This window comes from Lagenorhynchus albirostris, chromosome X (genome assembly GCF_949774975.1).
Source record: "Lagenorhynchus albirostris chromosome X, mLagAlb1.1, whole genome shotgun sequence".
NCBI lineage: Eukaryota > Metazoa > Chordata > Mammalia > Artiodactyla > Delphinidae > Lagenorhynchus > Lagenorhynchus albirostris.
The window spans coordinates 108,211,738-108,283,826 of NC_083116.1; the positions used below are offsets into that span (position 1 = coordinate 108,211,738).

Here is a 72,089-nt window from a genome sequence, read left to right on the forward strand (position 1 = left end):
GCATTGAATGTCTATACTAGAAAAATCTAAAATCAATAATTTAAGCTTCTACCTTAGTAAACTGGTGAAAGAAGAGAAAAAAAGCAGAGGAAAAAGAAATAATAAATCAAAGCAGAAATCAATGACACTGAAGAAAGGGAAAAAATAGAGAAAAAACAGCAAAACCAGAAGCTATTTCTTTGAACATATCCAAAAGAAAAAACAAGAGAACATTCTAACCAGGGTACTCAAGGAAAATAAAAAGAGAGAAAACACCAATGAAATCGCTAATAGCAGAAATGAAAGAAGGGCCATCACTAGTGATTGCATGGACATTAAAAGGATAATAAATGAATGTCATAAACAACTCTAGGCCTACAAATTTGAAAAGTTAAATCGACAAATTACTTGAGGATACAATTTCCCAAAACTATACAAGGATAAATAGATAATCAGAATAGGTCTGTATCTATTAAAGAAATTTAATCTATAATTAATAAGCTTCCAATAAAGACAGCACCAGGCCCAGATGATTTCACTGATGAATTCTAACAAAAATTTAAGGAAGACATGAAAACAATTCTCTACAATCTCTTCCAGAAAACAGAAGCAGAGGGGACACTTCCTAATTCATTCTATGAGGCCAGCATCACTCTAAAGTCAAAACCAGAAAAAGAAATTAAAAGAAAGGAGAATTGACCACCAATATCTCTCATGAACATAGATGCAAATTCCCCAACAAAATATAAGTGAAACAAATCTAACAATGTATAAAAGGAATTATATACCACAACTAAGTGGACTTTATTTCAGGTGTCCAACATTTGAAAATCAGTAAGGATAACTCATCATATCACTAGGCTAAAGAAAATAATCACATTATCATATCAATAGATGAAGAAAAAAATTTGATAAAATCCAATACCCATTCATCATAAAATTTCCCAGCAAACTAGAAGTAGAGAGGCATTGGCTCAGCTTCATATACTGAATAGAACATGTAAAAAAAAAAAACAACAACAGGTAAAACATCCTACTTCATACTGAGACGATAGATGCTCTCACACTAAGATCAGGAACGAGGCTAAGATATCCCTTCTCACCATGCCTATTCAACACTGGACTGGAAGTCCTAGCCAATGCAATAAGATAAGAGAAGGAAGCAAAAGATATACAGATTTGAAAGGAAAAAATACAACTGTTTTTGCTCACAGATGACCTAATTGTCTATGTAGGAAATCTCAAATCATCAATCACAAAAAACTCCTGGTATCAATAAGCAAAGGTTAATATTCAACAGTCAATTGTTTTCCAATAAACAAATGGAATTTGCAATTGAAAAACCTAATGCCATTTACATTACCACCAAAAAAAGATTGATTATAAATAATTCTTAGAAAAATATGTATAAGATTTATATAAGAAATACAAATGTCACTGAAAAAAATTAAAGAAGATCTAAATAAATAGAGAAACACTCCATGTTCATGGATAGGAGGATGCAAGATTGTTGAGATGTCAGTTACTCCCAACTTGATTTATATACTCAAAACAATTCTGCTCAAAACTCCAGCAAGGTATTTTGCAGATAGTAACAAACAATCTAGAGTTTATATAAAAAATGAAAAGATCCATAATAACCAACTCAAATCAATACTGAAGAAGATCAAAGTCAGAGAACTGATATTACTGGATTTCAAAACGGACTTTAAAGCTACAATAATGAAGACCACATACTATTAGCAAAAGAAGAGACAAATAGACCAAGGCACAGAATAGAAAACCTAGAAACAGACCCCCTCATACAGTCAACTGATCTTTAACAAAGGAGCAAAGGCAATTCAATAGAGAAAGGAGTCTTTTAACTCACAGTGCTGGGACAACTAGACATCCACATACAACAAAAAAGAATGCTGATACAGACTTTACATGTTGCAAAACAATTAACTCAAAATGGATCACAGACCTAAATGGAAAACTCAAAATTAAAAAAAATCCAGGGACTCCCCTCACGGTCCAGTGGTTAAGACTGCACTTCCACTGCAGGGGGCATGGGTTTGATCCCTGGACAGGGAACTAAGATCCTGCCTGCCATGAGGAGTGGGAAAAAAAAAAAAATAGAAGGTAATATAGGAGAGAGTCTTGGGTTTGGCAACGAGATTTTAGACACAACACCAAAAGCACAATCCATGAAAGAGAAAAATGATAAGCTGAACTTCATTAAAATTAAAAACTTCTACTCTGTAAAGGGTACTATTAAGAGAATGAAAAGACAAGCCGCAGACTGAGAAAAAATAATTGTAAGAGACATATCTGATAATAAACGTGAATCAAAAATATACAATGAACTCTTAAAAAACTCAACAATAAGAGAACAAAAAAGTCAATTTAACAGTGGTTAAAAGAGCCGAACAGACGCCTCACCAAAAATATACACAGATGGCAAATAGCATATGAAAAGATGATCAACATCACATGTCTCCAGGGACTTTGGGATTAAAACAACAATGAGATACCTATCAATATGGCTAAAACAAAAACAAACACCTGACAATACCAAATGCTGGCAAGGATGGGGACCAATAGGAACTCTCATTCAGTGCTAAAGGGAATGCAAAGTGATAGAGACACACTGGAAACTGTCTGGAAGTTTCTTTTAAGCTAAACATAATCTTATCACATGATCTAGCAATTAAACGCCTAGGTATTTACTCAAAAGAGTTGAAAACTTATGTCCACCCAAAAGCCTTCAAACAAATGTTAATAGTACACTAATTCATAGCTGCCAGAAACTGAAATCAACCAAGATGACCTTCAGCAGATGAATGGGTACACAAACTGTGGTAGTCCACATGACGGAATGCTATTCAGCCATGAAAAGAAATGACATTTCAAACCACAAACAGATATAGAGAAACTTAAATGTATATTGATTAGCAAAAAGAGCTAGTTTAAAAAACCTACTTATTGAGTTATTTGTAGTGAGGTGGATGGACCTAGAGTCTGTCATACAGAGTGAAGTAAGTCAGAAAGAGAAAAACAAATACCTTATGCTCACACATACATCTGGAATCTGAGAAAAAAAAATGGTCATGAAGAACCTAGGGGCAAGACGGGAATAAAGATGCAGACCTACTAGAGAATGGACCTGAGGATATGGGGAGGGGGAAGGGTAAGCTGGGACAAAGTGAGAGAGTGGCATGGACATATATACACTATCAAATGTAAAATAGATAGCTAGTGGGAAGCAGCCACATAGCACAGGGAGATCAGCTCGGTGCTTTGTGACCACCTAGAGGGGTGGGAAAGGGAGGGTGGGAGGGAGGGAGACGAAAGAGAGAAGAGATATGGGGATATATGTATAACTGATTCACTTTTTTATAAAGCAGAAACTAACACACCATTGTAAAGCAATTATACTCCAATAAAGATGTTAAAAAATAAATAAATAAATGAAAAGCCTACATACTGTAGCATTCCATCAATATTATATTCTGGAAAAGGAAAAACTTCAGAGAGAGTAAAAAGTTCAGAGTTGTCAGGGGCTCAAAGTGAGGTTTTGAGGGATGGACAGGTGGAGCACGGGGGATATTTAGGGCAGTGAAACTCTTCTGCATGATGCTCTGTTGGTGAGTAGATGACGTCATGCCTCTGTCAACCATTATAGAACGGAAAAGCACAAAAAGTGAAATGTGTTATAAACAGTGGACAATAGTCAATAATAATGTATCACTATTAGCTGATCAATTATAACAAATGAACTTGTATCCACTGAACCAATACAAGATGTTAATAATAGGAGAATCTAACTGGAAGAAGAGAGTGGCTGTATGGGAACTCTCTGTACTATCTGCTTAATTTTCTGTAGTCCTAAATCTGTTCTTTAAAAAAGTCTATTAATTTAAAAACTGGAAAAAAAACCTGGACAAGAACACATAGCCAGTACAGAGCTATATACAACAATAGCAAATAAATAAGAGTCATGAGTAATGAAAAGCAAAAGATAACAATGCTAATAATTTGATCCTCTAATTAAAAATCTAAGGGAATAGGCACAGAGAATAGTCAAATATATAAAGAACTTCAGAAACCTGGTGGAAAAAAAGATCACCACAGCAAAATCAAGAGACTGGCCTGAAACAGTCAACAATTACTTAGATCATGTTAATCAAAAATACACCAAAGACAAAAGCAACAATATAAAAAACATACCTAGAAGGAAACCATACAAAAATGTATATAATCTACATGGAGGCAACAATAAGAATTTCCTGATAGACTTTGGAAAAAGAAGTCTCAACCAGAATAGTATGTTATGTGTATTCATGAGGAACAGATATTGTAAGAATATCGATTTTCCTTAATTCTTTTACAGATTTAGTACCTTATCCATAGCAGCTGATGATAATCAAACATGGGCTACTGTTTCCTGTACCCAAAATCAACTATGGAAAAATTATAGAAGGAATAAAGAAAAAAACATTAACAAAAGCAAAAACACAAAACTGAATAATCCCTGAGGGACAATAAGTCTTCACTGAACAAGAACCTGAGTGTGGGCAGGTAGGGGGATGCCCTGAATTCGAGACAGGTCTGTAGCCTGCAAGAGAGGCAGATGACAGGGTTGACTGGAGGAAAGCCTTTAAACTTGAGCCCTGGATTCTTCCACTGTGCTCTGGGACCATGAATCTCCACTGCTTCACTGAAGGAATCTGAGGCAGCATTTCAGAGCCCACATGCCAGGATGGCACCAAAGGTTGGTGTTGTTTGAAACAGAATGAGTCCAGAGGCTGTGCAATAACCACATGAAACCTCTTTAGAGGATCAGGACTGACCTTTTAAAAAAATTAATATTATGATCAAACATAAGGAATGGAAAGAATGAATCACACTTAACAAGGGTAGGTGTTCTTTCATGAAAAAATGCATATACACACACACTTGTTAGAGATATAAATATATTTCTTAGTATGAATGAGGGTCAAAAAATAAAAGTGACCACACTGGACTGAGCAATGTGAGATAATATAAAAGAGCTAGGTCTCACAAAATCCTGTAGCTTAGCCTCTTCTCCTCAGAAAGTAGATCTTTTAGAGTAGAAGGTTCCCCAAAGTCTAAGTATGGCTGGCGAACAAACGCTATGGGCCAGTGTGCCTTTTCTTTTACAGCCCACCATGTGTCCTGGGCCCCCGCCTTATACTGCAACTTTCCCGTCTGGTATGTAGCCTGGGACTCATCCATTTTCTGCAAGGTTTGCAGGGAAACAGCTCAGAGCTTTCAGAGAGTTAGTATTTCCCAGGAAGTCTTTAAAGAAGCAGCCAAGAGGAGGACACCCTACTCCATGCCTCCACCTTGAGGAATGACGCGACAACCCACCCCAGAATAGAGGAACCCGCACAGAGCCCCGCCCCCGCTTTCGCTCCTGGGAAACCCAGGGCAGAGCTGTCACCATGAGGTACTGACTGACTTCCACCTCCAGGGTCTCAGGTCTCTGGAGGGGAGAGGAGACGCTGAGAGTGAAAGGAGGACGCTTAGAATTGCAGGAACGTGCCTCCCTAGAACAAAGGAGACATCATAGAACGCCTGCTACAATCCGACGCGTGCTAAAAGGCTAGCGGCAAAACTGTTAGGCCCAACGCACCGTCAGTTTTGCCTCGGGGTCTCAGGGAATGAAGACGTTGATCTGAGGCTGGTGGTCTCAGATCAACAGAGGAAAACATCCCAGGCTTTACCTGGCGTCGAGAGGAGACTGAGCGAGGACTGAAGGCACGCTCAACCCGGCACACACACTTGCTGTCCCTGCGGTCCACCCTGGGAGGCCCCGGGCAGGGCTGTCAAACTCCGGCGGGGGCCGGGGATGGGGGGCGGCTTGGCCTGGTGGGGGTGGCAACATGAGCGACGACTAAAAACCCTAACAAAGGGGGTGGCAACATGAGCGATGACTGAATCTAAGTGTATGAATGATATTGCGGAAACGCAACGCTGGCTGACTGTGGATCTGAGGCTCGTAAGCAACGCAAGCCGGGCTCTGGGAGAGGAGGCGGCGGGGCGGGGCAGGTCTGATTTTCTGTTTCGTGCAGCCAGCTGAAGGCTAAGTGCAGCTCTAGATGGCGTGAAGCATGCCTGCATCCGCGAGCAAAGGAACTAGCTCCTTGGGACTCATTGAAGTATAAAAGTTTATAATTTTACAGCAGTTGAAATACTGACATCAATATTAAACCCATCAACCCCTGCTCCTGTTGTCAGCTCTGGAAGGCCCCAGCAGGGGTGGCCCGCTAAGGCTCTCCCTCATTTCCTCCTGGGATGGGGGGTGGGGTTTAGGGAGGGAAGGCCATTGGTGGAAGGAGTTTAGCTTCAGAGCGGTAAAGGGGAGGATGGCCGGGCCCTGCCAACAGTTGACAGGATGATCCTAAATGTGAACTGAGAGGATTATAGAGGGGACCACACAGAGCCTAGACCTGCCAGCCCAAGGCACACTGACTTCTCTGCAGGGGTCTCAGGGGACAGGCTGATCAGAAAAGGAGCCCTTTGGGTCCTAGTGCAGTGACCTCACAGAAAACTGCAGAGGCGGCCTTGGTTAAAGCCAGGGAGGAATCTCCCCGCTGAAGGTGCTCACAGCATCTCCTTGTCCCTCCCCCAGGTGCCCTCATTGCCTGCCTTCCTGCCCACACTCCCGCCTGCTGGCCCTGACCTGTGTCATCATGCCTCGGGGCCGGAAGAGCAAGCGCCGTCCCCGCGAGAAACACAGTCAGGCCCGGAGTGAGGCTCAGCGTCTCCAAGATGCTCAGGCCCCTGCAGCAGAGGAAGAAGAGTCTCTCTCCTCCCCCACCCCTCCTCTTGGTGGTAATCTCCAGAGCTCCCCTGCTTCTGGGTCAGGTAGAAGATCCCAGGGGTCTCAGAGAGCCCCATCCACTACCACTACTTCTGCAGGTGTTTCATGCACAAGATCTGATGAAGGTGCCAAGAGCCAAGATGAAGAAAAACCAAGCACCTCTCAGGCATCACTCGGCACTGATTTTTCCTGCAGAACCGTTGTAGACCAGAAGGCAATTCTGTTGGTGCAATTCCTGCTGTGCAAGTATAACATGAGAGAGCCCATTACAAAGGAGGGTATGCTGAAGCATGTCATCAAAAAGTACAAGGAGCAGTTCCATGAGATCCTCAGGAGAGCCTCTGAGCTGATGGTGCTGGCCTTTGGCATTGATGTGAAGGAAGTCGATCCCACCAGGCACTGCTACGCCCTTGTCAGCAAATTTCAGCGCACCAGTGATGACAGGATGAGGGGTGAGGAGATCATGCCCAAGACCGGCCTCCTTATGACAGTCCTCTGTGTGATCTTCATGAAGGGCAACTGCGCCACTGAGGAGGATATCTGGGAAGTACTCAATGTGATGGGGATATATGCTGGAAAGAAGCACTTTATCCATGGGGAGCCCAAGAAGCTCATCACCAAAGATTTGGTGCAGGAAGGGTACCTGGAGTACCACCAGGTGGCCAACAGTGATCCTCCACGCTATGAGTTCCTGTGGGGCCCGAGAGCCCACGCTGAAACCAGCAAGATGAAAGTCCTTGAATTCTTGGCCAAGATTCATGATACGGTCCCCAGTGCCTTCCCACTCTTGTATCAGGAGGCTTTGAGAGATGAGGAAGAGAGAGCCCAAGCCAGATTTGCAGCTATGCTTCTCACTGGTGCCGTGGCCAGTGTGCGTTCCGGGGCCGACTTCCAGGGCAGCTTCTCCCACCTGTAGTGAAATCTGAAGCACCTTCCTGCAGTAGTGTAGGGGCTGAGGTGGTGTTGGAGGGATCACAGTGAATAGCATATTAGAATAACTTACAGATTTATGTTTTGTTGTTGAAGGTTTTCAAATGTTGCTTCTTCTTTAAAAAAGTTTAATTAGCTTCAGAATCTAAGTATATGAATGATATTGGTTACATACTTAATGCTGTTTATGAAGTTTAAGAGTAATAGTTTTGCCATTTTATTAAACAAATAGGGTAACGTTCCATCTTTTTTAGTGACCTGGAACAAGAAAAGATAGCATTGTAATAGGCATTTCCTTAGAAATGTGAAAGAAATTAGCAGTAAAATAGTTGGGATCAAAAAATAGAGAAAAATGTAAAAGATGATCAATTCTCGGTTTCCCTTATTCCTTGTATTTTGCTGTTCTGTAAAATAAAAGTTATACACCTGAACTTGCTTCATTTATTCAATAATATAGGAGAAATAAAATCATAATAAATTGTTCACTTTTTTTCCCCTCAAACATTAGTTGAGCATCTGGTCTTTGGAAGGCTCCATGGTAGTATGGGGGGTGGTAAGAAAAAGAAGACTGAGCCTTTTCCCATTGAATTAGAGTCTAGCAGCAGCTAACATATAAGGAAGATGGTGAGATGCCCTCTAAGACAAAAAAGACAAGCAAAAAAAAAGGATGAGGGGGAGGGGGAGGGCCAGATGAGAGCACTTAAGTATAAATGTCCTGAGGCAAGACAACTTGGAGCCTTGGAAAAACCTCAAGTCCTTCAGTGAGAGGTAATTTTCAGTTAAGATGGGCGGTGGGTCAGAGGAGGGTGTGTGAGGGTGGTGAGCAAGGGCCAGACCCTTGCGTGGTGTGTCTCAGAGTTGAGAAACTGAGCCTCCGATGGAGAACTGCTTTTAGCGGTTATTTTGGGATCATGGATTAACCAGAGAGAAATCTCCACGCGGGGAGGGAGTGGAAGGTACCCTGTGCTCTTGTCCCAGTGCACAAACTAGGTGTTTTATCCACATCATCACCAAGGAGATTCTGATAAATAAGGGTGATACTTCCTTGAGGTGGGATGCCAAGAAGCCACTGTGCCCATATCCTACTCTTTAACCTGGACTGGGAGAAACAGAGCCTGCTCCATTAGTAGGGTATTTTAACTGGGTTAATGTGAGTAAAATTTGGCGACCCCTATGGGAGGGCTTGATTTTGGTAGGAGTTAAATGAATGAAAATAAGGGTGATTTGGATCCAAGGGCAGCTGGGAGGGAGAGAAGGAGTTGGTTCTTGACACACATTTAGCTTTGAGTTGCATCCAGATGGGGAGGATTCCCCAACATCCAAATTAAATAATACATCCTCTAAGGGGCATGACTTACTGAGGTATATTTTCTTGTTAAGCAGAATTTTTGGCTGACTTGATGTTCAGTGTCCTATAGCACTGCATATTCTCAGATATCTCCTGGTTTAAAACAACAGCAAAACAAAACAAAACTTCTCGGCAGGAGGGTTGGTATTATCTGGGTCAAAAAATCATGGCAAAAATTGCCACTCTTTAAAGTTTCAATGCACACCAGTCACTGTGCCAGGTGTTTTGCATACATTATACACATTCCAACAGTCCTAGAAGACAGAGCTTATCAAACACACTTCATTGAGGAAGAATCCAAGGCTCACAGAATTTGGTAATGTGCTGAGTTCACATAGCTAGTGACAGGGCAAAACTAAAGCCCTGGTCGAAATTCCTCCAGAGCCCATACTGTTCCACTCCTCCCAGCCTGAGGCAGCCCTTCTGTCTCTTAATTCATTTCTCTTCTCACTGCTCCATGATGTCTCTCAGGCAATAAGAAAGAGGAACTTGTAGCCAAAATATTAAAAGCAGGCCTAAAGAAGGAAGGTGAACATGAGAATCAGACACCATTTGGGGATTGTCTGTGGGCTTCGTTTACCTAGGATCCTCCTGCCCCTCGCCCCAGGCTTCCCTGAGAGCTGATTGCCCCGGTCCCGGCACGGGGGTCCAGTCCCAGCCCTTTGCGGCATCACAGCGCCCTGCCCCTGGGTCTTCCCCAGTGTGCCCTCATGTCCAGACTGGAAGCTGACCTGCTGGCCAGCTCTTCTCTGCATCTTCCTCTGGAGGCTGCACTCAGTTCCCAGAGGAACGGACAGCCCATATGCCCTGCCCTCCCCTGACTCGGAGCATCCCGACTCCCCGCAGATCCCGTTTGTCACCGTGGACCCCTGGGACAGCAGCTGCCCTTTCCATGTAACTGTTCACTTCAGACAGTGACGTTTACACACCTCCTCATCCCCACTGGGTGCCTCCACCACATTCTCAGTGTTTGCAAACCTGCTGGTGACGAGACTCTGATTTGGCACAGAATCTACTGGTTGTTAGGGTAATAATCCTGAAGTTAGAGAGGAGGTTTTGGAAACCACCCTGGCATTTGCAGTAGAATTTTAATGGGCTGAATTATTTGAGATTGGCCACTGACCACATACCAATGGTTGAGTTTACCTTTTTGGTCAAAACCAAAGCCTCCTCCATAAGAAGTAGATAAGAAAAGATCATCTACATAGACAGAACTCCTAAAAACTTAGGTGTACTTCTAGGAGGTGGAAAATGGTTCTGTGGCAGATGTGCCATCCTTGATAAGAAAAGAAAAAGTCAACATTCTTCCACTGCCTCTTGTCTCTATGTTTGCCCCTGAGAAAAATTTTGGTTTTAAGTAATAGTACAAATGCTCTTACTGCCCCCAGATTCTAATAGTATGGATAACTCACAATTCCCCTTCCCTATCACATTCCTCTAGAATTCATCCCTCTCCTCAGAAGCAACCACAATTAAAATTTTGTGTTATTTTAAAATTGATTCTAGACTTTTCCTTACATAGATGTGTTATAAAAATACATTGTGAGTTTCTTAATATACATGGATAACAGTGTACATATTGTCCCGTCTCCTGCCCTTGTCACTTACTAAAACGAATGCAGGGTCTTTCCCTGAGAGCACATATAGATTCATCTCACTCTTTTAACTGCTCCTAAGTATTCTGAAGTGTGTATGTGCCATAATTAATTTAAACATTCTCCTCCTGATGGACACATAAATTATTTCCCATTTGTTGCTATGATTAATAGAACTTGTATCAACATTACTGAGCATGAATTCTTGGGCAAATATGTATGTTTTCTTATAGGAAATACATAGCAAAGTGCAAACTGGATTGAATTGGAAAGAATGTGATGATTGTAAATTTTTATGAATATTGCTGATACTCTGTTCAAATAAAGCTGTACTGATTCATATTCTCACATATTAACGTATGTAATTTGCACTCTCACAGGCATTTTATTGTATCAACCTTTTAAATTTTGGCCAAACTTTTAGGTGAAAACATATTGTCTCACTGTTATTTTAATTTCCAGGTTTTCTAAGTAGGTTGAGCAGAAAATTAACTTAAGCCCTCATCCATAGAAAGTGGGATTTCTTCAGTGATGCTTTGAGTATCAGAATTCCTCTGGGCATGCTTTAAAATTCTGAAATGTCAATAAGATTTTTCTCTTTACTTTGAGAAAGAAGAATTTGATCAGACCGACCAGGTGTCAGTGAAAGGGTTCAGACAGAACACCCCCAGCCAGTGAGGAACATTAGAAAGAACCGGGGAGAGAGCAGTGACCAGAGTCCATGAGAGGGAATATGAAGTCCAGAGAGGCCAGAATTTCACGACACAACCTGTTATCTAACTGGTCTATAGCAGCTATAAACATTTTAGACTTAGGGCCTCTTATTCCAACTTAAGCCTTCCCCAGAAATCCAATCTGTGATTTGAAGGCAGTTAGGATGCTGTTATGGTAGCCATTATTTTTGGACTACATTCATCCTATTCCTACAGCTTAGACTTGTCTGAAACTGTACCAAATTACTTGGGGTGTTCAAAGAGGATGCTCCCCTCTGGCTGTTCAGTATTTAAAAGTCTCCCAGCCATGTTTGTCTTCCAATAGTTGTTCAGCTCACTGCTCTCCAGTATTTTTTTTAACTCCCCTGGTAGTTGCCCTTTGCCCAGTCCCATGGAGTCCTGCCCTTTACGTGAGCAGCTTAATGTTCAGTGAAAGACCCAAGGGGACCTTCTACAGATTTCTGGAGCATTAACTCCACCCAGCTCTCTTCTCTCCACCAACTTGCTCTGCAAATTTCAGCAGCTTTACTATTCCCAAACTCTACTTACTGTATCCTCAGTTCAATGAGTCCACCACGCTCTGTTGTGGCTTATCCTCCTTGCACTACAGTCTAGACATTGCCTCTAAGCAGAAATACAGGGTCATTTGGGGAGCCTACCTCATCTGTTTTCCTACTTTTTGGGATCATAATCTTGTGCTGACTGTTTTCCAGTCACTTCATATATTCTGCCTATTTTGAAAGTTGTTTACAGCAACAAACGTGGAAGTCCTCCTGAATTTTTTATAATGGCAATTTTTTTAAATGAGTATAAAAAAATAAATTTTATTATTTTTATCTGCTTTTCCTCCAGCTTAAACTACATGTATATTTTTGGAAGCTTGAGTTCCTAAGAAAATTCCACAATTTCCACTATACCAGCTCCCACAATGTGACTGAGTGAGGTTAATCAAGGTCCTACTCCCATAAGGAAATTAATTTTTATCCTTGCGGATTCTGAACAAGCAGACCTCTAGGAACTTAAAAAGCAGGTGCTTTCATTAGGATCCTTCTAATATGGGGAAAATGCAGCCATCATCCATTAAAACACAATCCAGTTTGGGTACAGGTACTCTTCAGGCTTTCCAAGTTCTCCACTTGACTACCAGACAACGCCACCAGCTTTTCTGGCAACCCAGCCTCTCCAGCTGCACCAAAAGTGGGATTCACAAAACTGAAGATAAAGCATTTCTGACCTTTCTTCCTGGAAGTTAGGAGGCTCTCTGGGTAAGAAAGGTAAGGAGGTTTTGCATCAAGCTTGCCTTAACAAGGAGTACTAGGGGAGGGACTGCTAAATCTACCCAGTGCACACCTGTGTCGATGGTATGAGTGTATAGCGTATACTTATCCATCACCACACAAGAAAGATAAGAGTAAACTTATAAATCAATCTGGACCAAGCCCCTCAAAACAGAGGCGAATTTCATGAACCAAGGCCACTGCCTGTCATAAAAACCTCAGTTCACCTAGGTCCTTTCCTGAGGAACCATATTAATCTCCTGATTCAAGAGGCACCTGGGCCAGGACAGAGGACAGAAGGGAAACGTAACTTCTGGGTAGGGCAATGCCACATGGAGTTTAGAGGTTGTGATTTATACTACAGTACAAGAAGATGGCAGGGTCACTAATACTTAGAGCTGGAAAGAGCCTTGGCTGGACGACACTCCTGGAGCATCTTTACTAATGCAGCTTAATGGCGGTTGCCCAGATGTCGTTGCTGGGGAGCGGGGGAAGAACCCATCCTTGGGGAACGGAGTTGCCTTTGGGATGATCAGATGGCACCAGGTACTGATCCCAATCATGTCTTATCGGGATGAGCGCTGGCAGCGAGTGCTTAGCCTGGAGGTAATACTGCCGGAAAGGCTGCAAGAGGTGAGCAAGTGGGAACTCATCTGGATCCCCAAATAACTTGGACTCAATTTCACGCTTCTGTAGTAAAAATTCCTCTTTTTCTTTCCTGTTTCTTCTCTAATTCTCTTTTCCTCTCTTCCTCTTGTTCTCCTTCCAACATAACTCTGAGGGCTCTCTCTTCAGCTTCATATAATTCAGAGCGTTTTTTAATGAGTTTTCTCAGTCGCTGAAGGTGATGCTCAAAGGTCTCATCTGCTGAGGCTGGAGGACAGACCCCTTTCCTTGCTGCAGCCTCTTTCCTGAGTTTCCTCAATTTCTCCAAGGCCCGAAGAATGTCCACCATTCTTTTGGTGTCTGCTTGTTTTTTCCTCACTTCAGATAGGACACCAGCAGCAGCAGCAGCTTTAAGTTCCTGCTCCCGCTTCTTCTCCTCCACCTCCTGCACGCACTTGACCCTCCAGCGGTCAATCTCCTGCTCGCGCTCCGCTGCCCGCGTGGCCTCCGCCTCCAGCTCGGCCTCGCGTTCCCGGGCCCTCTCGCGAAGCCGCAGCCGGCGGCTCCGGACCCTCTCCAGCCTGCGCCGCGCCTCGCCCACATAGGCTGCCTGGGTCAGGAGCTGAAGTCGCTCGGCCAGCTCGGCGCGCAGCGGCTGTGCCTCCGCATGCAGCTGTGCCCAGGCCACGCCGTCAGCCTCGGCCTCGCGCAGCGCATGGCCCAGGCCGCGCAGCCGCCGCACCAGGCGCAGGGACCCGCGCAACCGGGCCCGCACCTCGCCCAGGTTGGGGCCGGAGGGCGCGCGCAGAGGCACCGGGCAGCCGGCCCGCCGCGGGGTTCCGAACACCGCCTCTAGCCACTGCCGGTCGCGCAGGCGCTGCAGGGCCGCGTCCCCAAGCACGTCGTACGGCGGCGGTGCTTCAGGCCAGCGCCGGCTCCAGGGCGACCCCGGGCCTGGAGGCGGCGGCCGCGGGCGCTCACCGGCGTCGTTCCCTGGGAAGGGCCGGCACTGGGGCGGCGGGGGTATAATGGCAATTTTTAAAAACGTTTTATTTGAAACTACTTTTAGACTTATAGAAAAGTTGCAAAAATAGTGCAGAGTTTATCCCTCATCCAGCCTTGTCCAATGTTAACATCTTAGGTAACCATCATACGAGTACTAGAACAAGGTAATTATTTTTGTCTTAGTAGCATTAACCAAACTAACTACCTCATTTAAACTTCATAATTTTTTCCACTATTATCCTTTCTAAAGATCCTAATCAGTGTCCCACATTGCGTTTAGTTGTTATTTCTCCCCGGACTCCTACAATCTACAATAGTTCCTCAGTCTTTCCTGCTTTTTCATTACACCGTCAGCCCTGAAGAGTATTGATCAGTTATTTTGCTGAATGTCCATCACTTTAGGCCTATCTGGTATCTTCTCGTTACTGGACTGAGGTCATAGTTCCTTGAAAAGAGAACCACAAAGGGTCTTCCTTGGTGGCACAGTGGTTAAGAATCCGCCTGCCAATGCAGGGGACACGGGTTCGAGCCCTGGTCCAGGAAGATCCCACATGCCACGGAGAAGTTAAACCTGCGTGCCACTACTGGGCCTGCGCTCTAGAGCCCACGATCCACAACTACTGAAGCCCGTGTGCCTAGAGCCCGTGCTCTGCAACAAGAGAAGCCACCGCAATGAGAAGTCCATGCACCGCAACAAAGAGTAGCCCCCGCTCACTGCAACTAGGGAGAAGTCCGCGTGCAGCAACGAAGACCCAACGCAGCCAAAAATAAAATAATTTATTTTTAAAAAAAAAGGAGAACCACAGAAATGGTGCCATTTCTTTCAACAGTGCACCAATATCACAGGGTTCCTGATTTCAATGCATCTTACTACTGGCAACAATGACCTTGATCACCTGGTCAAAATGATCTCTGCTGGGCATTTCCACTGTAAAGTTACTATGATTTCTCCTGTAGTCAACAAATATCTTGCAGGGAGATAATTTGAGACAGTGCAAATATGTTCTCTCCTCAGATGCACTGATTGTATCACCCATTAGTAGATTAAGTATGCAGTAATCACCACTGTGATATATGCCTAATAGTGGCTTCCATTTCCCTTTTTTAAATACTTATTAATTGCAATTCCACTATGAGGAGGAGCTGTCGTGTCTCTTCCGTCTACATATTTAATTATTTATATTGTTATGGACTCAGGATTTTTTTTTATTCTTTGGGTTATAATCCAATATTAGCATTATTTATTTTGTTGCTCAAAGCTTTGGCCATTAAGAGGTCCTTCTCCTAATGTTGTCTTCTTTCAACAATGCTCTCTTCCCTGTATCTTTTGAGAATATTCTTTTTTTTTTCTGGTTCTACAAGATGTTCCAAGCTCATTTTGATTTTTTCCATCTCAGCCCTGAAAGAACCACCTTTCCAAGGATCCTTGGTTCCTTTTATAGAAGAATGATGCTTAAGAAACCAAGATCTTGTCTCTAGGTATGCTGATTACTACTGGAATCTCATTGTTTCTAGGCTCTCTCAGCAGCCAGGACTGGGAAATATTTGTGTATTAATCCATGTATACACACATATCTATTTTTATATCTGTGTGTGTGTGTGTATGTGTGTGTCTGTAATGAGTTTATACTAATATCAGATTCCAATTTAACACCATAGGAATCTTTTTAATCTCCCCAGTTTATTTAATTGTAATTTCTTTCTCCAATTGTAAGAAATCTTAGTTTTATTGTTAACAACTTATTTACTTATTTGTTCAATTCTAGTATTCACATAAATTAGTTTCAGAATGTCTTATCAATGCCTCTATGAGAAACATATTTACTGACTACATAACATTTGTGCACAGTTCTTTTCATTTTTATCCTTTTAGCATCCAGTCAAGTTATTGTTTTCTAAGGTTATTTGGGTTAGTTCTTTCCCCCTTACCTTCAGTATAGTTATGTTATTGATTTTTATTACCAGTAGTTTCATTTGTTAGTGTTTGTATCTCATGTTGGGTTTCTCCCACATCCTGATTGGTTTTAAATATTCATTTATTAATGGCAGCATTTCTTAACCAAGTATTTATTTCTATTGATTAATGCTTTACCAACAGACATCATCATACACACAGTAGATGACCTCATAATATCCATATCAGCTGGCCGTGATCATAAGGATGTGCCAAAAATACGCATCCAGATATTTAAATTAGAAAAATCTGTTTGTCTTGTGCATTCCAGGGGTACTTTGTTTATTCAGGTGAATGCCTCATGTTTATTCACTTTTTTCCACATACTAATTCACATACAATGGCTAAAATGTTTTACATTGCTGCACATACCAGAGCTCAATCTGATCTTATGCACTGGGCTTAATTCTTGAAGGCAAGAAATTTAATGTCTCCATATGGCCATTAAAACCAGCTGAGGAACTACTATTTGTCATGATGTTGATGATGGGTCCTTTACTGCTTGTGGTTTTTTTTTATTATTATTGTTGCCAAGTAACTGAAAAACTCATGCAGCAATGCTGAGGATAAGACCTTTCCCTATTAAGAAGAAAAAGATGACAGCCTGCTGTGTGAACAATAGGGAAACTACCCTTATCATTCCCAGCACAAACACTTCATCAGTAGGGGTGCATCTTTACAAAAAAAAAACTCTTTTAAATTTTTCTGTAAAATATTCTGTTCCTGTTCACTGACATGAAACTTTTAGAGCTTTTAAAGAAAAAATAATATGTTAACTGGCAGGAAAAAAAAGGAGATAAAAATCCAGAAAATGTATTACACATCTGTCTTTACCAAATAGTTGGTATCTTAAAACTTCACATTAGGAGAGACAGAAGCAGTTATTATTATCACATGGCATCTTGCCCCACTTAATTCCAGCAGAATAAGCCACCTCCCACTGTGCTGTAGAGAAGGATAGTCTCAAGTCAGATCAAAGGCCAAGCTGTGATTATTGTGAAAAGAAGAGGATTGCATACTCTTTTTTTAGCTATCTATCCTCTCAAGATATAATTTCCCATTTGAAATATTGCTACATGAATGTCAAAAAAGTATCAGATGGTAAAACAGTATCAATAGCTCAACTTTGTGAAAAATAGCCTTTGAAAATGGAGGTCCATGGAAACACAGTTACTAAGCTCTTTCAAACCAAATCTTCTTACCATTCCACAGTGATTCCTTCAAGAATAAAATTACAGACTTAAACTCTCATCTGACATTTAATCCCTTTTTTATAAATAAGAATCAATTTTTTTCATATAACATGGAAATGTAGAAAATTTATGCTTTTAGATTTATCTTCATGACTTGGATATTATTAAAAGTTAGAGATTAATCTTGCTCTATCCTCGAATGGACAATATGATGCATATGTTTAACTATATTATAAACAAGAATACTACAGGAATTTAATATGTATAGCAAAATTGATGTGTGCCTCTTTAAAGCAGATATTCACCTTTAAATGTTTCCATGTGCTAAAAAATACTGACATCTTTATTCATACAGCCTTTCCCAGGAATAACTAAAATTCTCCCTTTTCCATGCCCTCTAAAGAGGCAGTTGAATACCATGTGCTGGTTTATTATCAAACAAATGAACAAATATATGATACTGTATTTCGAAAAGTAACCCAAACTACTTATTGTACATATGATGAATAGAAATTAATTCTCCCCTCCTTCTGGGTATCTAAGTACATATTCTTTTACATAAATCACATATTAAAATATACAAGATAAAAATCTTTGAAAAGTTCTAACCTCAAATAAACAAAAATTAATAAATCCAGTATATATATATATATATATATATTTTTTTTTTTTTTGGCCACTCCGTGTGGCATGCGGGATCATACTTCCCGGACCAGAGATTGAACCCACATCCCCTACAGTGCAAACACAGTCTTAACCACTGGACTGCCAGGGAAGTCCCAAAAATAAATCCTGTATTAAGACCAGTAACAAAACATATTCAAGTCATGTGATCAATGACAGAATAAATGAGCTTATATTCATCTCTGATCCAATATTTCATTTCTCCAACCCAATTTTCAAACCAAGAACTGGAATTTCTTAAAGCACTTTATTGTGGTATGACTGACATACAAAAAACTGTGCACTTTTAATGTATACAACTTGATGAATGTAGAGGTAAGAATATATCAATGAAACCATCACCATGATTTATGCCATAAAGCTATCCATGACCTCCAAAAGTTTCCTACTGCCTTTTTATTTATAATAATTATTATTTTGTGATAAAATGCTTAATATAAGATTTACCCTCTTAACACACTTATAAGTATACAATACAGCATTATTAACTATGCTGTACAGGAGATCTCTAGGTCTTATTCATCTTACATAAACAAAACTTTGTGCCCTCTAATATCTCCCAGTTTCCTTCTCCCTCCAGGCCCTGGCAAACATCATTCTTTTCTCTGCTTCTATGAGTTTGACTATTTTAGATTGCTCTTATAAGTAGTATCGTGTAGTATTTGTTCTTCTATGTCTGGCTTATTTAACTTAGCATAATGTCCTCCAGATCCATCCATGTTGTCACAAATGGCAGGATTTCCTTCCTTTTTAAACTTGAATAATATACCATTTTATGTGTATACTTTATGTGTACATTTCTTCAAACCAAGAACTTGAAAACAGATTCTCCCTCACTAAAGAATAAGGATATCTGTTAGACCCTTTAAAATTGGGGGGGGGGTGCTTCAAGATGGTGGAGGAGTAAGACGTGGAGATCACCTTTCTCCGCACAAATACATCAAAAATACATCTATGTGTGGAACAACTCCTAAAGAATACCTACTGAATGCTGGCAGAAGACCTCAGACCTCCCAAAAGGCAAGAAACTCCCCACGTACCTGGGTAGGGCAAAAGAAAAAAGGAAAAACAGAGACAAAAGAATAGGAATGGGATCTGCGCCTCTGAGAGGGAGCTGTGAAGGAGGAAAAGTTTCCACACACTAGGAAGCCCCTTCACTGGTGGAAACGGGGGTTGGGTGGGTGGGAAGCTTTGAAGCCATGGAGGAGAGCGCAGCAACAGGGGTGCAGAGAGGGCAAAGCAGAGAGATTCCCACACCGAGGATCCGTGCCGACCAGCACTCACCAGCCCGAGAGGCTTGTCTGCTCACCCGCCGGGACAGGCGGGGGCTGGGAGCTGAGGCTCGGGCTTCGGAGGTCAGATCCCAGGGAGAGGACTGGGGTTGGCTGCATGAACACAGCCTGAAGGGGGCTAGTGCACCACAGCTAGCCGGGAGGGAGTCCGGGAAAAGTTTGGAGCTGCCGAAGAGGCAAGAGACCATTGTTTCAGGGTGCGCGAGGAGAGGGGATTCAGAGCACCGCCTAAAAGAGCTTCAGAGATGGGTGCGAGTCGCGGCTATCAGCGTGGACACCAGAGGCAGGCATGAAATGCTAAGGCTGCTGCTGCTGCCACCAAGAAGCCTGTGTGCAAGCACAGGTCACTATCTACACCTCCTCTCCTGGGAGCCTGTGCAGCCCACCACTGCCAGGTCCCGTGATCCAGGGACAACGTCTCCGGGAGAACACATGGCACTCCCCAGGCTGTTGCAGCATTAAGCTGGCCTCTGCCGCCGCAGGCTCACCCCGCATCTGCACCCCTCCTTCTCCGTGGCCTGAGTGAGCCAGCGCCCCCTAATCAGCGGATACTTTAACCCCCTCCTGTCTGGGTAGGGAATAGACGCCCTCAGGAGACCTACACACAGAGGCAGGGCCAAAACCAAAGCAGAACCACAGGAGCTGTGCAGAAAAAGAAGAGAATGGGAAATTTCTCCATGCAGCCTCAGGAGCAGTGGATTAAATCCCCACAGTCAACTTGATGTACCCTGCATCTGTGGAATACCTGAATAGACAATGAATCATACCAAAATTCAGGAAGTGGACTTTGGGAGCAACTGTAGACTTGGGGTTTGCTATCTGTGACTGACCTGTTTCTGATTTTTATGTTTACCATAGTATAGATTTTAGTACTTGATATCTTTGGTGGATTTGTTTATTGGTTTGGTTGCTCTCTTTTATTTTTATTACTTAAAGAAGTTTTTTTTATTTTAATGATTTTTAAATTTTAATTATTTTACTTTATTTTATATTTTTATTTTTTAAAATTTATTTTCTTTCTTTTTTTCTACCTCTTCTTCTGAGCCATGTGGCTGAGAGGGTCTTAGTGCTCCGGGCTGGTGTCAGGCCTGAGCCTCTGATGTGGGAGAGCCGAGTTCAGGACATTGGACCACCAGAGACCTCCTGACCCCATGTAATACCAATAGGCAAGAGCTCTCCCAAGATCTCCATCTCAAGGCTAAGACCCAGCTCCACTCAACAGCCAGCAAGCTCTAGTGCTAGACACCCCATGCCAATCAACTCACAAGACAAGAACACAACCCCACCCATTGGCAGACGGGATGCCTAAAATCATACTAAGTTCACAGACACTCCAAAACACACCATTGTCTTTCTGGTGGGCCCTGCCCAGCAGAAAGACAAGATCCAGCCCTACCCACCAGAACATAGGCACTGGTCCCATCCAACAGGAAGCCTACACAAGTTCCTGAACCAACTTTACCCACTGGGGGCAGACACTAAAAACAATGGGAACTATGAACCAGTAGACTGTGAAAAGGAGACCCTAAACACAGTAAGTTAAGCAAAATGAGGAGACAGAGGAATATGCAGCAGATTGAAGAGCAAGGTAAAAACCCACCAGACCAAACAAATGAAGAGGAAATAGGCAGTCTACCTGAAAAATAATTCAGAGTAATGACAGTAAAGATGATCCAAAATCTTGGAAATAGAATGGAGAAAATTCAAGAAACTTTTAAAAAGGACCTAGAAGAACTAAAGAGCAATCAAACAATGATGGACAGCACAATAAATGAAATTAAAAATTCTCTAGAAGGAATCAATAGCAGAATAAATGAGCCAGAAGAACGGATAAGTAACTTGGAAGATAAAATAGTGGAAATAACTACAGCAGAGCAGAATAAAGCAAAAAGAATGAAAAGAATTGAGGACAGTCTCAGAGACATCTGGGACAACATTGAACATACCAACATTCAAATTATAGGGGTCCCAGAAGAAGAAGAGAAAAAAAGGGTCTGGGAAAATATTTGAAGAAATTATAGTTGAAAACTCCCTTAACATGGGAAAGGAAATAGTCAATCAAGTCCAGGAAACACAGAGAGTCCCATACAGGATAAATACAAGGAGAAACACGCCAACACACATGTTAATTAAACTTTCTAAAACTAAATACAAAGAAAAAATATTCAGAGCAGCAAGGGAAAAACAACAAATAACACACAAGAGAATGCACATAAGGTTAACAGCTGATCTTTCAGCAGAAACTCTGCAGCCAGAAGGGAGTGGCAGGACATATTTAAAGTGATGAAAGGGAAAAACCTACAACCAAGATTACTCTACCCAGCAAGGATCTCATTCAGATTTGATGGAGAAATTAACACCTTTACAGACAAGCAAAAGTTAAGAGAATTCAGCACTACCAAACCAGCTCTACAACAAATGCTAAAGGAACTTCTCAGGTAGAAGCCACAAGAGAAGGAAAAGACCTACAATAACAAACCCAAAACAGTTAAGAAAGTGGTAATAGGAACATACATATTGATAATTACCTTAAATGTAAGTGGATTAAATGCTCCAACCGAAAGACATTGACTGGCTGAATGTATACAAAAACAAGACCTGTACATATGCTGTCTACAAGAAACGCATTTCAGACCTAGGGAAACATACAGACTGAAAATGAGGGGATGGAAAAAGATATTCCATGCAAATGGAAATCAAAAGAAAGCTGGAGTAGCAATTATCATATCAGACAAAATAGACGTTAAAATAAAGACTATTACAAGAGACAAAGGAGGATACTACATAACGATCAAGGGATCAATCCAAGAAGAAGATATAACAATTGTAAATATTTATGCACCCAACATAGGAGCACCTCAATACATAAGGCAAATGCTAACAGCCATAAAAGGGGAAATCGACAGTAACACAATCAGAGTAGGGGACTTTAACACCCCACTTTCACCAATGGACAGATCATCCAAAACGAAAATAAATAAGGAAACATAAGCTTTAAATGACACATTAAACAAGATAGACTTAATTGATATTTATAGGACATTCCATCCAAAAACAACAGAATACACTTTCTTCTCAAATGCTCATGGAACATTCTCCAGGATAGATCATATCCTGGGACACAAATCAGGCCTTGGTAAATTTAAGAAAATTGAAATCGTATCAAGTATCTTTTCCAACCACAATGCTATGAGACTAGATATCAATTACAGGGAAAAAACTGTAAAAAATACAAACACATGGAGGATAAACAATGTGCTGCTAAATATCTAAGAGAGCACTGAAGAACTCAGAGAGGAAATAAAAAAATACCTAGAAACCAATGAAAACACGATCACCCAAAACCCATGGGATTCAGTAAAAGCAGTTCTAACAGGGAAGTTTATAGCAATACAATCCTACCTCAGGACACAAGAGAATTCTCAAATAAACAACCTAACCTTACACCTAAAGCAATTAGAGAAAGAAGAACAAAAAACCCCCAAAGTTAGCAGAAGGAACAAAATCACAAAGATCAGATCAGAAATAAATGAAAAAGAAATGAAGGAAACCATAGCAAAGATCAATAAAACTAAAAGCTGCTTCTTTGAGAAGATAAAGAACAGTGATAAACTATTAGCCAGACTCATCAAGAAAAATGGGAGAAGACTCAAATCAACAGAATTAGAAATGAAAAAGGAGAAGTAACAACTGACATTGTAGAAATACAAAGGAATATGAGAGATTACTATAAGCAACTATATGCCAATAAAATGGACAACCTGGAAGAAATGGACAAACGCTTAGAAAGGCACAACCTTCTGAGACTGAACCAGGAAGAAATAGAAAATATAAACAGACCAATCACAAGCACTGAACTTGAGACTGTGATTAAAAATCTTCCAGCAAACAAAAGCCCAGGACCAGATGGCTTCACAGGCGAATTCTCTCACACATTTAGAGAAGAGCTTACACCTATCCTTCTCAAACTCATCCAAAATATAGCAGAGGGAGGAACACTCCCAAACTCATTCTACGAGGCCACCATCACCCTGATACCAAAACCAGACAAAGATGTCCCAAAGAAAGAAAACTACAGGCCAATATCACTGATGAACATAGATGCAAAAATCCTCAACAAAATACGAGCAAACAGAATCCAACAGCACATGAAAAGGATCATACACCATGATCAAGTGCAGTTTATCCCAGGAATGCAAGGATTCTTCAATATACGCAAATCAATCAACGTGATACACCATATTAACAAACTGAAAGATAAAAACCATATGATAATCTCAATAGACACAGAAAAAGCTTTTGACAAAATTCAACATCCATTTGTGATAAAAACTCTCTAGAAAGTAGGCATAGAGGGAACCTACCTCAACATAACAAAGGCCATATATGACAAACCCACAGCCAACATCATTCTCAATGGTGCAAAACTGAAACCATTTCCACTAAGATCAAGAACATGACAAGGTTGCCCGCTCTCACCACTATTATCCAACATAGTTTTGGAAGTTTAGCCACAGCAGTCAGAGATGAGCAAGAAATAAAAGGAATCTAAATTGGAAAAGAAGAAGTAAAACTGTCACTGTTTGCCAATGACAATATACTATACATAGAAAATCCTAAAGATGCCACCAGAAAACTACTAGAACTAGTCAATGAATTTGGTAAGGTTGCAGGATGCAAAATTAATCACAGAAATCACTGGCATTCCTATACACCAACAACGAAAAATCAGAAAGAGAAATTAAGGAAACACTCCCATTTACCATTGCAACAAAAAGAAGAAAATACCTAGGAATAAACCTGCCTAAGGAGATGAAAGGCTTGTAGTCAGAAAACTATAAAACACTGATGAAAGAAATGAAAGATGACATAAACAGATGGAGAAATATACCATGTTCTTGGATTGGAAGAATCAACATTGTGAAAATGACTATACTACCCAAAGCAATCTACAGATTCAATGCAATCTCTATCAAACTACAATGGTGTTTTTCACAGAACTAGAACAAAAAATATCACAATTTGCATGGAAACACAAAGACCCTGAATAGCCAAAGCAATCTTGAGAAAGAAAAACGGAGCTGGAAGAATCAGGCTCCCTGACTTCAGACTATACTACAAAGCTACAGTAATCAAGACGGTCTGGTACTGGCACAAAAATAGAAATATAGATCACTGGAACAGGATGGAAAGCCCAGAGATAAACCCACAAACCTATGGTCACCTGATCTTTGATAAAGGAGGCAAGAATATACAATGCAGAAAAGACAGCCTCTTCAATAAGTGGTGCTGGGAAAACTGGACAGCTACATGTAAAAGAATGAAATTAGAACACTCCCTAATACCATATACAAAAATAAACTCAAAATGGATTAAAGACCTAAATGTAAGGCCATACACAATAAAACTCTTAAAGGAAAACATAGGCAGAACACTCTATGACATAAATCACAGCAAGATCCTTTTTGACCCACCTCCTAGAGAAATGGAAATAAAAACAAAAATAAACAAATGGGACCTAATGAAATTTAAAAGCTTTTGCACAGCAAAGGAAACCATAAACAAGATGAAAAGAGAACCCTCAGAATGGGAGAAAATATTTGCAAATGAAGCAACTGACAAAGGATTAATGTCCAGAATATACAGGCAGCTCATGCAGCTCAACATCAAAGAAACAAGCCAATCCAAAAATGGGCAGAGGACCTAAATAGACATTTCTCCAAAGAAGATATACAGATTGCCAACAAACACATGAAAGGATGCTCAAAATCAGTAAGTATTAGAGAAATGCAAGTCAAAACTACAATGAGGTATCACCACACACCGGTCAGAATGGCCATCATCAAAAAATCTACAAACAATAAATGCTGGGAGGGTGTGCAGGAAAGGAAACCCTCTTACACTGTCAGTGGGAATGTAAATTGATACAGCCACTATGGAGAACAGTATGGAGATTTCTTAAAAAACTAAAAATAGAACTACCATATGACCCAGCAATCCCACTACTGGGCATATACCCTGAGAAAATCATAATTCAAAAAGAGACATGTACCACTATGCTTATTGCAGCACTATTTACAATAGCCAGGAAATGGACGCTACGTAAATGTCCATTGATAGACAAATGGATAAAGATGTGGCACATATATACAATGGAATATTACTCAGCCATAAAAGGAATGAAACTGAGTTATTTGTAGTGAGGTGGATGGACCTAGAGTGTGTCATATAGAGTGAAGTAAGTCAGAAAGAGAGAAACAAATACTGTATGCTAACACATATATATGGAATCTAAAAAAAGAAAAATAAATAGTTCTGATGAACCTAGAAGCAGGACAGGAATAAAGACGCAGATGTAGAGAATGGACTTGAGGACATGGGGAGGGGGAAGGGTAAGATGGGACGAAGAGAGTAGCATGGACATATAGACACTACCAAATGTAAAATAGATAGCTAGTGGGAAACAGCCACATAGCACAGGGAGATCAGCTCGGTGCTTTGTGACCACCTAGAGGGGTAGGATTGGGAGGGTGGGAGGGAGATGCAAGAGGGAGGAGATATGGGGATATATGTATACGTATAGCTGATTCACTTTGTTATACAGCAGAAACTAACACAACATTGTAAAGCAATTATACTCCAATAAAGATGTAAAAAAAATAAAATTTTATAAATCATGTGCATTAACAATTTTTTTTTTCTTAAACCATATCTTGCCGTATCACTCAGTCTGAGAATCCACTATAGTGTATGCAAGCTTTTGTATGTATTGATGCATTGTACAGTTTTCCTTCATGGGAGGGATTCAGTGCCTGTCATTATATTTTTTTAAAGTGTTAATGATTCTAAGATAGTTGAAAACTTCTTTTCCAGTATCTATCACACTACTGGAATTTTAAGTTAAATTCTAAGATTTATTAATTTTATTTTTTTAATGGCTCTGCAAGCAGAAGTTGACTCATTTGTATATGGTTAGGAGAATTGATACAGAGGCAGAAAGGGTCAATTCAAGTGTAAAGAAGCATTTGATTTTGGATATTAAAATATGAAATGAAAGAACGCAAATACTTTTATTGAGTTAAAATGATTAAGTTCCAAAAGAATATTGTCAGATATAATTGTCACCTGAGCTGATAAATAGATATAGCATATAGATTATTATGTGGGGATTTTCAAAATATTTATTAGTATTTCAAATGTTTAAAATTATATATATATATGAATAGAATATATATAAGAATCAAGTATAAATATAGTAAGGTTAGGAACTAGTTATATATATGTATATATGCATATTTACACACACATACCCAACATTTTATATATTGATTTAAGATGTTTCTGGCAGCCAGTGAAAGAAAACACAACTTAAACTGACCTAAACAATAAAGAATTTTATTTGCCCATATAACTGGCAGTGAAATTGTAAGTTAGGTTTCAGGTTTGGCTTATGCCAATAACTTCTGCTTTATTTTATTGAAATAATCTTGACACTAGCCAACCCCCTTCTCCGTCTTTAGTCTGCTAGCAAGATAGCTGTAGCAGTTCTGGGCTCCACAACGGCATATAACAATTTGCAGAGGATAAGAAAGAACTCTGGTGTTCCGGCACTCGAAGAGACGTTTTTATCACCCCCCCCCGTTACCCATTTATCTCATTTGCCCACTTCTGTCCAGTTTCTAGGAGGTAGTATGTGCTAATTAACTTAAGCCAATCAGACTCTCACACCAACGAGATTTGTAGGGTCAGATTCCTCTGAGGCACATGGAATGAGAGTACTAAATGTTTGACCTACATCAAGATTCTGTTAGGATTCAAAAGAGAGGAAAGGATGTTGTGAGAGCTTCAACAATGCCCACTACAGTTGTATACTGCTGCATATTTTACCAGATCAATAATATTTAACATTTTGATGGACGAGTATCTATAACGTGATAAAATTATATTTTACTTGCTGTTGCTGTTCTGTCATAGCTGTGGTGGTTCTAAATACATCTCATTCTATTACTATTTCATACCTTTAAAGACTGAAAAACCTCACTGAATCAAAAAAAGGAAATATTTAATTAGAAATAAAATGTATTCTTAATATTTCATGATTGTATTCTGTGCAGGGAATTCTTGATAATTTCCTGTATTATGAGAGATAATGTCAAGCTCAATTATTTTCGATCAGGCTAAATCTTTCTACATTAAAAGTGCTGAGATAAAAACTCTTCAATTTACGGGTATTTTACTTAGAGCATAGGCCTCAGTCTTTGAAACATTTTAAGTGAAGTTCATTTTTCATTATGCATTAAAGTTCTACAAAGTTTCTCACATGGGACCTCAAATTTGGTTTGTCTTTATGAGGCTGGCAGGTTTTTAAAAATGTGTCCGTTGTTCCTCTGTTTGTTCTCAACTACATTCCTCTCCTTTTTTCCATTTTATATCATTGGGGCTGACCCCAGGAGAAATATTTCTCCTAGATTCCTGGGTCAGCTGACTTCACCTGTAGTCTGCCAATGGGAGGCACTATCAGAAGGAGGGAGTATAATGGGTATTTCTCACTCTCTCTGCCTGCCAATGGGGCATTTTTGGCATCAGCTGCTTCTCCTCTGTGGCTTCAGTTCTTACAAGAATTGAATCCAACTTTCACCAGGAGGACCCCCTGGTTTCTGGGCTTCTCCTCCCTTCGTTCCTTTAGCAAAGGCACTGCAGCAGCTTTTGAGATTGCTAATCTCTGAGTTGCCTCATTATCTCCTATTAGGTTTTTCACCTATCACCTATGTAATCACTTCCAATATTAAATTCCCTCTGTCTTAAATATTCTGAAATATTTCTGTTTCCAGAATGGAACGTAACGTGTGCATACTTAAACACAGTTTTATTTAATTTACCTGTACTTAACCCTCTGTTATATGTTTTCTGCTTCCATGCTCCCACACTTGAAATTGCTCTGGCAACATCATTAGTGGCAAAAAATATTGCTAAATCCAATGGACAAATTTTAGATTTGGATATTTCTGCTTTGTTTGACACTTCTGACTATTCACTTTCTTAAACTATTTGTTTCCTTTATTTCTACAGTGCTAATCTTTATTATTTCTACCTCTCTGATCATCTTGCTTAATTTCTTTCATGACCTTCTAATCCCTTTCTCATTGTTTTTTAAAAAATGTTGTTTCCTTTCATCTCATTTTTATCCTCTACTTGGATGAACTTTCCTAATCTTAAAATATAAAGTACCATTTAAATGCTGATGATTCTCAAATCTATTTCTCCATCATTAACATATTAATGTACCTCAGAAGCATATTATTTGGTACTTGCTGATAATTTCCAAAAGTTAATTTATTACCTTCTAACTTTCTAGAAACACACACCAAACAAAGCAAGCACCCACAATAACTCTGCTCCTCTTCTATTGCTTATCTTGTAGATGTCACTATAATCCAACTGAACACTGAAGACAAAAATGTGGGCTCTATTATTGACCACCGTGTCTGCAATGAGTCTTGCCTCAGGTTATTCATGCCTATGTGTAGTCATCTTGCACGTATGCAACTAATAGGATATTGCCCAAATGACTGTGCTTGACTTCAAACACAAAAAGGTTTGCAGCTTATACCTTTTCCTTTTTCTTGGATAACTGGTTGTTAGGGAAAGTGAGCTGCCATTTCATGAGGATACTCAAGCAACCCTATGTAGGTATTTATTGGCAAGGAAATTAGTCCTCCTGCCATGAGCCAGCAAGGCACAGGCTTCCTGCCAACAGCCATGTGAGTGAGCTATCTTGAAAGCAGATCCTTCAGCACTAGCTGACATCATGACTGCAACCACATGAGAAGACCCAAGCCAGAACCATGTAGGTAAAGCTGCTCCAGATTCCTGACTCACAGAAACTGAAATAATAAATGTTATTGTTTCTAGCTGCTAAGTTTGGGGGTAATTTGTTGTGTGGCACTGAATAACCAATACAACTATTCTGTCTCTCCTTACTAATCATCAAGTTCTGTCAATGTCATTGCACAAATATTAATGAAATCCACTTTTCATCTTCAAATACTATTGTCCTAGTCAGGTCTTCATCAACTCTGGATTGGATTTAGCCTTCAAAATTATCTCTTCTCCTAGCACGATACTTTTCAAATCCATTCCCCATTCCACTTTCTAAGTGATTTACAGAGAATTCAAATTAACCATTCCACTTTTATGCAATAAAGATGTTAAAAAAACCAAAAAACTCCAGTGGTTCTTCTGCATTAATATGAAAGTAAAGTATTTGCCATGATGTAAAAAGTCTTAGGTAACCTGAAAGCTTTTATTTTCCTATCCAGTTTTATTTCTCACTACTTCTCAGAACTCACTTTGTACAATAGAAATAAATACTGGACTGTTTTTTGACCTTGACACACAGCAGCTACATACCTCTATGTCATTTCTCCTAAGTTTCCTCTTCTTATAAACCCTTCTATCATCTTCTTCCTGACCACTTCATTATCAACTTTTGAGACCTAACTCAAGAATCATTTCCTCCAGGTAAACTTCTATAACTCCTGGAGGTCCGATGAAATAAACTCCTTTTGTTAACCTATAGGACTATTTAAATCCCTCTATCATAGCACTTACCACGTCATAATAAAATTCTTTAAGCATCTGTTTCTCCTACTACTATGTGTGTGCAATGAACTGAATGCTTGTGTCTCCCTAAAATTCATATGTTGAAATCCTAACCCCATAGGTAATGGTATTAGGTCGTGGGACCTTTGGGAGGTAATTAGGTCATGAGAGTGGGTCTCTCATGAGTGGGATTAGTGTACTTGTAACAGAGACCCCAGTGAACTCTCTAGCTCTCTTTCCACCATGTGAGAATAAAAGGAGAAGTCAGGAGTCTGAAACCTCACCAGAACCCAACCATACTGGTACCATGATCTCAGACTTCCAAGAGTGTAAGAAATAAATGTATGTTGTTTAAGACACCCAATTTATATTTTTGTTATAGCAGACCAAACTGATGAAGACAGTGTGGAAGAACAAATCTTCACATTGATTTTGAATAGAAATCTACTGATTGCATGCTTTATTTACTTGTAGTTTGCAAGTCTGCAAATGGAACAAAGAGACTCAGGGGATTGAGGTTTTCTGACTAGCAGAAGGAGTTATATGAGAGAGAGAGAGAGAGAGAGAGAGAGAGAGACTAGACAAATTTAGATAGAAATAGTGGTGGATCAAATTAGTACAAGGCCAGTGGGTTATTTTATGTGCTAAGTGATCAATTTACATTTCTAAAAGAAATATTTAACAATATAAGTAAACAATATTTCCTGCAACAAACATGATTTACAAGTTTACATGGATAAACTATTACATTTATAAATCTTGCTTCTTTTTACTACTTATTATGCATAAGAAGAGGTTCTTGTAACTCAGACAACAGATTATGCATAGTTTGATCTTAAATAGATTTTTCTTACATAGTCCTTTCTTTACAGTATTCTGAGTTAATCAGAATATGTTATCTAAAATTTACTTCCTTATTTTTAATGAGATATGTTGTACCAATTCCAGCATTTTAAGTCAAATAATAAATATAATTGTAATTCCCCTTTTCTTTAATTATAGGTGTAAAATAAAAACAGTTTATAATTGTTAATGTCCAAAATAGGAAACATCTGAATATCAGGGATTATGTCAATCATTTCTATACATTCAGTACGTAGATAATACCTAGCCTATATCAGATACTCCATAAATATTGTTTATATAAGAGTGAATTGGATCAAATGATGGATCAATGATATCACTAATATATTAACACATCATATATGGGATAATATGAGTAGATTATCATTTATTTAAGGCTTGAGTTTTGATCCAATTATCTGAGAAAATAATCATTAAAGACTAAAACATATTTTAATAAACTGTACACTGTAACTTAGATTTGCAACAAATTTTAATAATATTGATTAGGGTCACACACATGGTGGTTAGTGACATCAACTCTAGGAAGTGAGAGAATAAGTGTAACTGATCCCATGATACACTTTTCGGGGGTTGGGGAATGAAAGATATATGCAGGTGTAATGAGGTCATTAATTTAGGATGATGTCTAAAATATTAAGTAGGATTGTTGATCTGTTCATTTCCTATCAACCGTAATATCTTGCTATGATAATGAGAACATTATAGGTGTAGATGAAAGGGAAATAAAAGAAGCCTCCTACCGAGAGTGACAGTTGACAAGAATGGAGAAAGCAGAGATATCAACAACTATGTCAAAAAACATTACAATTGGGAGAATTCAGAGAGTAATTTAAACTCTGAAAAATTTAATAATGCCAGGGAATATTATTGATTTCTAGCACAATAAAATAAATCATTTTCATAATATTTTCTTCTGTCATTAACAAAAAGTAAAATTAGGTTTAGTATACCCAGTTATAAAGTAATTGAAAATCAAGAGAATGCACTGAAAATAGCTTATTTCTAGAAAATGTTGAAGACTTAATTATGCAATGAATTCATCAAATAATGTGTTATTTCTAAATTACATAATATAATGTCCTTCTAAAACAAATATAATAATTTAAAATAGATGCATAGTATAAAACATAAGACAAAGATAAAATGTATTTACCTGCTTTATCTTTTAAGGATATAAAATATGCACAACTCAAGTTTCACCTTTTATCCCCTTACCATTTCTGCCTCCAAAAGTAGCCTTTATATTGCAATTGGTATGTACCCATCCCATGCAGGCTTTTAAATTTTTCATAAGCATGAACATACATACAACTATAATAATTGTAGTAAATAAAATTCACATTTATTGAGCATAAATCTGTGAGAAGCACCATTCTATGTACTTTACAAGCATTCATTTATTTAAGCTATGTAAGTAACTCCTTATGAGATAAATTTTATTATTCCTATTTTATTTACTTATTGAAGTATAGTTAGCTTACAATATTATATTAGTTTCAGGTGTACAACATAGTGATTTGATATTTTAATACATTATAAAATGTTCACCACTATGAGTCTGGTTACCGTCTGTCACCACATAAAATATTACAATGTTATTGCCTATATTCCCTAGGCTGTACATTACATCCCCACGACTTATTTATTTTACAACTGGAAGTTTGTACTTCTTAATCCCCTTTACCTATTTCACCCACCATTATTCCTATTTTAAGCATGAGGAAAGTAAGATACAGAGAGGATAAATAGATTTACCCAAGATGACAGGATGTAGTCTCAGGATTTGAACCAGATAGTCTCTATCTAGAGTCTGAAATTTTAACCATTAATTGCACTTATTTTTTAAATTAAAAATTTTATTTTGAGATAATTATAGGTTCATCTGTAGCTATAAGAAACAATATAGAGAGATCCTGTGTCCCCTTTACCCAGTTTTCCCCAATGGTAACACTTGTAGAACATTACTACTCTATGAAACAGGATACTGAAATTAATAAAGTCAAGATACAGAATAATTTTATCACCACAAGGATCCCTCATGATGACTTTTATAGCTACTATCTGCCTGTCCCTGGCCAACTGAAACCACCAGTCTCATCTTCATTTCTATAATTCTGTCATTTCAAGAATGTAATATAAATGGAATAATATAGTTTGTAATATTTAGGGGGATTGCTTTTTGTTAATCAGCATAATTCCCTGGAGATCATCCAGTTGTTTTGCATATCAATATTTCATTCTTTTTCATGCTGAATAGTATTCCATGATATGGATTACCACAGTTTGTTTAACTATTCACCGTTTGAGGGACATCTGGGTTGTTTCTAGTTTTGGCTATTACAAATAAAACTGCTATGAGCAGTTAATTAGTGTACAAACTTTTGTGTAAACATAAGTTTTCACTGCTCTGGGATATATATGGCTGGGTTGTACAGTAATTGCATGTTTAGTTTTATAAGAAACTGCCAAACTGTTTTCCAGAATGGCTGCACCATTTTTACATCCCCACCAGCAACCTATGAGTGATCTAATTTCTCCACATCCTCACCAGCATTTGATGTTGTCATTATTTTTTATTTTAGCCATTCTGATAGTTGTGTAGTGATATCTCATTGTGGTTTTAATTTGCATTCCCCTAATGATTAATGAGGTTGAACATCTTTCCATGTAACTATTTGCCATCCATATATCCTCCTCAGTGAAACATCACTTCATATCTTTTGCCCATTTTATGATTGGATCTATTGGCTTTTCGCTGTTGAGTTTTGCAAGTCTTTATATAGTATATATAGTATGCTAGATATTAGTCCTTTATTGGATAGCTTGTCTTTTCGTCCTCTGAATAGGATATTTCACAGAGCAAAAGTTTTTAATTCTTATGAGACCCAATTTATCAGTCTTTCCTTTTATGGAACATGGTTTTGGTCTACAGTCTAAGAACTCTTATCTAGACCTAGATTCCAAAGACTTTTTCCTATTTTTTCAAAGTTTTATAGTTTTCCTTTAACATTTCAGTATCTGTTTTTAAGTTAATTTTTGTGTAATGTGTGAGGTTTAGGTCAAGATTCTTTGTTGTTCTTATTGTTTTGCCCAGGGATGTCCATTTGCTATAGAACTATTTGTTGAAAAGGTTATGCTTCCTCCATTAAATTCCTTTTGCATATTTGTAAAAAAAAAATCAGTTGAGCATATTATGTGAACTGCCTCTGGGTCCTCTATTCTGTTCCTCTGATAATACAACACTGTCTTGATTACTGTAATTATATAGTAGGAGTTAATATTGGGTAGAAAGATTTCTCTCATTTTATTCTTTTTCATTGTTTTAGCTATTCAAAAGCCTATGCCTTTCCATATAAATTTTACCATAACATTTTCTATATCTACAAAAATCCTTGCTGGGATTTTCATAGTAACCACACCAAACCTATAGATCAATTTGGGGAGAACTGACATTTTTACTATATTGAGTCCTCTAATCCATGAAGACAGTATGTATCCCCATTTATTGAAGTCTTCCTTGGTTTATTTCATTAGTAAGATATTGTAACTATTCTGTGAAGACAATGATCATTTCTCCCCACTGTCTCATCTGAACAACCTCAATATCCATTATGCTGGTCACTCTGCAATCACCATGCTAAGTAAAAACTAAAAGAGCACCTATAGCTGGCTGTTGCTAAAACTCAAAAAGATATCACACTTCATTAAGCTTCACACACACACACACAGACACACACAGACACACACAGACACACACACACACACACACACACACACACGGTACACTAAGAAATCTCCAAACACCTATCCGGGGGATCACGGCCATTATGAAACACACAAACACTCTCCCATACACTCAGCAGGGAGGAGACCCTAACAAGGAGGGATCACAGGGGTAATAGTGAGACTGGCATTTTATCTGCCTAGGCATTCTGGCGCTATTGACCAGGATGGATGCAGACTTCTCACAGGAATTTTCAGCATACATATTCTGTACATGATTTGTTAGATTTATACCTAAATATTTCATATTCTTTGTTAATGTAAATGGTATTGTTTTTTTAATTTCATTTTCCACATGCTGATAGCTAATATATAGATATGCAATTGATTTTTATGTGTTAATTTTGTATTCTAAAACATTGCTAATCTCACTTACTAGTTCTAGTTTTTTTGTTTTTTCTTTTGGATTCTTTAATATTTTCAATATAGACAAAGATGTCATCTGCAAATAGTGAAAACTTTATTTCTTCCTTTCTAACCAATCGGTATGCCTTTTATTTATTAATTATCATCATCATCATCATCATGCTTTATTTCAGTGGTCAGAATGCCGAGTTCTATGTTGATTAAGAGTGGTGAGAGTGGGCATCCTTGTCTTGTTCCTGATATTAGGGGGAAAAATAATGTCTTTCACCTTTAAAGATGATGTTAGCTGTAGGTTTTTTGTAGGTGCTCTTTATCAAATTGAAGAAGTTCCACTCTGTTCTCAGTCTGCTGAGAGTTTTCATCATGAATAGATGTTGGATTTTGTCATATGCCTTATGTGTCAATTGGTATCATGATATGATGTTTATTCTTTAGCCTGTTGAATTGTGGATTAAATTCACTTTCAAATGTTGGACCAAAGTAGTTGCATCAACATGCATGTCCATTAATGTTCTTAACCAATACTAGGCCTTTCACACTTTATAGTTTTTGGCCTTCAGAGGGGAGTGAAATTGTATCTAGTTGTATCAATTTGTGTTTTCCAAATTTCTGGTAAGAATATATTTTTATGTTAAATTCAAGTTTCCTATTCTGTGAAATTCCCATCTGTGTCCTTATCTGTATTAGGTTTTTGTTAACGATTTATAGGAGTTATTTGCTTTGGTACCCCTAACATATATATGATATTTTTGCATATAATATCTGTTGTATATGATATTATACTTCATAAATTCTGCTATAAGTGGCAAATTTTTTCAACATTATATTTCTGAGATTCAGCCATACTGAAACATTTGGCTTAATTTCACCTTTCACATTTTATGAAAATAACACATTCCATACATCCATTATCTTGTTAATAAGTATATACAGTAAGATTGTTTCCATTTTTTTCCATTTTTATGAACATTTTTCTACATGGGTTTTTTGGAATATTTGTAAGAGTTCCTCTAGGAGAAAAATTATTGACTTATAGACTAAAGGCATTGTGATAGAGTACTAACATGTCTTCCCAAGATTCTTATCCCCGGTATACACACACTTTCTCCCAGCTTCTCAATAAAACACTTATCTAGGTACTGGTGTGAAGAGATTTTGCAGATGTCAAATAGTCCCAAATCATTTGACCAAGTGTTGTCTTGAAATCAGTCAACTGAGCATGGTATAACTGACTGTGGTCTCTGCAATTTCTACCCCAGGGGTAGTAACTCTAAATTTTTGCCTCCTCATCTTTATTGTATCAGCCATTCCAATTGGTGTATTAGCCTCTAATCTTTCTTTAATAGGAGGTGTTTTGGTTTTCTGATTAATTATGACTGATACACTTTTTCTTGCAGTATTTATCTTTGTTTTTAAAATGTTCATATAATGTCTTATTCTTGCTTGAGATATGATGTGACTGTGTATTTCCATTGCTACAAAAAAAAAATTTCCATTTTCTTTAACTCTCTCTTGTACATCATATGCCATCTATTTTTAAATCGATAGGATACAAACAAAAAACAGCATATTTTTTACAGGTACAGAAATAAAATGATTGTGAGAAGAATTCACTACATATCACTCCTATTGTTACTAAAATGACATAGTACCTAATGTCAGGGAACATAACACTTTTCTTCACTGAATACCCTTATGTGTATCCTCAAGAATATTGGAAACTGAGAGAACTTGATCCACCTTGCTGGAGTGTATTACATTTAAAGTGTACCTGAGTATTTTTAAAGAAAAGACTGCAAAATTCTTCTATAAAGCAATTCATCTTCGAGTTCCTCCTCCTCCTTCTCTTTCTTCTCCTTCTTTATCTCTTCCCTTCACCTTCACCTTCCCTTTCTTTTTCTTACGTGTCCCATCTTAATTATGCAAATATGAAGAAAGGAGGCGCCTGTTGCCTTGGGAGATGTATATATCTGCAGTATAATTAGCCTAGCAAAGAAGGTTCCTCTTAATATCCCTTGGTTGCAGATTCTGTTTACTGGGAGGAGATGGATAAATGTGCCTGAGAGCCAATGAGTCACATGGGAGGAAAGGATTAAAACTCTTGCAAATCCCTTTGGAGGTCAAACATTATTAAAAACTCACTGATGTTTTGTGATGGTTCTAGGCAAGATCTGCTGACATGAAAGGCCACCAAGCACAAGCTATGTGCTATGTAGAAATGGGTAAAGCAGTTGAAGATCTAGACTCTTTATTAAGAGGACTATTCAACTCAAGAAACAGAAACTGGATTCCTGCTGATATAATCATTCGAGGATGCGAGCATTTGATTTGATTTCAAGTTCAAAAAGCAAATCACACTTAAACTTTAAATAAAGCAGTGCATGTAAAGTACCTCTGTAGTCTCTGACAGTAAGTGGCTACTCAGTAAATAACAGTTATTTATTCTATAACTCCTCCTCTACCCACACTGGGGGGAAGAAATAGAATATGTATCATTTGGTTGGAATTTGCAGATTTCTTTTGGGCTTCTGTTCACTGCAAAGCACAAACTCCCAATTGATCCTCCCTTCATCTCTAGAAAGTCCTCTTACCATTATTATTAACAGCTCTTCTATAAAACTGCCACAATTCAAGTAACTTCGTGTCTTAGACCTCTTTTCTGTCCTTACAACATATGAAGGGACTTCCTGTGGCTGATCAACATTTATTGATCCAAATATTTGCTGTCTTCGAATAGCATTGAATTAAAATTATTCTTAATTATATCAATCCCAAAATTTTAAGATTATCCCATTATAGATGTACTTTATTGAATTTAAATAATCTAATTATCAAAATATTTATATATTAGGATTTCTAAATTCTTTAACACTAATAAATATTAACACTGTGGGAAATATTTCATCTTCTGACGTTGTTTATTAACAAACTCAGTTTGTGTGTGCATCACAGTAGTACACTTAATCAAGCCAGACTATTTTTATCCAAATAGATGGAGAAAATTATTAGGTCAACTCTTTTGCTTAGTAAATCTACACTCATTTCAAAAAATTATTCATGGAGATCCCCACCTTCTATATGCTGCCAATATTATCAATGAAAAAAATAGTGCTATTTTTGAAATGGCAGTTATATAAACTTACCTTTCCACATTTTCTTAAAAGTGACCTACCTTTTAAAGATTCAAGGCATGTATTTTATTTCAAATAGCATGTTTTACTACTGTAACAATTTAACCTACTTGCCTACTCCTTCAAAACTTAAGTTCTTGATTTTTTTAAACTCATCACATTTTTTTACAATCCCTTCTCCCTCTTCATAGACAGCATTCTTGATTTTTAATAGAAATTGCATATATTTAAGGTGTACAACATGATGTTTGATATACAATACATAGTGAAATGATTACTACAGTCAAGTTAATTAACACATCCAGCATTCTTGTTTTTACTTAAAAGCATCACAATTTTCAAAATTGTATTCCTCCACTTGTCATAGAGTAAAAACCTCCTTTTGGCTTAAGTTATGGGTGTTTTCCTATCTCATATTTTGCTCTGGAAATAGAGGAACAACTAACTTTAAATCTAAAACGTATTTATAAATTTACATCAAGTTTTAAAGTCTTTTTAATAGAATTATGGCATGTTTTATACTGTTTTGTTAACAACCACTTGCAAATAAGAGGCATTTGGCAATTGTTAAACTGAATTATATTCTCATTATCATATGTAGATCTATATCTAAGATGAACCCCAACAAAACATAGCGGCATCTTGGTACACTCAATAGGAATAAATACAATGAAATGTTTGCTCAGGTTATTAGTAAACACATGCTGATTTGTTTCCAGAAAAACTTCAAATGTTGTATTTAAAAAATACTAGAGATATTTTATACTTTAGCTTAAAAAACAAAGACACTAGTGTATTGATAAATGGTAGTTTGTGCAATCACTTCTGATTTGGTATACTGGGGTAGAAATTTTCAGAAAAGTGAGAAATAACTTACTAAAAGTGAGTATGTACTATGTATTTTGTAAAAGTACAGGTAGTTATTATATTGCTGTAGCCCTTCATTATGAAGATAACTATATGTTATTGCAGCCCAGACCACATTCGCAAGTTTGTAAAGAGATACCTAACTAGCTGTGTTCACAAAACTGCTACAAACCAAACACTCACAGCATTTCATTTCATTCTCAGTGCCAAATCAAAGATGAAGTACCTGGATAGGGTATGCCTTTGTACAATTAAATGGGAACATTCAGGATGAAGGAGCAAAATTGCCCAAGTTCACACAGTTTGAGTATGTCAGATCAAGAAATAGAACTCACATCTTGTGCGTCCAGAGGCATTTCTAAGACTGTTTCTATATGACTGTTGCTTCTAGACTATCTGTATCCAGAACTATGTCCATAGATGATGTTCTCTTCCCCCTTCCTAGATGCCTCTATACACATCCCTTCTTCACCTGTACTGAGCTAATTGGCTTTCATTTGAGGTAGGAAATATGACTCTGACCCTTGACAGATTTAGAACAGATTTTTATTTCTATTCTTGTTTCACAGGGGTGAGATTTATGAATGCTATTTAAATACTTCTTAATTTAAATGTGCTAAAATAATATGAAGTTAGAAACTCTTTAAATGGGTGGTAATTCCAAGTATTCAAACACATTAGGAAATGTAGACGAGGTCATTTTGCAAAGTTAAAAGTGCAAGAACTCAAAGTATCTAATTTAAAAATTAATTTATTCTTGTATCTGTTATGGAATTAGTTCTCCTCTTCCCTTTTTTCCTGTACTATTTTTCTCTCCTCCTCTTACTTCACAGGCATATATTCAGATATCCAGCCCCTGTCAATGAGCCTCCTTAATTGAGCCAGGTGGTCTTGGAGGCAGAATTTCACCAGGAATACTAAAGGTAGTGCTTATGTGGATGCTCTTTAAAGCCCCAGAGGGCATTTGGCAATGACTGAAGACGTTTTTGGTGTCATAACTAGAGTACAGGTGCTTCTGTCATCTAGGGGATAAAGACCAGGGATCCTGCTAAACATCCTTTATGCACAAGACACTCCCCAACACACACACACACACACACACACACACACACACACACACACACCCCAAAGAATTATCTGACCCAAAATATCAATAGTGCTGAGACTGAGCAACTCTGACCTAGGTAGGCATGGATCTCATTTTCTACTACGGAAATCTTGTAAAAAGTTTTTTATGATTAACCTCTTAGCAAGCTCTATCTAACTCACTGGCAGAGATTATATTTATGATTGATATGATCTAGTGCACTATCCAGTATAGCAGTCACTAGCCACATGTGATTATTTACATTTAAATTAAATTTGTCATTGAATAAAGTGAAAATTTCAGTTTCTTGGTCATACTAGCCAGATTTTGAGTGCTCGATAACCACATGTGGCTAGAGGTTTCTTTATTAGAACATTTCCATCATTGTAGAAAGTTCTATTGCACAATGCTAATCTAGAGACTCCACATATGAACCACAGTGAAAGTGAAATATCTGATAGACACCATGAATGATATATCATGTGTGTGAAGGAAATGGGGGTGGGAAATGTTATCTATTCTGAAGTTTATATTTTTACTTTTAATGATCAGTCATGTACCTACAACAATATCTAGAGAGGTTAAGGACTGAGCAAGATAACCAAAAATAAAGTAAAATAAAAATAAATTTTTCTTGAGAACGATTGAGGCCACGCTCTAGAATTTTAACTATACACATATAATATGCAAATATGTGTTCAACAGCCTATACGATGGGTTTTAAACATTGATTTCCATTTCTTTTTCAATCAATGAAATAGGATAATAGTTAAGCAACTGTTTTCCTCTTCTGTGTCAAAAGCTGCCTTGGGCCTACCTCACACTATTTGCACTGGGATATATGTCTCTGCTTCATAGCTCTGATTGTGTAAACCTTACTGGGTTTGCTAAGAACAGACTGTAATCATAAAGTCTGTGTAATTTCCCTCTGAAAAATTATTGCATTCCTCTCATATGTTTGGTTTAACCCAGATTGTGGTCCTTAGTATAGCTGCAATATCTGATCTTATTCCACATAAAATTAGAAGGAAACAGAATTCTCTGTGCTTTAAAAGAAAAATTGCACCAGATCGGTTCAACAGCCAAAGGAAAACATATTCAAGACTATTGCAATAGGGGAGAGAGATATAACTCAGCTTCACTGAAACAAAAAGCAGGAAAATTTTAAAGGCTGAGGTGAGCTAATGGAAAAATACTGGAGGATGTTGGAGGGAAGTGTGTCAGTGTGATTAGGCTATCTGTGTTTGCTAACTGGTGCTTATTTAAGTTAGTTTTCAACTATCACAGAGTCTGGGAAACATTTCTGATAATTACATTTCAAAGGGATGGCTCCCAGGTCTTTGAAAAAGACATTCCTAGGTTGTAGAAGACTTACATCTCAAAGAGACAGAGAAAAAATATTATCATTGCCAGTTTTCTTAAATAAATGTTCTACAAAAAGGAAGTCAGGGGTCTGTAGTTAGGAAGAAGCCTGGCTAAAGTTTAGTCAAGCTGAGGGGAATGTTAAGGCTGTCTTGGTCAGTGCACAATGAACTGTGACATTTTAACCCTAAGTTGCTGGGAAGAATAATTACTGATTTGAGTTTAGGTCAGAAAATGGAATCTTCCATTGAGCAATATCACACCGCCCCTCATACAACACAATTTACACATTTTATCACCCTGAATGAGGCCTAAGACAGTGCTATTTAGTTTTGTTTTGTTTTCAGGTAAGCAGCTTCAAGAAAACCAGTACTGAGTAATGGAAGGAAGAAAGAGTCTGAAACAGTAAGGGCAATTGTACCTAATTATCAACTTGATGACAAACTGAAATTATAATGGAGTTAATCACAGTTAAGGCATACAAAACTGGAGTTGGGCAGCCATTAAGGATCTGGTTTCAGACACATCTTTGCACCACTGAGAACTTGAATTTTCTTTGAACTCTACCAGAACCAAGGACATCACCAGCCAGCTGCAACCTTATGGTCTCAAGGTTGCTTGTAACTAAGCAACCATTTCGGACCCCAACCAACCATTACTTAACAAGCACCCTTACTTCTTGCCAGCTCCAATTATAATTCTTGATAAACAACTTACGTAAATAACTGTAACCTTCAGGATTTTGCCTTTATCAGCCTCCTCCATGTTGTAGTCGGGCGGAACACAATTCAAGTGCTTCTTGAAGCTGTGTCTCCCAAGGTGCAGTACTAACAAACCCGAAATAAACACTAAAAAGAAAAAAAATCCAATCAGTTCTCTATTTCTGAAATTTTGTTTAACAAGCTGAACCGAATTAGGACACAAAATTCATTCATTTTCAGAGTTTCTAAGAGTAACTTCTAAGTCCATAGCTATACTATAGTGAATCAGATTTGAGGACAAAGTCTCCATTTCAGAAGCTCACAGAGTAGGAGAGATAAGCTCCTGGCCAATTGGTCATCTCAAAGAGAATTTGCATGGGGCAGACGTGCAGAGTTTCCTGGTTTCTGAGCAATATTTTAATTTTAACCTCATAAGACTATTGTGCTGCTTTTACCCCAGACAGTGTGGGTTCTAACTTCTCCTTCATCTCCAGAATAAGGCAAGTCTCCCAGTCTCATTTGTCCATAACATTGCCTTTGAAAGCATTTATCACAATTGCAAATATTTAGTTATTTGCGTAATCACTTAGTTTTAAAATTACCTGCCCTAATAGCCTGTGAACTCCATGAGAGCATGTATACTCATAGCTTCCTTTTCCATTGCTGTGTCTCTAGCCTCTAGCTTAGCACATGGCCAAGAATAGGTATTAAATGATTATTTTCAATGTAGTGATACTGTGTGATAAACTCTTTGCTTCTTAAGAAACTTACAGGTAAATTCCTTTTACTCTGCATCAGACTTCTTAAGGAAATTTTCTAAAATGTACTATTTGTTCCTTTAAAAATAATATTGCATATTCAAAACAATTCAGAGCACAATGAAGCATTTCATAAGTTATGAGCACAGATTTGTCTCCATATGTTATATGTCATAATATATATGTTATTAATTTTCAAGATAGAGAGAAACCCAATCTCCTCACATACTTCAAAATAAACATTTTATAGATAAAAGTGGCATAACTGAAGTGAACCATATCAGTTTTTAAAAATGTACAAAGAGTATGTGGCCAGTAGGGTTGGTGTGTATTTCCACTGATGGTCAGAAACAATTTTAGACTAAAAAAATAATGATGTAGTCATGAAAAACAAAGGACACAAATGAGACACAATAAGGGCAATGAGATTATGCTACTTAAATGTAACTCAAATATATTGTATGCCTAATATATCTTAGATACTTTATAAATTGCATTTAACAAAGTAAAATAAATTTTTTGTTGAGGAAATATTACCCTAAGAAGGTTAGCTAGAAAATAGCAACAGAAGCTAAAAGAATGGAAAAATGATAGTTTAAACCTTATCCCTAAAACCTAACTCCAGTATTTAAGTTTGAATTAGATAATTTTCCCAACTGAGATTCTTCATGTATTTAGTAAGCTTGACTGGACTGATTCTAATTCATTTTCATACACAATGAGGCCTGCTATTTAGAAACTCTACACTATGTAATGTTTCACGTCACCTTTACATTTTTAAATAGTTCACTGCCAACCAACATTTGCTCATAAGGGTTCAATAAAAATGATGAGGATATAAAGAATGAATGATATTTTAACCTTGTTCTTTTCTCTTCCCATTGGGCATATTACATTATCACAGTGTTCAAATCTGCATCAAATCTTATAATCCTGGGTTATTTGTAAATGTTTTAGAGATAGTTGAATTTTTTGGAAAGAACATTTTAAATTAAATTTATGTATTTAATTTTCTGATAGACAATCAGAGCCTTTTGATCTAAAAATTATTCCTCAAATGTCTTGTAGAAAAAGTGACTCAAGAATAAACTCATGCAGAAAATATTTTCTCATGCAGAAAATATTGCCTGAGCTTTATTGAGATATAACTGACACATTGTGTAAGTTTAAGGTGTACAATGAGATGATTTGATACATTTATATATTGTGAAATGATTACAACAATAAGGTTAGTTAACATATCCTTCACCTCACATAGTTACCATTTTTTAACTATTTTAGATGGCCAATTACTTTTCCAAGTTATATGTCAATATATGTAAAGAGAGAGGTTTTCTCTGAAAAGTCCTACTTTTTGTTTAATATTTCTGTTATATAACATATTGTATTATATGTTGGGGTTAATTTTTTCCAAAACAAAAATGAATGTTTAATACTTTGTTCTTAAAAAATAAAGTATATGATATGTTGATTTTAAATTTTGAAGAAAACTGTGATATTCTTATAAATTAACCAACTACTTTCCCTCCCCCTCTCCCTCTTTTCCAGATGCCTCCCTTATCCAGATGTCTAGGACTTCCAACCAACTTCCAAAGGCTTTGCGTTTTTCTCATCTTAAAAAATTTCCCTATTATTTGATTCCTATGATTGTATTTGCTTGCTATATACCATTAAGTGTCGATCATGTTGTCTAGGGCTCAGCAAACTACCTCCCCTCGGACAAATCCAGCCCACCACCTGTTTTTGTTAATAAAATTTTATTGGAAGAAAGCCACGCCCATTCATTTGCATGTTATCTTTGGCTGATTTTATACTACAAGGTCAAAGTTGAATAGCTGTAACAAAGATCATATGGCCTGCAGAGCTTAAAGTATTTACTATCTGGCCCTTTGCAGCAAAAGTTTGCTGTCTCCTATCCATTGCCTGATATATAGCAGGTGCTGAATATATACTCATACATTAATTACATTAATAGATGATGGATGGCAAATGATAGGGAGATGCAGGCTTTATGTAAGAGGAGACCACTTCCTTCATTCCGGGTGTTGAGATCCAAATTGGCTTCTGGAGTATGAGTGGGTTTTATTATGGTTAGAGAGAAAGAAAAATGTAACTCTTCACAGAAACAATAAATATTGGGACCAGGTGGTGAAGTGAACTAAAAGATTTAGTTCTTGGCTGTTGTAAAAAACATATAATTTCATATCAGAAGAGTATACGAATATCTGATTGCCTCCAATTCTCAAAAATTGGATGCTCAGTAAGAACACTAAGTGTGGTAGAGTTCACTATTACCTAATTTAAGAAATTTTCACAGCCTATTGTGTTTCTTATCTTGAGGTACTTTCATTGCTACTTCTACCTTTGCTGTGGAACTGTTAACTAGTCAAAAGTGAAAATAAACAGTCAATGAATTTCTTTCTAAAGATTGCTATAAAATACTTACAGTATAAGTTAGGAGTTTGGAATTAACCTATTCACACTACTACATGTAAAACAGATAACCAACAAGAACCTACTGTATAGCACAGGGAACTATATTCAATATTTTGTAATAACCTATGAGGGAAAAGAATCTGAAAAAAATAGATATATATGTATATATAACTGAATCACTTTGCTGTACACCTGAAATTAATATAACATTGTAAATCAACTATACTTCAATAAAAATAAGTAAATAATTTTTTTTAAAAAAATGCTTAAAGTAGAAGAGCTTGTAATATTTAGGGTTTTTAGTTATCGGAGTTATATTACAGTCCTTTGAAATATGGATAAATAAGAGCTGGCTTGAAAAAAAAGTTTAATAGAAATTATGCAGCAGAAATCCAGAGAAGGAGAAAGAATATAGTTTCTTCAGTTAGTGAAACTTGATTTCTTAGATTTCTCAAGTAGTTACTGGACTATGGAATCTCCAGAGAAGTGACTGAACACAAGAAATTTTCATGGTTGATAGAAATACATTTTCTTTGGTCATATACGAAGCAATCTTGAGGATGGGCAAACATACTATATAAAGAGACTGTCAAACGTTGTTGTTTAAATTGTATTGCTTTTGTGGATTTAAAGTGGGTTTATAATTGTATATTATAATATATTTAGTATAAAATAGAATGTATAATTGGATTCTTCAAAATATAGAAATGATATTTATGTCTCATTTCTACTTTCAGAATTCCTTATTTCATTTTTTCCATTTAAATTATCTCTGTCGTGCTGTTTTACATTCTTTTTATCTGCTGTTTTATTTATATTTATATTTGTTTATGAAGATAGAAAAATTCATAATAAAGGATGTGGTTGGCAATAAATAAGCTGTGAGACTGCATATTTTGTAACAGAGGAAGCTTGGGACATGAAACAGAAGCGCTGAGCGTTAAACTTTCACTCTCTGTGGACGCAGGGGGCTGCGGCATTACTCCTGAATAAAAGAAGACCTGGCTGTGGAGCTGTGAGGACTTGAAAAATCTGTTTACAAGCATGGTGCCCAATTTGCAAGTTAAAGTGGAATATAGCTGGAAATAAATTTAAGAAGCAAATCCACCTGCCATAAAGAGCACTGCTTTTCAACCAAGAGGCCAAAGAAAAGTAATAGTTGGGAAAGTCCTGATCTTAGAACCAGGCACTTTGAATAAAAATTATTAACACTGGAGAGGGAACTGCCATATAAAATGCTTGTATCAGACCATCTAGTTTGGTGGATGAGGAAATCCGGCATATCTAGTCATGAGGTATTTGCAGGACAAAAAGCAAAATATCAATTCATTGTTAGAATATCTTCCATCCTCCTCCAAATGGTAGAATTCAAGAATGAAAAAGAGACCTTACAAATGAAGAAGAGACTGAAATGTCAATAACAGCCTACAAAAGAACTGACTTTTCTTTTCTTTCCTTTTTCTCTTTCTTTTCCCCTTTCTTTCTTTCTCTCTCTCTCTCTTTCTGTTTTTTCATTTATCAATGTTTTATACAATCAACAAGCATTGAGTGGCAATTATAATTTATTGTGATAAACACTGAAGATAAAAAGATAAAAAATAAAGCAATATAGTAAATGGATTAATAGAAATGTGCACATAGTATTATTGGGCACCTAGAGGAAGAATGTAACACCATTTAAGATGAGGAATTCAGGAAAGAAATAACCTCAATATTGAGTCATTGGTATGAGTATGAATATTGAATATTGAGTCATTGGTATGAGTATGAATTGGCTGCGGGAATAGGGACAGGAAAGAAGTGAGGTAGAGATTGAGCAGAAGATATTTTTGGCAATTAGTATGTTATAAGGAAAGTCTTTGAAAAGCAAAACTACACAGTGTATGAAGGAAACACGTACCATTCTGGGTTATTGAAGCCAGAAATTTGAGGCAGGGAAATGGTCAGTGATAAGAAAAAGGGTCAGGTCATAGAGAGCCTTGTATAAGTCTTTTAGAAATGTTGGAATCCATACTATAAGTAACTAGGACCCATGGAAGCATTTTAAGCAGCTGAATTATTTGAAATATTGCTTTTTAAATAATGTTGGTGGCTTTTTACAGGGTTTCCACATTTTTAGTGGGGGTCACTGAATATTGATTAGTCACCCAAGCAGATTTAGGAAGTTGTAATAGTGAGATGTTAGATTTAAACTTGAAATATTGAAGTTGTTATGAGAATGAATAGAAGGGAGCTTACTAAAAATATTTAGAGGGTAAAACTGACAGACTATTATAACGAATTTGATGTCAGGGTTGAGAGAAAAAAGAGATTTAAAAATGATACCTAGCTGGAATGGTTGGGTGGATGGTGGTATAACTAAGTAAGATATAAAATAATCTAGAAGGAAACAAAAATCTGGTGGAGGAAAGAATAGTGCAGTATTCTTATATGCTATATTTAAGGTGTCTGCAGACAGCTGGATTTAGTGTATAACTCCAGCAGAGATCTGGACAGCATAATGGTAAGGATGAGACAATGACAATGACTGGGATCTCACATATAGAGCAGTGGGTGAAAGGTAGACCATTACAAATTTTCAAGGTTGACAGATATATCCAGATTTGGAAAAACAATGGGTGAAGAATGGGAACCAATATTAGAGGCATAGGTTCAAGGAAGTAGATCATTGAAATAAGGAAACAAAACATTTGCGGCAATGTGTAGGTCAATCCAGGCTAGCTCCATCATGTCATGCTCTGTCCACTCCTAACCAAAACTTGGCTGACTCAGATGGAAGGTCCACTTTTCATTTCATTTCTCTTTACGTTCTCACTTCCATCTTGAATTTAATTCTTTGCTATATTCCTTTTGGGTTCCAAAAAAGCTCCAGATTTGAGCATTTTCATGCTTCCTCTCCCATAGGCTCAACTTTCCCCGTCCCCACACCCTTGTATGTATGCTTTTCAAAATCATGCCAGTATCCTGGCAGTCTCATTGTAAGGTGATTTTGTTATTGCTTTTGTTGTTGCTTACTTGCCTTCACCATATTTGTGCCAAACAGTGTGATGGATGTTGAAGAAAGCAAAAATAAGAGGATGTTAATTCCAGTTCTTTGGGGGTTTGTAATCTAGGTATTAAGATATGCTTAAAAATCACTATCATTTGCTGTAGGAATTAGAGTGAGGTAAGCGAAAAAAAAATGTAATATAATATGATCCCAGTATTTTTAGTTTCCTTCCTTTTTCCCACTTTAGAAGTGTTAAAACTGAAACCCAGAAAGCTGATCTTGACTTTCCCAAGATCACGGTACTGGCTAATGTTTAAATGAATAGTTCTTTGGTGAACAAATGGGTATTGTGGGGGCTGAAGATTCAGATTTAGGGGTTGACTGCAGGATTAACTATGCCCGCACAAAGTGCACGTTATCATAGAGAGCTATCTATTTAACTGCGTTTCTAGAAAAGGCATATTACTTAATGGAAAATTCAAAATACATGACATGTTCATTTCCATTCAGTATATCTTGCTACAATAATTCCATGTGCTTAGTAAAAAGAAAGAAAGCTCTCTAAAAACAGCAGGCCACAGTCTTTCCTTGTTGAAAACCTTACTCTTCTTTGTCATATTGGCTGATGTTCAGCTGCACACAAAGAAGCAGGTTGTTCCTGCTGGGCTTCACAAGGAGGAGGTGACAGAAGCCCAGGTATGAGCTCATAGCCATGGTCCCCGACATGGTAGGGTACAGCAGTCCCTCCATTCTGCACAGAGCCACATGTTAATTGTATATCTGTTGAAATGCTGCTCCCTCCAATCCTGATCTACAGAACACTGTGATGAGAGCTCTAGGGAAGCCCTGTTCCAGAACCAAGGAATTTTTATGGCAGTGATATAGGAAGATGAAAACATCTCATCCACAACTTCCATTAAGTTGGCTACAGTAACCAGGCCAGGGGACCTAGGCTCCTGGTGGGAGAACTCACAGATCTTTGTGGCATGCCTATAAATGTCCAGATAGCCATCATGGATCCCCAGAGAGAGTTACTATCTTCCTGGCTACCAAGCAGATGGCACCATCCTCAAAGGCTTTTAAGTACTTGAGTCAGGACACTAAAATACGCTGTAATTGGCTGTTAAGTATAGCAATGGAAGGACATATTTGGAAGACACAGTCAGCTAGATATTGGTTCATAATTATTTGTTCTGGAAGATTCATTGTGCTGGCAAAGGTCAGGATCACAAACCGGGCCTCCTTGTGATTGGGCCAAAGAAATTGTATACTATATCTTATTTTGACTCCACAGTTTGAATTCATCCACAAGCAGCAAGACAGTCTCCAGAGATGGTTCAAAGCTATGTGATAGCAGTTTTACTATGAACTACATATGTTGGCCTTTACACATTGGAATAGGAAGCTTCTCTAGAGGAAGGTTTCTGAACCCTGGCACTATTAACATTTTGGGTTGAATAATTATTTGTTGTTGGGAAACTGTCTTGTGCACTGTAGAATGTTTAGTAAGGTCATGATCTCTGCCTACTAGATGCCAGCAGTAACACCTCATCAGTTCTGACAACCAAAAATGTCTCCAGATATTTCCAAATGTCCCCTGGTGGAAACCACTGCTCTAGAATTTTATTGGTAAATATATTCGTATGGCTATGTTTTGTTTTTTCATTAAATCAACTCACACTTTAAGTTATTTAATAGATTTTATAATACTGATATTTAAAAAATGTTTTTGATTGTCTATTTACATAATAATTATTTATCCAAATTTAGCAAAAATATAAGTAAGAATTCCATGGATACCAACTTTAACCAAAATTCTTTGTCTAGAGAGGAAGGTATGAGCAAACACAGAAGGACCCAGGTAACAGCAGTGGCATTATGTAAAGAAGTGTGTGTTGTTACATATGTAACCATCACTAAAGTACTGTAGAAGAACAGAAACCATTCAAAATTTACTAATTTTAGCATGACTTTGAAAACTACTTAGTCTTTTAGAAATGTTGGAATTTTTTAAGACTGGAATTTACGAGTATCACCTTAACATTTTTCTTCTGCTTTCCTTTAATTTCTCATATACGTAGTGTCATTTCTTAATGGTGACAGAGGCTTTTGGTACCAACAAGCTTTTTACCAGGGAGTAGTATGTTTTTTTCTGCAAGATAACCAGCCTACGTTTTGGCATTAGAATTTTCTAAAAATAATAAATATCTCACTTTTTCCCTCAAAGATTATCCCAATCCTAAATAAAATTAATTTAGTAAGATGCTTAACATTTAAATGGCAATGGTCTTCAGAGCTGTTTCATTGGATAATTTTTCACTAGGATTTTTTTCAGAATCTCTGGTATCAGAGAAAGCTTATAGTAAAGGAACAGATAATTTTATTTTTAAAATATGCTTTAAAATTACTTAAGCCTTCGGTGGGAATGTAAAGTGATACAGCCACTATGGAGAACAGTATGGAAGTTCCTTAAAAAACTAAAAATAGAACTACCATACGACCCAGCAATCCCACTACTGGGCATATAACCTGAGAAAACCATAAGTCAAAACGAGTCATGTACCACAATGTTAATTGCAGCTCTATTTACAATAGCCAGGACATGGAAGCTACCTAAGTGTCCATCAACAGATGAATGGATAAAGAAGATGTGGCACATGTACACAATGGAATATAACTCAGCCAGTAAAGGAACAAAATTGAGTTATTTGTAGTGAGGTGGATGGACCTAGAGACTGTCATACAGAGTGAAGTAAGTCAGAAAGAGAAAAACAAATACCATATGATAACACATATGTATGGAATCTAAAAAAAAAATGGTCATGAAGAACCTAGGGGCAAGATGGGAATAAAGATGTAGACCTACTAGAGAATGGACTTGAGGATACGGGGAGGGGGAAGGGTAAGCTGGGATGACGTGAGAGAGTGGCATGGACATATATACACTACTAAATGTAAAATCAATAGCTAGTGGGAAGCAGCCGCATAGCACAGGAAAATCAGCTCGGTGCTTTGTGACCACCTAGAGAGGTGGGATAGGGAGGGTGGGAGGGAGGGAGACGCAAGAGGGAAGAAATATGGGGACATATGTATATGTATAACTGATTCACTATGTTATAAAGCAGAAACTAACACACCACTGTAAAGCAATTATACTCCAATAAAGATGTTAAAAAAAAATGCCTGCTTAAAATTTGTACATATTGTTATAAGTAGATTTTACCTCAAATTAAAAAAAAACTGTAAAAAAATACTGACCTCTAGCTTATGAGTTGCATACTAAAATGTTTATCACAAGTATACTGATGTGTGCAAATTATGATAAAATGCCTACAAAAAATACGATGGGTAGAAGGATAGCTAGACAAAGAAACGTGATAAAACAGGTAGAGCAAAATGTTGTGTCAAGTATTGATGTTGGGTATATGAATGTTCACTGTAAAATTCTTTCACATTTTCTGCACACTGGAGATATTCTATAATATATTATATATATATTTATATATATATTTAACACCAGAAAGTGGCAACAACATTTTCTCTGGCTTTCTGACTAGATCTGTGTTACCCACCATTTCTGCAGAGGCAGCAACACTGAAATCGTCAGTACGATGGAAGATTCCTGAGGAGGCTCTCAGGTAGCAACTACAAATGCTCTAGAAGGCAAAAGAGAAAAAGAAGGAAAAAATATTATTCAAAATGAGACTCTTAATCAAATGCAAAACATGAATAAATGGTTTTTTACAAAAGAAAACCATCAAAATTCACCATTGAAAATATTAGTGCAATAAATCCCATGAAGGAGGCTGCACAGCCCTAATGAAATATAATCAGGTACTCTAGATGGTGTTAACTGCTTCTAAGAAAAAGAAAGTATAATTAAAACATCAAATTGTCATTTTACAGCATAACATTTCCCTGATGGGACTTTGGATTGGTACATGCTATTTTAAGTATATAAAGAAAGGTACCAGAGAAACAAATATATCCAATTATGACTTGGTCTTGGAATGCTCAGAAACAATTCAACTCAATGTATTAAATTAATGCATGCACTCATTCATTCAACAAATGTTTATTAAACACTTAGAACAATCCAGGTACTATCTCTGTAAAAAACAGCTAATTACAAGGCCCATGAAGAGTATACTTTTGACCTTTTTTTTAGTGTTATTGATATAACTGACATACATCACTGTATAAGTTTAAGGTGTACAGCATAATGGTGTATACAGTGAAATGATTACCACGGTAAGTTTAGTTAACATAACTCTTCTCATATATATACAATAAAAAGGAAAAGCAAAAAAGAAAAGAAAAAATATTTTCTTCTTGTGATGAGAACTCTTAGCTCCTCAGGGTTTACTCTCTTAAGAACTTCATCTTTACCTCTAAAGCATTAAGGGATGACAAGGGTAAGCCTAGAAATAAAAGCTATATTGGGCATCCAATATAGCAAAATAATTAGCAAAAATAATGTATGCAAACTACACTTATTAGATGTTCTTTTTAATTTTGTCTCTACTTGAGGCTAACAAGATATTGGGGTGGGCTCCTGGTTGCCAATGAATGCAAAACACATTTTTACTGGGAGACCTTAAGTTGGCTTTCTTATATGTGGTCAGGAAGAATTTTAGGGGTCGAGTATATGATTTCTCAAATACTTAAAAAGCTATTATGTTGACAAAACCCAGAAATTTTATTAACTGAACTGAATTGTATTTAGCTGAATTGTTGGTTAAGAATTCTAATCTATATGTTTGTTGAAAGAGACATGTAATGCTATTTCCTCAATTAGCTTCAATACAGACCTCAGCATATCCACATGTTCTCCCCAAATAATACACACATGTCGAAACTATTATTCATTTATCTATTCAAAAATATTATTGATCAGCAACCATTTTCTCTGCTAAGGTTTCTCTGCTAACTGATAGGAACACACCTGTGGTCAAAATAGATATGATTCCTGACTTCATGGGGCTTATGCTCTTGAGAGGAAGATTGACAATAATTAAAGAGAAAAAAAGCCAAGATAATTATACGATCTTTTCTCTATAATAAATAATGGAGTGCCTATTGAATCTAAGAGCCTCTTACCTTGATTCAGAATTAATCCAGTGGGGGATTTTTGAAGTCCTTAATTTAAAGAAAAGTTGATGTCAACTCAATTGTATTCTTTACATCCTTGATGGAACTTAGTAACGTCATTTTTTTCTAAGCATAATGGACACTGAAATAGTATTTCACTGTGCTTTTAATTTGCATTTTATTGGGGCTTAATTCACATTTCCCCAGTAACTAGTGAGTTTGAACATCATGTTTATTGACTATTTGAGTTTCTATTCTGTGAACTCTCCCATCTGAGTTTCTATTCTGTGAACTCTCCCATCATGTGGTTTATACTTAATTTTGTTTATGGACTTTTTGTACATTTTAAATTTTTTAATGACAAAGAATTTTTTCTCATCATGTTCATACACATAAATTTTGACCTTGTCCAATATTCTCAAATCTTACATATACAAACCCAGGTTATCAGTAGACAAAAGGTATTCCAGTCTTTAGAACCTATACATTTTAGAAAGTGGTCAGAGTTTTAAAATTTAAAACAAAACTTTCTACATAGCAAAATTTTATAATTTAGATAGATGGATAGATGACTGATGATAGATAGATAGATTTTTATCAAGTGTAATTGGTTTCAATTTACTCACACAGGGACAGACAATGTGCAGTGTTCGATAGAAGACAAAATGTGGGAGGTTGAAGCTTCTGTTGGAGCAACTATGGAGAGACTTTTTTAAAGAGCAGATATTCCATTATTTGCTTTTACTTTTACATTTCAGCTCTGTAAATCCCCCCATCTGTCCCATATTTCAATAAATTTTGCTACACAACAGCCTTTTGTATGGATAAAGGAAATGAACAGAATTCTATATCTAAGCTAGCATGATGTAGAACAGGGAAAGTGTGAATGACTCTTTAGATCATCATCATCTGGACCGATTTAGAGGGGAAATGGAATTTAGGGTCAGAAGTGAACATGAGAACCCAATCTGAGGAGCTTCACACAAATGGAAATTGGACTTTCTGCATACCACGGAATGGCATCTTGAGCTAATGTTCATTATATTTAAAGGAACAGGGCAATTCCAGATTTGGTTTTCTATGGTTTTCTACTTCCAAGATGAGAGAAGAGAGACCCAAGTAATGCAGCAGAGAAGCTGAGTGTATTAAGGCCATACAAATAAAGATTTTTTTGTATATAGTTAGGCATCAAACCAATCCTTTCACCTTCTCTTAGTACAGTTTACTTTAACTTAATAAAGTTTTATTGAGAAAAGTGAGGAAATAGGTTGAATTCCACATTTAATTTGGATTCCTAGAAACACAAAAGGAAAAACTTTAAAGCTGAGAATAGAGAACAAAATGTCAGTAAAGGGGAAATTATAATCAAAGGTGACGAAGAAGAAATTAAGTCCAAACCATCCCATCTACCGCACACAACACAAATGAAAGTATACATTATGGGAGAAGAATGGGTTTGGAATTTGAGCTATTTTCTTTTAGATCTTGTGGGACACATAGATTGTGCTAACCCCATTCTCTTTAAGAAGCACAATACTCGCTAAAATTGCAACTGCCTACTGTATAACTCAATCTCAGTACTTCTCAAATCTGGTTTCATTTTAGAACCACATGGGAAGCCTTAAAAAATAAAAATATCGAGGCCCTATGACATACCAATTAAATAATACCCTCTGGGCTGCTTGGTCTTCTGCCCTGGTAGTTTTCAAGCTACCCAGGTGATTGTTAATACGTAAGAGTTGAGAACTACCACATCCTGAGTCTGTCAGGCTGAGCAAACCTGGGCAGGAATATAAGCATTCTAGCTATTTCTTTGCAGTTGGATATTTTGTAGACTTTCTGCAGGAGCCACGTCCCAGAAGCAGAGCTCACTGGTGGCATTAAAAATGTGCCTGCATGTTCCATACCTAGTTAAAGTGAAATGCATTACTGTAGAGCAATGTTTCTCAAAGTTGGCTTTTCATAAGAATCATCTGAGGAACTTTTAAAAAATACATTAAGGGGCTCACCCACAACCTACTGAGTCAAAATCTTTAGGGATCTCCAGGAGAGGAGCCCAGAGCTTGCGTCTTTAACGAGGTAAATTTTATGGTGAGGCCAATTTGCTAAATACTGCTTTGGAAGAATCACTATTATTGATTAGGATATTGGACCTTCAATATCTCTTGTCTTTCCAAGAAGGCATCCTGTTATCACATAGGAATATGGACGCAGTCTACCTTCCATAAAATCTGGTAACTTTCTGAGGTAGGGCTAAGACATACAGTCAAAAGGAAAGTGGGATGCCACATTTTGATTAGGCTTTAGCCATCTTCGCAGAACTGGGATAATAAGTATGACTAATTCTTTTAGGGGACCTATTCTAAAGAGAAAGACCAAGCTAATTTCATTTTCAGACACTACTTAAAACTTTATGTATATACTTAATGATTTGTGCACTCTCTGTACCAATTAATAGTTAAAAAACAACAGTGCCAGGAAACCCCAACAATTATCAATTTTTCCTAATTCCCCAAAATAAAAGTGGGGTGATTTGCATAGTCACACATCCAGAAATCTTCTTTCAAGGCTGAAGTTTTAAATAGGTCTAACTTCAGATTAATATGTGAGACCTGGGCTGGTGAGGAAATGATGCTGAACACCCAATTGGGAATAATCCCCTAACTGAGTAATTACAACTAGCCAATGGGCAGACTCACCTGGGGCAGTTTTAAATATACAGACCCCTGAGCTATGAAAGGATAAACAAAACTCAACAGTAACAACAAGAACAACAAAACTAAAATTAAAACGGCAAAAACAATACTACAAATTTACTATAGAAATTTTCAAGCATACACAAAGTTAGAGAAACTAGTATACTAAACCCAGTCCCGTGATTAGTACTAGCCCACTTTTTGATCTTCTCCAAAATTTTGGGAGGTAGAAATTTATAAATACCGGACTTTATGTCGTTTTACAAATAAATACTTTGCTATAATGCATAAATGATAGATATATTGATTTTTAACATAATGATTATGCTATTTTTATACATATCAGAATTTACAATAGTTTCTTAATGCTATCTAAATAACCAGACAATATTCATATGCTCTGATTCTCTCAAAGAGTATTTTTACAGTTAGTTTTTTTCATTTTAATTAGGTTCCAAACAAGATCTGCTTATCATGTTTGGCTCTTTTGTCCTTTAAATCTCTTTTATTCTGTAAGAGCTGCGTATCCCCACTCCTTTTTCCCCTTGCAATTGATTTTCTGGAAAAACTAGGTCATTTGTCCTATAAAGCTTCTTACATTTTTTTTTTTTTTTACTTCCATGCTTTCTGGTAGTATCGTTTAACTTGTTCCTTAAAGCCATGTATTTTGTATAAACTCTACATTAAATCTAGAGGCTGATTTGATTTAGATTCAATTTTTTTAAGAATACTTCATTACATCACATCATGAGACACATGACGTCTCGTTGTACTACTTGTAGTGATGTTAAGATTGATCTTAGTGGGTCCAGGTGAAGCAATGAAGGAAATAATGTGAGAATGTATTCCATTATAAATGTGGAATGTATTCGATCTCATTCCATCATAAAAGTGAGTTAAATAATAGAGGAGGAATAGATTTCTTTGGAGATTTGCAATTCATCACCTTCCCCTCCTTTGTCATGGGTCTAGTAATGGGAACTTCCATACGGACACTCAATTGTGTAGTCCTGAGATATGGAGAACCTGTGCTTGATTCCTGCTTGAGAAAGCTTAAAGTGTCTCTAACCACAGGATTTGGGTGGCTGTGTTAGGATCAGCCTATAATCTTTGGGGCATGAAATGTTCAAGAGAGTCCTGTGGACTAGATATAAGAAAGAGCCAATATGACATTGTATTGAGTCCTCTTCAGAGGTAGCATTACATTTTGCCACTGAATAAAATGGGCAAGGTGAGGACAAAACAAAATTGTATTGTGCTCACATCCCCTGAGTTGTGTGTTCTATATTCTAGTAACACATGAAGATACAGATTGAATAGAAATACAGCTGTTGAAGATGACTGCAGATGAGTAAGTGGAGAGACATTTCTCAGAAATTTGGCTGTGATGGGGCCAGAATAATGGAGTGTTCACTGGAGGAAAATGCAAGGAGGATTTTATTTAATGTAATAAAGAGATCAGGAGACCATCCAATAGGGCCATCTAGAGGGAGGCAGACACCACCATCAAGTAATGGGATGTACTTTTGATACTAGGGCTTTGAAAAGAGCTGCAAGTGATGATCTGGGAGAGAAATCCACTTGGATCAAGGGAAATGCAGGAGTGACCCCTAATAATAGGAATTTCCAAAGAATTCAGGAAATTGTCCCAAGAGAGAAGTTAAAGTTAAAAGGTAGGCAACCTAGTGATAACCTTTTGGGATACATGCAGAGTATTAGCAGCCATCATTCTGGAAGGCTGCACAGTGGAATCACTTGATCCACAACCCAGAATAATTCAATCAGAATCTCTGGGGGCAACCCAGATATTGGTATTTTATTAAAGATCCCCAGTGGTTCCAATAGGCAGTGAAGTTTGAGAACCACCATCATAACTGATATGCTCACTTTCAAGGAGAATCAAGTTTCACTAAAGGTAAAGACATGATACAGAGATTTCAGAGGATGGAGTAGAAAGCGCAAAAGAGGAAGGCTGCAGTGGGGAAAAGTTTCAAAGATCATAATAAGCATAACAGCACGGGGAGGATGGCAGGCTTAAAGTTCGGTCTTTGGGGTACCATAATCTTGGACTCTAATTCAGGCTCTACCACCTTTTAGCTTTGAGATCTTGAGCAAATTACATGCCTTAGTTCAAATTAAATTTCTTCATTTGTAAAATGATTTTATTACTAGAACCTATCTTGTTTGTTTTATCTATTTATTGCTTGTCATCTCTCACTGAAATGTCAACTCCTCGAGAATAGGAACCTTACCTGTCTCGTTCAAAACTGAATTCCCAGTCCCTATAGATCAGTGCTTGAACATGCAGTAGATGTTTATTACATGCTTTTGAAGGTATGAATGGAAATACTTTATATTTTTTGTTTACGTATGATGCACACTTTTTTCTAAGCAGTTTACACCCATCATTTTCTTCAATTCATAAAACAACCCCAGGAGATCAGTACTATGATAATTTCCAATGTTCAGACGAAGACAATTAAGCAGAGGTCAGCTAATTAGTAGACAGTACACATGACATGATGCATGTAAAGAATTTAGCTAATCTAAAAAATTCTCACTAAATGTCAGCTAATAATGAGAAAAGGATAAAAGGCATCATGGAATTAACTGCTGTTAAGATTCCGAGAGGAACTCAGGTGTTAGGTTTTGTCCATAAAGTCTTATACATGGGAACTGAACATTAGGATATCAAAAGCAAGATGATGTTTAGAAGTATGCAACCTTTGTTTACATTCTAGATGAAACATGAGTTAAAAAGGCATTTCATGCTTCTCCAAAGCTAGCCGAAGGTGATGTGGTAGCAAGTCCCATATACCAAGAGAGATTATTGCCCACCTTGGATTTTGGCTCAACCTCTTGTATCTATCATTGAGGAACCAGTGGGTCTCTGTAAAAATTTACTTTTGATTATTATTACGTAAGGGGAAGCATTGAAGGAAGTGATTTTTTGAGTCAAGAAATATAATATTCTTTGGAAAAGCTTGTAATAGGCAGTTTTTCTCCTGTTAATAGAGTACAAAAAAATGCTACACCAAACTCAAGTCTACCGGTCCTTACAGAAGGTGTGATGTGAACTCTCAGTACTTTCTAGCTTTAATATTACTAACTACAGGAGTGAAAGGTATTTCTCTCCTCAAACCCATCTTAAATCTAGCCATTCTGTTGAGATTGTCAACAATACAGAAAATTATTCCTTAGAACATTTTCATGGGCAGAATTTATTAAGTGGATAATAAATTATTTATTTAATAATTTTTCATACTATTTTTAAAGTGTCAAACTTCATTGTAAATCACAGCCTATTTTATTCTGAATTGTAACATTTTCCTTACCGTGCCCTTAACTTGACAATTTAGTCAGATGATCTCTTTGCAGTTCATCTATGTAATCACAGCATAACAGATGACCATTAGAGGATCAGAGCTGAAATGTACGGGAACGCAAAAGCAATCTTTAGACAGGATTAAAACCAAATTGCCTGCCAACTTGGTACCAATAGGGAGAGCTTTGCTTTATGCACTGCCCAGTAAACTGCTGCCCTATTTAGCAAAGGAAGTATGTAAAACTAAATTAAAAATCATGTGTCTACTCATACAATCCCTTAGCTTCTGTAAGATTTCTATTTCTTGAAATAATGTAAATAAAATGACAGTGTAGAAGAAATGAATAATTAATGTTATCAGAGCCTCATAGTATGTGTTTAAAATTTAATCCTCTAAAAGCAAACATATTTTTCTAATGTGAATTTTTTCATTAGCCTATAAACAACATACCATAATTCTACTAAAGTATCCTTACATATATACACCATTTCTAAAGCTACATGGAAATATGTAGCACCTTAAAATAAAGTTGGTTGGAACAGTCTTGTTTAACAAAGCACAGCAACACTTCTGACGACTAAAGAGGAATGGGGTATATTCAATTATTGTTCCTAATTCTTCACTCCCTCCCTTAACAGAATTCTGCACACATTCCCTTTGCTGTGCAACTTTGTAGAGCCTATTAACAGAATAGGTGGATTTTACATCTCTGCCCTATTAACTTTGAGCTTCACCGTACGACTAGCTTTGGACAATAAATAGTAGATATGAAGCAAGTGGAAGCTTTAACTGGGCTGGTGTGGTCTGGCTTGGCCTCTTGTCCTTCTGTGCATGTGCCACAAAAATAACTGCTCCTCTCAGGAAGAAAGACTTGTGGAGCAGACCTAGACCCAATCCACAGCCTGAAACAAAGCCACCCTGACTGACCTGCAAACTTGTCAGCAAGAAAAAAGAATGTTTATTGTTTCAAACCACTGAGATTTGGAGCTATTTGCTTTGCAGCATCATTGTACAGAGACCTGAGGGACACAAGGAGAAATGCGGAAACTGAGGCTCAGAGGATGAAAAAGGCCTTTCTCAAGGTTATATAGCAAGTCACAAGACACTCAAGGTAAAACCTAGCTAGTCTCATTTAATCCAAGTACTTTATAACCTTGACTAATATATTATATTTTTGCTAGGTACAGTAACTTACTTTCCTATATATATATCTGCATATATATGGCATCCACAAATTACAACTTAAAGTTTTGGGAAGAAAGAAAAGTTAAACTTTGAATATCCATTGAAAATAACAGAGGCAGCTCTGAGTATACCAGAACTCAGAAACTCTGGGTTAGCTATCCACATAGTGTTTTATCATGTATTTGATCACTGCTCTGCTCTTTATTTTCTCTGAACCTCAGTTCGTTTAATTGCTAAAAAGAGTTAACATGATTTTTTCAGAAGGTCTGTGAAAAAAAGATATTTTAAGTAATGGTCTTGTAAGTGACAGGCAAATGGTATGTAATCAATATTTTGTATCAAATATATATTTTTAACATCCTAAGATACTGTGTGAGTTAAAATATCTTATTGCTCATTTATACTTAGAACGTTGTTGATTTTGGTACATCATAGTTGATCACGTCTTCCTCTCTAGAGCTTGTAATCTAAGGCATGTGTCATCAATTTAAAAGTGAATAAAATTTTATATTCCCAAATATCAATCTACTGCTAACAGAGAGAGAAAAAATTCTCTTAGGAAGCATTATTGAAAATGCTTTGATATTACAAAACAATTGTGTAGAATGGAGAACAAATGACAAAATATGTCTTAAAAAACAAATTGTAAAGAATTTGTCCTTTAAAGCATTTTCAGAGTTTTGCTATTCCTGGAATCAATAATAGAAGTAGTAGAAATGCAACTGTTCTTTAACAATTTTTGAAAGGAAAATTTCCTTTACTGTATTTAAGTATAATTAATAGAAAACACCACAAAAACGTTGTTTTTCATGGTCAACAAAGTTGATAAAACTCAAAATGAAATACTTTCACAGTTATTTAAAGGAATCTTCTGCTGAGATGCAAATTAATAATTGACACAACTTTTTAACCTGTAGACTACAATACAAATGTCTTTCTTAAAGTTAAAGTAAAATTTATGGAACTTCATTATTATGTAGAATATTTAGAGTTGGTTACTATTATTTTCAATGTACCTGAAAATTAGAAATAATCAGTAGTGGATATTTTCCTAATAGGGTATATATAATTCCTCTCCAATACAAACACAGGAAAGAATTGATGTTGTTGACCAGCCAATCAAAAGATTAGGGCAACTTATGTCTTAATCCTATTATTACTTTGTACTTTCTAGTTGAGTTTCCAAGCCCAGAGGTCTGCAACTAGTGAAGGGGAAAAAAAGAGAACTGTAATCGTGTTTCTTATAATACTTAGAGTCTGGCAGAAGACAGTTAACCATCTAGTGCCCTTATGCCTTGAATAAACTCAAGTATGTCAGATGAGTAAGCAATATATTCCCAGGGAAATATTTATTTCCTGTGAGATCATTCAAACATACATCTATATTGAAATTTCCCTGATTTTCACAATATTTCTTAATCAAAAAATTCTGGGAAAAAAATAATAGCATCTATGTTTAATCAGACACAATTGTTAAATTAATGAATTTAATAGTAATTAATTAAATTAATAGGTTAATAAAATTATACTTTATTGGTATATGCTGGAATACTTGTTGGTATCATAAACATTCAAATATTTTCCTTGAATACACTGAGAAAGTGTTGTAGAAAAATAATAATTTTACCTTTTTATCCTGAGAAAAATCAGGGTCATAATCCTAAGTTATTTATTTTTCTTTAAATACTAGGATTAAAAAATAATAAATAAAAGGAAGGTAAAAATTAAAATAAAGCTAAACACTAGAAATTAGAAAGATCAACTATGATGTCTACTGCTTAGAATAGGTCAATGTTTGGAAGCATTTGGAAAAGTCCTGGAGATTCTCAGAGGTCTTAAGTTTTCTTTAATGTTTGCACTTAACTTGAACTAGCTTAATAAAACATGGAAACCTACAAAATTATCAAAGTGTTCCTTTTCTTTGTGTAATAATTTTGGAATGAGTCAGATTATTAAAAAGAAAGATATATAACAGCAATTTTTAAAATTAATATTTAAAAAACAATTAATTTTGGCAAAAAGAAAAAGGTAGCATAGCTGAAGCACTTTGAGGAACATTTTAAAATGAAAACTTCCCTTTATTCTGGAAAGCCATATACATATACATATATGTTTGTGGCTTATGTCCTCCTCTTCATCCTTGTCTCTTACCCCTCCTTGACATATAATGTAGCTTCCAGCCCCGTGGAACCAGTTGTGGTTCCTACATTTTTCATGCTGGTTAGTGCACATGTGTCATTGCACATGCCATTGATTCTGCCCAGACTACCTTTGCTTCTCACTTTGACGATTCATTTCAAGTAGCACATCTTCTGAAAAGCTGCCCTGCCCCTGACCCCCACTCACGGTTATGTGCTCCATTTTGTGCACTTATTGAATCCTATATTCTCATTAAAGCAGTTCTCTCTCACACACACATACTGTATTATTATTTTCCTATCTCTTCTCTAGACAACTGCTCTCCAAACTTCTACGATTACTCACTCCAAAACTTTAAAATTATCTGAACATGCACTACCAATAAATCTGTGCATTATGATGTGTATGTTTGCATGTATACTTAACTTATTGATAAACATATTTCTTGACAATATTTCATTCATAAATATGCTTACTACTGATAATCCATACAACAAATTCTTCCAAGGCTTTTTTTTTTTTTGGTACGCGGGCCTCTCCCTGCCGTGGCCTCTCCCGCTGCGGAGCACAGGCTCTGGACGCGCAGGCTCAGCGGCCATGGCTCATGGGCCCAGCCGCTCCGCGGCATGTGGGATCTTCCCCGACCGGGGCACGAACCCGTGTCCCCTGCACCCGCAGGCGGACTCTCAACCACTGCGCCACCAGGGAAGCCCCCAAGGCTTATTTTAAATAAACAATGAATATAGAAAATTTTAACATATCATTCCTTTAGTTTTGAGAATCAACTTGGTCTCTTCTGAGGTAAAGCACTCCACTTTATAGGCTACTCCTCTAGATTATTACTTCCTTGAAAGCAGATCCTTAAAAAAACTATCTGTAACCCCAGCACTTGTGCTTGATAATATCAAATGTGCATCCCTCATTAAATGCTATCCATAGGTTGATACCCACTGGGTTGATTTCAAGTGTCTAATTCATGGAACTAAGAATTATAGAAACAGATGGGAAACTTAAGACCACCAAACAGAATATCCTTATTGTGTAGATAAATAAACTAAAACTCGGACAGGTCAAGTGATTTACCCAGTATCACACATTCAGTGATTGATGGCCAACTGGAGCCTAGGCTCCCATTTCCAAGTCTCCCAATTCCAGTAGGATGCTCTTACTATGATCTCCTTATAATGGTAAAGGAATTTAAGGAGAAGAGGCATTTTATACCACCTTTCCTCTCACACTTCTAACCTACATGAAATAGCTTGATATTTCAGAAATAGACCAAATACACTGGGAATAATCCCTTGAGTTAACTAGATTTTCTCTTTCAACTGGTTATTCTGGTTCACTAAAGCTGCCAGTCTGATCTGAAGGCTGTTGAAACTGACAGTTTCAAAGCCTAACTTAGAATATAGTCATCTCTAGACAATTGCTGTCCAATAGAACTTTCCCTAATGATGTAAATGGTCAATATCTGTGCTATCTAATACACAGTATGTACTTGAAACGTGACTATAATGACTGAAGAATCAAATATTTAATTTAATTTTTATTTTAATTAATTTGACTCTAAATAGCCACATGTGGCTAATACCTGCTCTATTGGAGGGTGCAGCTCTAGACTCAGAAAATAAAATGTCAAATGTAAATGTAGAAAAAGTACTTTTGTGGAAATGAAGTCTTTCCAATCTAGTGTCCACAAGAAAACTAGCATATTTTTGAGGCAGTTTGAGAACTTAGCATCCAGGCAAAGATGAAAGAGAGTAGTGAGTAGGCAAGAAAAAGAAGTAGTGAGTACATGATATGCAAATGAGAATAACCAGCTGGAATGTTCTTTTTCCTTTCATAAAATATTTTTGAACCATACTTCTCAAACTTAAATGTGCATATGAATCACCTGGGGACAGTCTTTTAAAAATACAGATTCTAGTTCAGTAAGTCTGAGATGAGGTCTGAGATCCTACATTTCTAACAACTTCTAGGAAATGATGATGCTGGTGTGTGGACCACAGTTCAAGTAGTAAGAATTTAGACAAAAGGTAAGAGCTCTGGGGAAAAAAATAATATTTGGTGAACAAAGGGTAAAAAGGCATTCAAAGGTAATGATAAACCATATAAAACTGGATTTAGAAGAGCATCCCATACAAATTCAAATTGAATTCTCTCCACAAACCAATAAATGACTTTCAATTCCCAACATTACATAATCAAATTTCACCTTCTATGAGATGTAACTGCAGCAGAGAAATCCTTTGTCATGTATCCTTGTGTCACTGTGGTCCATAAGAATATTTTTAAAGGGAGAAAGGGGAAGAAAATCGATTGTTCCTTGAAAGGAATTATACTGGAGCTCACTGAAGGAAAATTCCCAAGAAATATTTCAATGTAGAGATAACCAGGGTCATGTCTATGACTGGCCAAAGGATAAAAGTAGAAATCATTAATAACTTGTAGAGTTTGAATGACAATGGTAAGGCTCCTTGCTTGATATGAACTGAATATAGCCGCATGACTTTCACAGTTTTGGTTATTTTCACAGACATATACTGGTGTGTGGGGGGAATCTAAACTTATTATTTCTAGTAACAACCCAGACAGACACACCCATTGGTTTGACTGTTCCTATCAAGAACTTTAGGGAACAAAACTAGGTGCAAGTAGTAGATAACTAGCAAAAATGGCTAAGAAGCTTGGGGCTAGGGCAAAAGACAAGGGGCTGGTCTAGATTAAAAAATTTCAAACAATGTTGATTCCAACCAAGTTCAGATTTGCCTTCATTCATATTTACGACTGAGTCCACAAACAAGCAGTTAAATTTGAGGGGATGCAGACACCAAATTTCCGTGTATCCATATTTCTTTTTGGTAGCAAATCTCGAGTTTGAAAATCTATGTACCCCACAGGGAGTGAGGAATCTGTCAAGTTTTAAGAAACAAAGAAACCATGGGCTTAATGCACTTTATACATTGGGTTTAGAGAGGGACCATATCAACATTCAAAGGTCTACATATTACTAGGGAAATTATTTGATGTTCCATAGTTACATAATATCATGTTCTAATCCTTACTCCTTTGTCAGGTCCACAGCTGTCCTAGAAAGGCAACTGGACAGCTAAATCTTCTGATGGTCATATCTTCTTGTGCTTTACAGTAAGAAAAGAAATGATTAACAAACCAATCATTTATCATCATAATGTTGTAAGATGCTGATGACTTCCCCATCTTCAAGTCTGTTAGTGTTTATATCTTTACTGAATTTAAGCTACCAAAGTGATTATCTTTCAATAGTCAGAGACACTACCGTGATAGAGGTCACAATGTGTGCAATGGTATAGACATGTTCAAAAACAGTGTGTTATTTCCCTTTTCACTCAACCACTCAGCACAGACTTGTATGTATCATTTAGGATGCTTGGAGTTGTTTGCAGTATCTACAGTTTAATACCCCAAGTCAGTTCTCAAAATGAGGTCATCTGTAGAACTGCTAAAGGATGTTATTTAGGTAGTAAACCTGTAAGTATGCAGAGAAAGATTTCCTATTTCTGCTATGGGTTAGTAGAAAATGAATTGTTTTGTAGTTGTAAAAGCTCTGAATTACAGATGCAAAGATATTTGGGGAAGAGTTGTAACTACTATTTTTTCCTTATAAATATATAATTGGCATTCTGCAATTTGATAGGATCAATTTCAAGACGTTAAGTTTACTTTGCTCTTTTTCATACTAATATATGAAGCTCCTGAATTTTTACATTGCCAGAAGTAAATACAATTAAAAAGAAAAACAAAATCTCATCTATCACAATAAAGTATTTTTCTTTGGCAGAAGCAAATTGCATATCTTCATTCTAAGTCCCTTTCCTTGCCTTCAGTCCCAAGAAGAGAAAAATCAAGCAATATAGAGATGTCAGAAATTAACTCACTCTTTTATTAAATATCAATAGAAAGTTTTAAATAAATTATACAGTAAATATAATATAGCAAAATAAATTTTAAACCCTTCCTTCTCTCTCACTTGCTGTGTGTGTGTGTGTGTGTGTGTGTGTGTGTGTGTGTGTGTGTGAGAGAGAGAGAGAGAGAGAGAGAGGGAGAGAGAGTGTGTTCATATACACAGAAATAGATAATGGATAGATGTAAAAAAATATAGACACTATTTACCTATAGATCCAGTGTTTTGTCCTATGTGCTCTTATAGCTCTTCAAAACTAATGTTTATTCATGTTCTTGTCAAGCAATGAGAATGTTGACTATCCCGGAAATTTTGTTTGTTAGTTTGTCGTCTAAAGTAAGAAGGTAACATGGAGTGGCAAAGAAGATGTCTGAAGCATAGGAAAAGCAAAAGTGCAAAGAGAAAAAAATATTTGTATTATATACAAAATTTAAGAGCTGAAAAGTAATCCTTTTCATATACATAAAATTTGTTGTGTCTCAATGAAAAAGGAAACCAAAATTTCTGAACAAACTAAATAGTCCCATTCTTCCAAAATAAATGATCTCTTCATACTTAAGGATTATTTTAAGATCTCTGATTACTGTGGACAACACAGATTAAATAAAATATTAATTCTATTCTATTCTACCACTTGCAAACTCTGTAACCTTTGTGGACAGCAAAGGGCATCTATTATTATTATGGCTTCTTATCCACCCAATAATCATATATTTCTTCCCACTTATCTTGGAGGAAATTCATTTCATACTAGAAAAATACTTTACTTGCCATCATCAGGCCACAGAATGCCTAACAGAGAGATTACTATGTGAAACTGGTTTATGTGTGTGGGAAGGATTCACTTTTACTGGTGACTCTCTATGGCGTAAAGAAAGTATCTATTTTCTAACACCTAACTGCTTTATCTGACACATAACAGGAATTACAGAGGAGTCCAAAATGCTTTTATATTTTACAATTTAAATGACTATTACAAACATCACTCCTACCTCTTCACCTTTGCGGTACCAATTTGATTTATATGGCTAGTTTAGGAAAGCTAAAGCTAAACTGATCCTCATTCTTTGTCCAGAATATATAACTACGTTTTAAGAAGTTGGAAAAACTGCAAACATCAGTCATACATATTAAAAGATAAGATATAGTAAGTTGCATGAATGAAACCAATGCTTTTATTCCTACTTTAATAGGCCAATTGGAATTATAATTAGAGAGTACCCAGGAGTTCCACCAGAATTAAGGACCTGTCAGCATTTTCACTCAATTTTCATCTTTTCCAGGGGTTACCATTTAGCTATTAAAAGAAAATAATCCTTCAGACACATAGTAAATATTCAAAGAGATTTTAAATGACATGTTCTCCTTGACAAATTTGGTTGGTGCCACATTGATCATTTTTAACTTGTAGATAAGTGAGATCAACTTCTACATTAAAGGTTTTTCTTTCTTCTTAAGTGTGGCTAACACGGCCCTCCCTAGGTAATTCCAAAAGTATTCACAGAAAAATATCTCAAATTTATGATTCATTTTGGGAAATACTTGTATTTCATCACAACTAATATATAACCATTATAAAGTACAATATGGAAATATAGACAAAACATATAAGTTTAGTTTTGTTTCCACTTTCCTCATTTTTTATTTGATCATTATCTAGCTTTAATTTGGTATTACATAAACAGATTAAAAATAGAAACTCAATTATTTGCTCCTTCCTGAATACACATTCTTTACAATGTAACTTTGATGTTTCCCCCATTAGAAGATGCAATTTATTATCCCAACTCTAGAATCTGGGCTGCTTTCCTGACTTACTCCTGACTCATGGAATGTGGTGGAAATTACATAGTGCTATTTCCAAGCCTAAGCCTCAAAGAAGCCTTTGGTGCCTCTGCTCTTTCTCTTGGAACCCTGCCCCAGTCACAAGAACAAATCAGAACTAGCCTTCTGGAGAATATGGAACAGAGACATGTCATACTAGCCAAGGCCATTGTGAGCCAGCCAGCCCTCAGCTAATCTGCCAGCTGATCACAAGTCCATGAGAGTTTAAACCAGAACTTTCCAGCTTAGCCCAGCCTAAACTGATGGCCTTACAGAATTGGGAGCTAAGTAAATGGTTCTTGTTTTAAGCCACTAAATTGGAGTGATTTATTATGCAGCAAAAGCTAACTGATACAGATATAAATATTCAAAACAAAGTGCACACAATTTTTTTTAACATCTTTATTGGAGTATAATTGCTTTACAATGGTGTGTTAGCTTCTGCTTTGTAACAAAGTGAATCAGATATACATATACATATATCCCCAACTCTCCTCCCTCTTGAGCCTCGCTCCCACCCTCGCTATCCCACCACTCTAGGTGGTCACACAGCACCGAGCTGATCTCCCTGTGCTAAGTGGCTGCTTCCCACTAGCTATCTATTTTAAATTTGGTAGTGTATATATGTCCATGCCACTCTCTCACCTCATCGCAGTTTACCGTTCCCCCTCCTCGTGACCTCAAGTCCATTCTCTACATCTGTTTCTTTATTCCTGTCCTACCCCTAGGTTCTTCATAAGCATTTTTTATTATATTCCATATATGTGTGTTAGCATATGGCATTTGTTTCTCTTTCTGACTTACTTCTCTCTGTATGACAGACTCTAGGTCCATCCACCTCACTGCAAATAACTCAATTTCATTTCTTTTTATGGCTGAGTAATATTCCATTGTATATATGTGCCACATCTTCTTTAACCATTCATCTGTTGATGGACACTTAGGTAGCTTCCATGTTCTGGCTATTGTAAATAGAGCTGCAATGAACATTATGGTACATGACTCTTTTTGAATTATGGTTTCCTCAGGGTATATGCCCGGTAGTGGGATTGCTGAGTCATATGGTAGTTCTATTTTTAATTTTTTAAGGAACCTCCATACTGTTCTCCATAGTGACTGTATCAATTTACATTCCCATCAACAGTGCAAGCGGGTTCCCACACCCTCTTGTTTTCTCCACACCCTCTCCAGTATTTATTGTTTGTAGATTTTTTGATGATGGCCATTCTGACTGGTGTGAGGTGACACTTCATTGTAGTTTTGATTTGCATTTCTCTAATGATTAATGATGTTGAGCATCTTTTCATATGTTTGTTGGCAATCTGTATATCTTCTTTGGAGAAATGTCTATTTAGCTCTTCTGTCCTTTTTTGGATTGGGTTGTGTGTTTTTTTGATATTTAGCTGCATGAGCTGCTTGTAAATTTTGGAGATTAATCATTTGTCAGTTGCTTCATTTACAAATATTTTCTCCCATTCTGAGGGTTGTCTTTTCATCTTGTTTATGGTTTCCTTTGTTGTGTAAAAGCTTTTAAGTTTCATTAGGTCCCATTTGTTTATATATGTTTTTATTTCCATTTCTCTAGGAGGTGGGTCAAAAAGGATCTTGCTGTGATTTATGTCATAGAGTGTTCTGCCTATGTTTTCCTGTAAGAGTTTGATAGTATGTGGCCTTACATTTAGGTCTTTAATCCATTTTGAGTTTATTTTTGTGTATGGTGTTAGGGAGTGTTCTAATTTCATTCTTTTACATGTAGCTGTCCAGTTTTCCCAGCACCACTTATTGAAGAGGCTGTCTTTTCTCCATTGTATCTTGCCTCCTTTACCAAAAATAAGGTGACCATAGGTGCATGGGTTTATCTCTGGGCTTTCTATCCTGTTCCATTTATCTATATTTCTGTTTTTGTGCCAGTACCATACTGTCTTGATTACTGTAGCTTTCTAGTATAGTCTGAAGTCCAGGAGCCTGATTCCTCCAGCTCCGTTTTCCTTTCTCATGATTGCTTTGGCTATTCAGGGTCTTTTCTGTTTCCATATAAACTGCAATTTTGTTCTCGTTCTGTGAAAAATGCCAGTGGTAGTTTGATACGGATTGCATTGAATCTGTAGATTGCTTTGGGTAGTATAGTCATTTTCACAATGTTGACTTTTCCAATCCAAGAACATGGTATATCTCCCCATCTGTTTGTATCATCTTTAATTTATTTCATCAGTGTCTTACAGTTTTCTGCATACAGGTCTTTTGTCTCCTTAGGTAGGTTTATTCCTAGGTATTTTATTCTTTTTGTTGCAGTGGTAAATGGGAATGTTTCCTTAATTTCTCTTTCAGATTTTTCATCACTAATGTATAGGAACAGATTTCTGGGCACTAATTTTGTATCCTGCTACTTTACCAAATTCATTGATTAGCTCTAGTACTTTTCTGGTGGCATCTTTAAGATTCTCTATGTATAGTATCATGTCATCTGCAAACAGTGACAGTTTTACTTCTTCTTTTCTGATTTGGATTCCTCTTATTTCTTTTTTTTCTCTCATTGCTGTGGCTGAAACTTCCAAAACTACGTTGAATTATAGTGGTGAGAGTGGACAACCTTGTCTTGTTCCTGTTCTTAGAGGAAATAGTTTCAGTTTTTAGCCATTGTGAACGATGTTGGGTGTAGGTTTGTCATGTATGGCCTTTATTATGTTGAGGTAAGTTCCCACTCTGCCTACTTTCTGGAGGGCTTTTATCATGAATGGGTGTTGAATTTTGTCGAAAGCTTTTTCTGCATCTATTGAGATGATCATATGGTTTTTCTCCTTCAATCTGTTAATATGGTGTATCACATTGACTGATTTGCATATATTGAAGAATCTTTGCGTTCCTGGGATAAACCCCACTTGATCATGGTGTATGATCCTTTTAGTGTGCTGTTGGATTCTGTTAGCTAGTATTTTGTTGAGGATTTTTGCATCTATGTTCATCAGTGATATTGGCCTGTAGTTTTCTTTCTTTGAGACATATTTGTTTTTGGTATCAGGGTGATGGTGGCCTCATAGAATGAGTTTGGGAGTGTTCGTCCCTCTGCTATATTTTGGATGAGTTTGAGAAGGATAGTTTTAGCTCTTCTCTGTATGTGTGAGAGAATTCGCCTGTGAAGCCATCTGGTCCTGGGCTTTTGTTTGTTGGAAGATTTTTAATCACAGTCTCAATTTCAGTGCTTGTGATTGGTCTGTTTATATTTTCTATTTCTTCCTGGTTCAGTCTCAGAAGGTTGTGCTTTTCTAAGAATTTGTCCATTTCTTCCAGGTTGTCCATTTTATTGGGATGTAGCTGCTTGTAGTAATCTCTCACGATCCTTGCTATTTCTGCAGTGTCAGTTGTTACTTCCCCTTTTTCATTTCTAATTCTGTTGATTTGAGTCTTCTCCCTTTTTTCTTGTTGAGTCTGGCTAGTGGTTTATCAATTTTGTTTATCTTCTCAAAGAAGCAGCTTTTAGTTTTATTGATCTTTGCTATGGTTTCCTTCATTTCTTTTTCATTTATTTCT

The 72,089-nt window shown here is 36.9% G+C and overlaps 2 protein-coding genes across 2 annotated transcripts; one reads left to right on the forward strand and one right to left on the reverse strand.

The window, feature by feature from the left end:
* The first annotated feature begins 6,680 nt into the window (after positions 1–6,680).
* On the forward strand, positions 6,681–7,727 carry LOC132513607 (melanoma-associated antigen B10-like). Its single transcript, XM_060138099.1, has 2 exons — positions 6,681–6,822; positions 6,937–7,727. Exons 1-2 carry the CDS (start codon positions 6,681–6,683, stop codon positions 7,725–7,727), a joined length of 933 nt encoding a protein of 310 aa, XP_059994082.1.
* A 5,280-nt stretch (positions 7,728–13,007) lies between these two features.
* Positions 13,008–49,083, reverse strand: LOC132513200 (programmed cell death protein 7-like). Its single transcript, XM_060137372.1, is given in 3 exon segments — positions 13,008–13,395; positions 13,397–14,350; positions 48,962–49,083. Coding segments are annotated over 3 exon segments (1,356 nt in total). The 3' UTR covers positions 13,008–13,115.
* Between the last annotated feature and the right edge of the window lie 23,006 nt (positions 49,084–72,089).

What these genes read in the sequence shown, in the direction of transcription:
- LOC132513607 (XM_060138099.1), top strand. Translation starts at nt 6,681, where the DNA reads ATGCCTCGGGGCCGGAAGAGCAAGCGCCGTCCCCGCGAGAAACACAGT. An exon ending in CCCCACCCCTCCTCTTGGTG is followed by an intron (nt 6,823 to 6,936) that starts GTAATCTCCAGA and finishes GATCTGATGAAG; the next exon opens with GTGCCAAGAGCCAAGATGAA.